Raw genomic sequence first — 72089 nt, 5'->3', positions numbered from 1 at the left:
TAGGGTGTAGCGTGTATGGTGTAGAGTGTAGCGTGTAGAGTGTAGCGTGTAGGGTGTAGGGTGTAGCGCGTAGCGTGTAGCGTGTAGGGTGTAGGGTGTAGAGTGTAGGGTGTAGAGTGTAGCATGTAGCGTGTAGCGTGTCGGGTGTAGCATGTAGGGTGTAGAGTGTAGCATGTAGCGTGTAGCATGTAGGGTGTAGAGTGTAGGGTGTAAGGTGTAGAGTGTAGCGTGTAGGGTGTAGAGTGTAGCGTTTGCTCTTTCAACTGGCCTACAGGCATACAGGAAGCGGTGAGCAGTAGTCTCTATTAGTATAGGATATAACTGAAAACATATCCCATTTTTCCCTATCTCTCCATTGGGTCATAACTTGTGTCAGAATGACCAGATGTTGAAATTTTTTGCGTTTTCTTGCTCTTTCCACTGTTCTACAGGCATACGGGAAGCAGTGAGCAGTAGTCTCTGTTAGTATAGGAGCTAGCTGAAAACATTTCACATTTTTCCCCATTTCCCCATTGGGTCATAACTTGTGTCAGAATGATCAGAAGTTGAAATTTTTTGCGTTTTCTTGCTCTTTCAACTGGCCTACAGGCATACAGGAAGCGGTGAGCAGTAGTCTCTATTAGTATAGGAGCTAGCTGAAAACATTTCACATTTTTCCCCATTTCCCCATTGGGTCATAACTTGTGTCAGAATGATCAGAAGTTGAATTTTTTTGCGTTTTCTTGCTCTTTCAACGAGCCTACAGGCATACGGGAAGCAGTGAGCAGTAGTCTCTATTAGTATAGGAGCTACCTGAAAACATTTCACATTTTTCCCCATTTCCACATTGGGTCATAACTAGGGTTGAGCGACTTTAATTTTTTTAAGATCGAGTAGGGTTTTGGGAAACCCGATTTTGTCCAGAGTCGAGTCGAGTGCAGTCGGCCGATTATCGCTAAAAGTCGGGGATCGACCGAAACACGAAACCCAATGCAAGTCAATGGGGAAGCATAGTCGGCAGTGAGTGGAGGCCAGGAAAACACCTACAGTGCCCATTTTAATGCCAAAAACATCCATTCTTGTTTCTGAAGCTTGCCAATCTTAATTAACTGTATAATAATAGTTGGGCATAGGGAATTGGGGGAAAGTTGTGGGGGGAGTAGGGCTGGCTCAAGTTTTTCGTGGGCCCAGGAAATGCGGACTACGTCACGGCGGTGTTGCAGGGAAAGGTAAGTATTTAAAAGTTGCAAGTGCTGTGATCCTGAGCAAGCAGGGGGGGGGCCCACTCGTTCGCATTGCCACTGGCACAGGGCCCCTCAAAGTACGGCGGTGTGTTTGCATGGCGGGGGCGCCTCCCACCAGCAGCGACACTTTTGCGTACTCTGAGGGGCCCTGTGCCAGTGACGTCGCCAACGAGTATGCCCCCCCACCTGATGAAGGAACCTGCACTTTCATCTGCACCTTCCTCTTTGTCCCTGTGTAAGGTGGTATAACATGCGGGAAGGGGAACCTTACTTTCAGCAGGGACAGATTCTGGCTGTGTAGAGTACAAGGGGAATGTAGTGGTCTAGGTCAATGTACCAGCAGACTCATTTAGCAGTGGCTGGGCAATGGGCAGGATGAGGAGGAAACAGATATAGGGCCAAAGAATAAAGTAGGCTACATGCAGTTCAAAATTGGTAACAGGACTAAACAGGCGGCATTGCTTTGTTCAGTGGAGTAGCAAACCCAAGAGCAGCAGACACTGTTTCAAGGGCCTAACCACACTAGTAGGCCAAATGCAGTTTAATATCTGATAGTATAGGGCGAAAGCCAGAATGTGGAAGCTCAGCTTTGTTCAGTTGAGGACAACACCAGGGAGGGGCAGACACCTTTAGTAGGCCGGAAAAGCCTATTGCATTTTTTAAAATGGTAATTTGGAGCAGAAGGTTGAAGCTCAGCTTTATTTAGTTGAGGGCAACACCAGGCAGGGGCACACAGACAGACACCTTTAGTAGGCCGGAAAAGCCTATTGCATTTTTCAAAATGGTAATTTGGAGCAGAAGGTTGAAGCTCAGCTTTATTTAGTTGAGGGCAACACCAGGGAGGGGCAGAAGCCGTTAGTAGGCCCTAACCACCATTTTTTTTTTAAAACCACTTAATGAGAGCCGGAAGGTTGAAGCTCAGCTTTATTTAGTTGAGGACAACACCAGGGAGGGGCAGAAGCCGTTAGTAGGCCCTAACCACCATTTTTTTTTTTTTAAAACCACTTAATGAGAGCCGGAAGGTTGAAGCTCAGCTTTATTTAGTTGAGGACAACACCAGGGAGGGGCAGAAGCCGTTAGTAGGCCCTAACCACCATTTTTTTTTTTAAAACCACATAATGAGAGCCGGAAGGTTGAAGCTCAGCTTTATTTAGTTGAGGACAACACCAGGGAGGGGCAGAAGCCGTTAGTAGGCCCTAACCACCATTTTTTTTTTTAAAACCACATAATGAGAGCCGGAAGGTTGAAGCTCAGCTTTATTTAGTTGAGGACAACACCAGGGAGGGGCACACAGACAGACACCTTTTGTAGGCCTGAAAAGCCTATTGCATTTTTCAAAATGGTAATTTGGAGCAGAAGGTTGAAGCTCAGCTTTATTTAGTTGAGGGCAACACCAGGGAGGGGCAGAAGCCGTTAGTAGGCCCTAACCACCATTTTTTTTTTTAAAACCACATAATGAGAGCCGGAAGGTTGAAGCTCAGCTTTATTTAGTTGAGGACAACACCAGGGAGGGGCAGAAGCCGTTAGTAGGCCCTAACCACCATTTTTTTTTTTAAAACCACATAATGAGAGCCGGAAGGTTGAAGCTCAGCTTTATTTAGTTGAGGACAACACCAGGGAGGGGCAGAAGCCGTTAGTAGGCCCTAACCACCATTTTTTTTTTTAAAACCACATAATGAGAGCCGGAAGGTTGAAGCTCAGCTTTATTTAGTTGAGGACAACACCAGGGAGGGGCACACAGACAGACACCTTTAGTAGGCCTGAAAAGCCTATTGCATTTTTCAAAATGGTAATTTGGAGCAGAAGGTTGAAGCTCAGCTTTATTTAGTTGAGGGCAACACCAGGGAGGGGCAGAAGCCGTTAGTAGGCCCTAACCACCATTTTTTTTTTTTAAAACCACTTAATGAGAGCCGGAAGGTTGAAGCTCAGCTTTATTTAGTTGAGGACAACACCAGGCAGGGGCACACAGACAGACACCTTTAGTAGGCCTGAAAAGCCTATTGCATTTTTCAAAATGGTAATTTGGAGCAGAAGGTTGAAGCTCAGCTTTATTTAGTTGAGGGCAACACCAGGGAGGGGCAGAAGCCGTTAGTAGGCCCTAACCACCATTTTTTTTTTTAAAACCACATAATGAGAGCCGGAAGGTTGAAGCTCAGCTTTATTTAGTTGAGGACAACACCAGGGAGGGGCAGAAGCCGTTAGTAGGCCCTAACCACCATTTTTTTTTTTAAAACCACATAATGAGAGCCGGAAGGTTGAAGCTCAGCTTTATTTAGTTGAGGACAACACCAGGGAGGGGCACACAGACAGACACCTTTTGTAGGCCTGAAAAGCCTATTGCATTTTTCAAAATGGTAATTTGGAGCAGAAGGTTGAAGCTCAGCTTTATTTAGTTGAGGGCAACACCAGGGAGGGGCAGAAGCCGTTAGTAGGCCCTAACCACCATTTTTTTTTTTAAAACCACATAATGAGAGCCGGAAGGTTGAAGCTCAGCTTTATTTAGTTGAGGACAACACCAGGGAGGGGCAGAAGCCGTTAGTAGGCCCTAACCACCATTTTTTTTTTTAAAACCACATAATGAGAGCCGGAAGGTTGAAGCTCAGCTTTATTTAGTTGAGGACAACACCAGGGAGGGGCACACAGACAGACACCTTTAGTAGGCCGGAAAAGCCTATTGCATTTTTCAAAATGGTAATTTGGAGCAGAAGGTTGAAGCTCAGCTTTATTTAGTTGAGGGCAACACCAGGGAGGGGCAGAAGCCGTTAGTAGGCCCTAACCACCATTTTTTTTTTAAAACCACATAATGAGAGCCGGAAGGTTGAAGCTCAGCTTTATTTAGTTGAGGACAACACCAGGCAGGGGCACACAGACAGACACCTTTAGTAGGCCTGAAAAGCCTATTGCATTTTTCAAAATGGTAATTTGGAGCAGAAGGTTGAAGCTCAGCTTTATTTAGTTGAGGGCAACACCAGGGAGGGGCAGAAGCCGTTAGTAGGCCCTAACCACCATTTTTTTTTTTAAAACCACATAATGAGAGCCGGAAGGTTGAAGCTCAGCTTTATTTAGTTGAGGACAACACCAGGGAGGGGCAGAAGCCGTTAGTAGGCCCTAACCACCATTTTTTTTTTTAAAACCACATAATGAGAGCCGGAAGGTTGAAGCTCAGCTTTATTTAGTTGAGGACAACACCAGGGAGGGGCACACAGACAGACACCTTTTGTAGGCCTGAAAAGCCTATTGCATTTTTCAAAATGGTAATTTGGAGCAGAAGGTTGAAGCTCAGCTTTATTTAGTTGAGGGCAACACCAGGGAGGGGCAGAAGCCGTTAGTAGGCCCTAACCACCATTTTTTTTTTTAAAACCACATAATGAGAGCCGGAAGGTTGAAGCTCAGCTTTATTTAGTTGAGGACAACACCAGGGAGGGGCACACAGACAGACACCTTTAGTAGGCCGGAAAAGCCTATTGCATTTTTCAAAATGGTAATTTGGAGCAGAAGGTTGAAGCTCAGCTTTATTTAGTTGAGGGCAACACCAGGGAGGGGCAGAAGCCGTTAGTAGGCCCTAACCACCATTTTTTTTTTTAAAACCACATAATGAGAGCCGGAAGGTTGAAGCTCAGCTTTATTTAGTTGAGGACAACACCAGGGAGGGGCAGAAGCCGTTAGTAGGCCCTAACCACCATTTTTTTTTTAAAACCACATAATGAGAGCCGGAAGGTTGAAGCTCAGCTTTATTTAGTTGAGGACAACACCAGGGAGGGGCACACAGACAGACACCTTTTGTAGGCCTGAAAAGCCTATTGCATTTTTCAAAATGGTAATTTGGAGCAGAAGGTTGAAGCTCAGCTTTATTTAGTTGAGGGCAACACCAGGGAGGGGCAGAAGCCGTTAGTAGGCCCTAACCACCATTTTTTTTTTAAAACCACATAATGAGAGCCGGAAGGTTGAAGCTCAGCTTTATTTAGTTGAGGACAACACCAGGGAGGGGCAGAAGCCGTTAGTAGGCCCTAACCACCATTTTTTTTTTTAAAACCACATAATGAGAGCCGGAAGGTTGAAGCTCAGCTTTATTTAGTTGAGGACAACACCAGGGAGGGGCACACAGACAGACACCTTTAGTAGGCCGGAAAAGCCTATTGCATTTTTCAAAATGGTAATTTGGAGCAGAAGGTTGAAGCTCAGCTTTATTTAGTTGAGGGCAACACCAGGGAGGGGCAGAAGCCGTTAGTAGGCCCTAACCACCATTTTTTTTTTTAAAACCACATAATGAGAGCCGGAAGGTTGAAGCTCAGCTTTATTTAGTTGAGGACAACACCAGGCAGGGGCACACAGACAGACACCTTTAGTAGGCCTGAAAAGCCTATTGCATTTTTCAAAATGGTAATTTGGAGCAGAAGGTTGAAGCTCAGCTTTATTTAGTTGAGGGCAACACCAGGGAGGGGCAGAAGCCGTTAGTAGGCCCTAACCAAAGTTGAAGGCCAAATGCAGTTTAATTTCTGATACTATAGGCCGAAAGCCAGAAGGTGGAAGTTCCGATTTAGACAGTGGAGGACAATTTGAATTAGGGACTGCAGACAGACTTAGTAGGCTGTCCCCTGTGGACCATGCATCCACCACATTAACCCATTGCGCCGTAATGGACACGTAATCTTCCGTGGCCATGCCTACAGGTCCATGCGTCTGTTGTCAGGTGCACCTTTGTACTCACAGATTGCCAGAGTGCATGGACAATGCGGTCTTCTACATGCTGGTGGAGGGTTGGGATGGCTTTTCTCGCAAAAGAAGTGTCGACTGGTTAGCTTGTAGCGTGGTACAGCGTAGTCCATCATGGCCTTATTAATAGTAAATAAAATATATAACTAGGCTCTATGAACTTTTAAATAGGTTCCAGGGGTACACGGGCAGCATTGGTGTGGTCAGTGGAGGAGTATTGCAAGTAGGGGCTGCAGACAGGCTATCAAAGGCCTAAAATAACAAACAGTAGGCAGTCATGGCAGTTTTACATCGGTTACATGGATACACAGGCAGGCACTCCAGGCAGCATTGTGGTCAGTGGAGGAGTATTGCAAGTAGGGGCCGCAGACAGGCTATCAAAGGCCTAAAATAACAAACAATAGGCTCATGGCAGTTTTACAGCGGTTACATGGATACACGGGCAGGCAGCTTGGTGGTCAGTGGAGGAGTATTTAAAGTAGGGACCGCAGACAGGCTATCAAAGGCCTAAAATAACAAACAATAGGCTCATGGCAGTTTCACAGCGGTTACATGGATACACGGGCAGGCAGCTTGGTGGTGGTGAGTGGAGGAGTATTTAAAGTAGGGACCGCAGACAGGCTTCAAAGGCCTAACATAAGAAAATGGGCTGGCTGTAGGCACTTTATAATTGGTTCCAGGGGTACATGGGCAGCAGTGGTCTGGTCAGTGGAGGAGTATTTAAAGTAGGGACCGCAGACAGGCTATCAAAGGCCTAACATAACAAACAATAGGCTCATGGCAGTTTCACAGCGGTTACATGGATACACGGGCAGGCAGCTTGGTGGTGGTGAGTGGAGGAGTATTTAAAGTAGGGACCGCAGACAGGCTTCAAAGGCCTAACATAAGAAAATGGGCTGGCTGTAGGCACTTTATAATTGGTTCCAGGGGTACACGGGCAGCAGTGGTCTGGTCAGTGGAGGAGTATTTAAAGTAGGGACCGCAGACAGGCTATCAAAGGCCTAACATAACAAACAATAGGCTCATGGCAGTTTCACAGCGGTTACATGGATACACGGGCAGGCAGCTTGGTGGTGGTGAGTGGAGGAGTATTTAAAGTAGGGACCGCAGACAGGCTTCAAAGGCCTAACATAAGAAAATGGGCTGGCTGTAGGCACTTTATAATTGGTTCCAGGGGTACACGGGCAGCAGTGGTCTGGTCAGTGGAGGAGTATTTAAAGTAGGGACCGCAGACAGGCTTCAAAGGCCTAACATAAGAAAATGGGCTGGCTGTAGGCACTTTATAATTGGTTCCAGGGGTACACGGGCAGCAGTGGTCTGGTCAGTGGAGGAGTATTTAAAGTAGGGACCGCAGACAGGCTATCAAAGGCCTAACATAACAAACAATAGGCTCATGGCAGTTTCACAGCGGTTACATGGATACACGGGCAGGCAGCTTGGTGGTCAGTGGAGGAGTATTTAAAGTAGGGACCGCAGACAGGCTATCAAAGGCCTAAAATAACAAACAATAGGCTCATGGCAGTTTTACAGCGGTTACATGGATACACAGGCAGCTTGGTGGTGAGTGGAGGAGTATTTAAAGTAGGGACCGCAGACAGGCTATCAAAGGCCTAAAATAACAAACAATAGGCTCATGGCAGTTTCACAGCGGTTACATGGATACACGGGCAGGCAGCTTGGTGGTGGTGAGTGGAGGAGTATTTAAAGTAGGGACCGCAGACAGGCTTCAAAGGCCTAACATAAGAAAATGGGCTGGCTGTAGGCACTTTATAATTGGTTCCAGGGGTACACGGGCAGCAGTGGTCTGGTCAGTGGAGGAGTATTTAAAGTAGGGACCGCAGACAGGCTTCAAAGGCCTAACATAAGAAAATGGGCTGGCTGTAGGCACTTTATAATTGGTTCCAGGGGTACACGGGCAGCAGTGGTCTGGTCAGTGGAGGAGTATTTAAAGTAGGGACCGCAGACAGGCTATCAAAGGCCTAACATAACAAACAATAGGCTCATGGCAGTTTCACAGCGGTTACATGGATTCACGGGCAGGCAGCTTGGTGGTCAGTGGAGGAGTATTTAAAGTAGGGACCGCAGACAGGCTATCAAAGGCCTAAAATAACAAACAATAGGCTCATGGCAGTTTTACAGCGGTTACATGGATACACAGGCAGCTTGGTGGTGAGTGGAGGAGTAGTGCAAGGAGTGTCTGTCCCAGTACTCCCAAAATATAAATAGATGTTAATGTCTCGCAAAACAACCAAAACAAAAAAAAAAGGTGGCATACTTAGGTACAGGGGTGGGCTCATCTACTGAGTTTCTGACATAGTAATTTGGCAGTAACTATTTAATGGTGCCAATATAGGACACAGACACAGACTACTTTAAGTTGCATCATAGATGTCTACAAATTTGTATTGTCAGTGCCAGACATTGAATGATGTCAGCGAATAGACTAAAGATTGGTGGAGCTGTGCGACATAATTTTGCACGTGGTAGAGCACATTTTGAGCTGGGGTAGGGGGGAACTCTCTTGAGGCCGGCGGGACCGCCCCAGGGCCCCTCATGTTACAACGGTGTGTCTGACGTTGGGTGCGCACCACCACCGCCAGAGACACTACATTGTACTATGAGGGACCCAGTAGCAATGCCGTCAACCAAAAGCGAGCACACCCACCTCTTCAGACAAACAGCAGTCTCACGGGTGCTTGCGCCAAGTCGCGATACCACGGCCCCGTGTGGGGAGTTTTGCCATTTAGGGAGGTGTAAACATGTCGTATGCTGTACAATCAGCTGCAGCAAATTAGACATTAGAAAAGTAATTCACAGGCAAGAGCTTTTCATAGGAAAGCTAGGTGTCGGCCGGGCAAGGTGGGGCAAAAGATTTCGAAATCCAGTTGTGGTTCATTTTAATGAATGTTAGATCGTCAACATTTTGGGTAGCCAGACGAGTCCTTTTTTCGGTTAATATTGAACCTGCAGCACTGAATACTCTTTCTGATAGGACACTTGCTGCCGGGCAAGCAAGCTCCTGCAATGCATATTCTGCCAATTCTGGCCAGGTGTCTAATTTGGAGGCCCAGTAATCAAATGGGAATGACGGTTGAGGGAGAACATCGATAAGGGATGAAAAATAGTTAGTAACCATACTGGACAAATGTTGTCTCCTGTCACTTTCAATTGATGCAGCAGTACCTGTCCTGTCTGCGGTCATAGCAAAATCACTCCACAACCTGGTCAGAAAACCCCTCTGTCCAACGCCACTTCTGATGTGTGCACCCCTAACACTCCTAGTCTGCTGCCCCCTGGAGCTCGTGTGAGAACGATCACGTGCGCTGTGTGCTGGGAATGCCTGAAGCAAACGGTCAACAAGAGTTGATTGTTTGGTTGCTAATATTAGTTCCAAGTTCTCATGTGGCATAATATTTTGCAATTTGCCTTTATAGCGTGGATCAAGGAGGCAGGCCAACCAGTAATCGTCATCGTTCATCATTTTCGTAATGCGTGTGTCCCTTTTTAGGATACGTAAGGCATAATCCGCCATGTGGGCCAAAGTTCCAGTTGTCAAATCTCCGGTTGTGAATGGTTGAGGGGCAGTTGCAGGCAAATCTACGTCACTTGTGTCCCTCAAAAAACCAGAACCCGGCCGTGACACGCAACCAAATTCCTGTGCCCCCGGGAAAGGTTCGGCATTAAAAATATACTCATCCCCATCATCCTCCTCGTCCTCCACCTCCTCTTCGCCCGCTACCTCGTCCTGTACACTGCCCTGACCAGACAATGGCTGACTGTCATCAAGGCTTTCCTCTTCCTCTGGTGCAGACGCCTGCTCCTTTATGTGCGTCAAACTTTGCATCAGCAGACGCATTAGGGGGATGCTCATGCTTATTACGGCGTTGTCTGCACTAACCAGCCGTGTGCATTCCTCAAAGCACTGAAGGACTTGACACATGTCTTGTATCTTAGACCACTGCACACCTGACAACTCCATGTCTGCCATCCTACTGCCTGCCCGTGTATCCTCCCACAAATAAATAACAGCACGCCTCTGTTCGCACAGTCTCTGAAGCATGTGCAGTGTTGAGTTCCACCTTGTTGCAACGTCTATGATTAGGCGATGCTGGGGAAGGTTCAAAGACCGCTGATAGGTCTGCATACGGCTGGCGTGTACAGGCGAACGTCGGATATGTGAGCAAAGTGCACGCACTTTGAGGAGCAGGTCGGAGAACCCAGGATAAGTTTTCAATAAGCACTGCACCACCAGGTTTAAGGTGTGAGCCAGGCAAGGAATGTGTTTCAGTTGGGAAAGGGAGATGGCAGCCATGAAATTCCTTCCGTTATCACTCACTACCTTGCCTGCCTCAAGATCTACTGTGCCCAGCCACGACTGCGTTTCTTGTTGCAAGAACTCGGACAGAACTTCCGCGGTGTGTCTATTGTCGCCCAAGCACTTCATAGCCAATACAGCCTGCTGACGCTTGGCAGTAGCTGGCCCATAATGGGACAACTGGTGTGCAACAGTGTCATCTGCCGATGGAGTGGTTGGCAGACTGCGTTCTGTGGAAGAGCTGTAGCTTCTGCAGGAGGACGAGGAGGAGGAGGAGGAGGAGGAGGGGGTGCGAACGCCTACAGCCAACTGTTTCCTAGACCGTGGGCTAGGCACAACTGTCCCTAAATTGATGTCGCCTGTGGACCCTGCATCCACCACATTCACCCAGTGTGCCGTGATGGACACATAACGTCCCTGGCCATGCCTACTGGTCCATGCATCTGTAGTCAGGTGCACCTTTGTACTCACAGATTGCCTGAGTGCATGGACGATGCGCTGTTTAACATGCTGGTGCAGGGCTGGGATGGCTTTTCTGGAAAAAAAGTGTCGACTGGGTAGCTCGTATCGTGGTTCAGCGTACTCCATCAGGGCTTTGAAAGCTTCGCTTTCAACTAACCGGTAGGGCATCATCTCTAACGAGATTAGTCTAGCTATGTGGGCGTTAAAACCCTGTGTACGCGGATGCGAGGATAAGTACTTCCTTTTTCTAACCAGAGTCTCATGTAGGGTGAGCTGGACTGGAGAGCTGGAGATCGTGGAACTTTCGGGTGTGCCGGTGTACATGGCAGACTGAGAGACGGTTGGAGACGGTATTGTTTCCGCCGGTGCCCTAGATGCAATATTTCCTCCTACAAAACTGGTGATTCCCTGACCCTGACTGCTTTTGGCTGGCAAAGAAACCTGCACAGATACTGCCGGTGGTGCGGAAAATGGTGGCCTTACAGTGACGGAAGGGATGTTGCGTTGCTGACTAGCTTCATTGGCCGAGGGTGCTACAACCTTGAGGGACGTTTGGTAGTTAGTCCAGGCTTGAAAATGCATGGTGGTTAAGTGTCTATGCATGCAACTAGTATTTAGACTTTTCAGATTCTGACCTCTGCTTAAGCTAGTTGAACATTTTTGACAGATGACTTTGCGCTGATCAGTTGGATGTTGTTTAAAAAAATGCCAGACTGCACTCTTCCTAGACTCGGATCCCTTTTCAGGGATTGCAGACTGAGCTTTAACCGGATGGCAACGCTGTGCTCCAACAGGTTTTGGCTTTGACACGCGTTTTGGTCCAGATACGGGCCCGGCAGATGGAACCTGTTGCGATGTTGATGCCTGCTGCGGCCCCTCCTCCACCTCCGCTTCTGAACTACTGCCGCCTGCACCCTGTTCCCCCAATGGCTGCCAATCGGGGTCAATAACTGGGTCATCTATTACCTCCTCTTCGAGCTCGTGTGCAACTTCGTCTGTGTCACTGTGTCGGTCGGTGGTATAGCGTTCGTGGCGGGGCAACATAGTCTCATCAGGGTCTGATTGTGGATCTGTACCCTGAGAGGGCAATGTGGTGGTCTGAGTCAAAGGAGCAGCATAGTACTCTGGCTGTGGCTGTGCATCAGTGCACTCCATGTCAGAATATACTTGTAATGGGCATGGCCTGTTAAATGTTTCACTTTCTAAGCCAGGGACGGTATGTGTAAAGAGCTCCATGGAGTGACCCGTTGTGTCGCCTGCTGCATCCTTCTCTCTTGTTGTAGTTTTTGCTGAGGAGGACAAGGAAGCGACTTGTCCCTGACCGTGAACATCCACAAGCGACGCGCTGCTTTTACATTTACCAGTTTCGGAAGAGGAGGCAAAAGAGCTAGAGGCTGAGTCTGCAATGTAAGCCAAAACTTGCTGTTGCTGCTCCGCCTTTAAAAGCGGTTTTCCTACTCCCAGAAAAGAGAGCGTTCGAGGCCTTGTGTAGCCTGACGACGAAACTGGCTCCACAGCTCCAGACTTAGGTGGAATATTTTTATCCCCACGACCACCTGATGCTCCACTACCACTACCATCATTACCAGCTGACAATGAACGCCCACGACGACCTCTTGCACCAGACTTCCTCATTGTTTTAAAATCTTAACCAAAGTAACTTTATTTGTTGCTGTCAAACAACTTACACGGTGAGCTATAACTTCAGTATGATTTCAATATCCCTTAACAGGTTGGTGAGACCACAAGGAAAATCAGGCACAATGTTACACACTCTGTTTTCTGTGGCACAAAATCACAGAGATGACACACACGCAGGACTGTCACTCAAGCACTAATGTCAATATTAATCTCCCACCTAATTTATTTATTTTTTTTTCTCAGGGAGACTTTAGAAACCAAATAATATTAAAAAAAAAAAAAAAAAAGGCTTTCTATGGCCCACAATTAGAGAGAGAGAGGTGGCACAACCAGGAGTCAAGACTGGCGCACAAGCTGAAAGGGCAATATTACTCTCCCACTGTTTTTTATGTTTTTTTTGTTTTTTTCTGGGAGACTTTAGAAACCAAATAATATTAAAAAAAACAAAAAAAAAAAAGGCTTTCTATGGCCCACTGAATGAGAGGGAGAGAGGTGGCACACCCAGGAGTCAAGACTGGCACACAAGCTGAAAGGGCAATATTACTCTCCCACTGTTTTTTTAGGTTTGTTTTTTTTTCAGGGAGACTTTAGAAACCAAATAATATTAAAAAAAAAAAAAAAAAATAGGCTTGCTATAGCCCACTGAATGAGAGATAGCACACACAGCAGTGGCACACAAGCCCTGACTGAGGCCAATATTTTTCTCCCACTGATTGATGTAGTGTTTTTGTGTTGAGGTAGATTTTAGAACACAAATCACGGAAAAAATAAATAGGCTTTCTATGGCCCACTCAGTGAGAGATGGCACACACAGGGATGGCACTGTAGCAGAAATGCCAATCTTAATCTCCCACAAAAAAAAAAACAAAAAAAAAAAAAAAACTGTCCTACAATTACTATCTCCCTGCAGTAATGTAAGCCAGGTATGGCAGGCAGCAATAGGAGTGGACTGATGCACAAATTAAATAAAAAGTGTGGACAAACAAAAAAGATAGCTGTGCAGAAAGGAAGGAACAAGAGGATATGTGCTTTGAAAAAAGCAGTTGGTTTCCACAGTGGCGTACACACAGCAATACAGCTATCACGGAGCCTTCTAGGGCAGCCCAATGAGCTACAGCGCTGAGGGGAAAAAAAAAAAAAAATAGCTTCCACAGTCCCTGCACACCGAAGGTGGTGTTGGACAGTGGAAATCGCTGCAGCACAAGCGGTTTGGTGGTTAGTGGACCCTGCCTAACGCTCTCCCTGCTTCTGACGAAGCGGCAACAACCTGTCCCTAAGCTCAGATCAGCAGCAGTAAGATGGCGGTCGGCGGGAACGCCCCTTTATAGCCCCTGTGACGCCGCAGACAGCAAGCCAATCACTGCAATGCCCTTCTCTAAGATGGTGGGGACCAGGATCTATGTCATCACGCTGCCCACACTCTGCGTTCACCTTCATTGGCTGAGAAATGGCGCTTTTCGCGTCATTGAAACGCGACTTTGGCGCGAAAGTCGCGTACCGCATGGCCGACAAGCACAGGGGTCGGATCGGGTTTCATGAGACGCCGACTTAGCCAAAAGTCGGCGACTTTTGAAAATGATCGACCCGTTTCGCTCAACCCTAGTCATAACTTGTGTCAGAATGATCAGAAGTTGAAATTTTTGGCGTTTTCTTGCTCTTTCCACTGTTCTACAGGCATACGGGAAGCGGTGAGCAGTAGTCTCTGTTAGTATAGGAGCTAGCTGAAAACATTTCACATTTTTCCCCATTTCCCCATTGGGTCATAACTTGTGTCAGAATGATCAGAAGTTTACATTTTTTGCGTTTTCTTGCTCTTTCCACTGGCCTACAGGCATACGGGAAGCGGTGAGCAGTAGTCTCTATTAGTATAGGTGCTACCTGAAAACATTTCGCATTTTTCCCCATTTCCCCATTGGGTCATAACTTGTGTTAGAATGATCAGAAGTTGAATTGTTTTGCGTTTTCTTGCTTTTTCAACTGGCCTACAGACATATGGGAAGCGGTGAGCAGTAGCCTCTATTAGTATAGGAGCTAGCTGAAAACATTTCACATTTTTCCCCATTTCCCCATTGGGTCACAACTTGTGTTAAAATGATCAGAGGTTGAAATTTTTTGCGTTTTCTTGCTCTTTCCTTTGGGCTAGAGGCATATGCAAAGCGGTGAGCAGTAGTCTCTATTAGTATAGGAGCTAATTGAAAACATTTCACATTTCCCCATTTCCGCAACTTGTGTTAGAATGATCAGTCTACACTGTACACCCTACTCTCTACACCCTACATTCTACACCCTACATCCTACATTCTACACTCTGCACCCTACACGCTACACTCTACACCCTACACGCTACACCCTACACGCTACACCCTACACGCTACATGCTACACGCTACACAATACACACTACACCCTACACTCTACACCCTACACCCTACACGCTACACGCTACACGCTACACTCTACACCCTACACGCTACACCCTACACTCTACACCCTACACCCTACACGCTATATGCTACACTCTACATCCTGCACGCTACACGCTACACGCTACACTCTACACCCTACACGCTACACTCTACACCCTACATGCTACACCCTACACTCTACACCCTACACCCTACACGCTACACGCTACACTGTACACGCTACACCCTACACCCTACACGCTACATGCTACACTCTACACCCTACACGCTACACTCTACACTCTACACCCAACACCCTACACGCTACACGCTACATGCTACACCCTACACTCTACACCCTACACCCTACACGCTACACGCTACACTCTACACCCTACACCCTACACGCTACACGCTACACGCTACACTCTACACCCTACACGCTACACTCTACACCCTACATGCTACACCCTACACGCTACATGCTACACTCTACACCCTACATGCTACACCCTACACGCTACACCCTACACGCTACACACTACACCCTACACCCTACACTCTACGCCCTACACGACACACGTTATACTCTACACCCTACACCCTACACTCTACACCCTACACCCTACACTCTACACGCTACACTCTACACCCTACACGCTACACCCTACACTCTACACCCTACACCCTACACGCTATATGCTACACTCTACACCCTGCACGCTACACGCTACACGCTACACTCTACACCCTACACGCTACACTCTACACCCTACATGCTACACCCTACACTCTACACCCTACACCCTACACGCTACACGCTACACTGTACACGCTACACCCTACACCCTACACGCTACATGCTACACTCTACACCCTACACGCTACACTCTACACTCTACACCCAACACCCTACACGCTACACGCTACACGCTACATGCTACACCCTACACTCTACACCCTACACCCTACACGCTACACGCTACACTCTACACCCTACACGCTACACGCTACACGCTACACTCTACACCCTACACGCTACACTCTACACCCTACATGCTACACCCTACACGCTACATGCTACACTCTACACCCTACAAGCTACACGCTGCACGCTACACCCTACACTCTACACCCTACACGCTACACTCTACACCCTACACCCTACACGCTACACTCTACACCCTACACGCTACACCCTACACTCTACACCCTACACGCTACACGCTACACGCTACACGCTACACGCTACACGCTACACCCTACACGCTACACACTACACCCTACACCCTACACTCTACGCCCTACACGCTACACGTTATACTCTACACCCTACACCCTACACTCTACACCCTACACCCTACACTCTACACGCTACACTCTACACCCTACACGCTACACTCTACACTCTACACCCTACACTCTACATGCTACAGCGCTACACGCTACACCCTACACCCTACACTCTACATGCTACACGCTACATGCTACACGCTACACCCTACACGCTACACGCTACACCCTGCACTCTACATGCTACACGCTACACTCTACACGCTACACCTTACACCCTACTCCCTACACGCTACTCTCTACACGCTATACCCTACACCCTACACTGTACACCCTACAGGCTACATACTACACCCTACACTCTACACCCTACACCCTACACGCTGCACGCTACACTCTACACCCTACACGCTACACCCTACACTCTACACGCTACACGCTACACTCTACACCCTACACACTACACCCTACATTCTACACCCTACACCCTACACGCTACACGCTACACTCTACACTCTACACGCTGCACTCTACACCCTACATGCTACACTCTACACCCTACACGCTACACCCTACACTCTACACCCTACACCCTACACGCTACTTGCTACACCCTACACGCTAAACCCTACACTCTACACCCTATAACCTACACACTACACGCTACACTCTACACCCTACACGCTACACCCTACACTCTACACCCTACACCCTACACGCTATAGGCTACACTCTACACCCTGCACGCTACACGCTACACGCTACACACTACACTCTACACCCTACACGCTACACTCTACACGCTACACCCTGCACTCTACACCCTACACCCTACACGCTACAAGCTACTCGCTACACTCTACACCATACACGCTACACCGAACACCCTACACCCTACACGCTACACGCTACACGCTACACTCTACACCCTACACGCTACTCCCTACACTCTACACCCTACACCCTACACGCTACACGCTACACCCTACACGCTATACGTTACACTCTACACCCTATACCCTACACTCTACACCCTACACCCTACACTCTACACGCTACACAATACACCCTACACGCTACACTGTACACTCTACACCCTGCACCATACACGCTACACGCTACACGCTACACTGTACACCCTACACGTTACACTTTACACCCTACACGCTACACGCTACACCCTACACGCTAAACGCTACACGCTATACCCTACACTCTACACCGTGCACCCTACACACTACACTCTACCCCCTACATGCTACACTCTACACCCTACACCCTACACCCTACACCCTACACTCTACACCCTACACGCTACACTCTACACCCTACACACTGCACGCTACACGCTACATGCTACACTCTACACGCTACACCCTACACCCTACACGCTACACTCTACACGCTACACGCTACACTCTACACCCTACACGCTACACTCTACACCCTACACTCCACACGCTACACGCTACACGCTACACGCTACAATCTACACCCTACACGCTACACTCTACACCCTACACGCTACACCCTACACTCTACACCCTACACGCTACAACCTAGACGCTACACGCTACACGCTACACTCTACACCCTACACGCTACACCCTACACTCTACACCCTGCACCCTACACGCTATACGCTACACTCTACACCCTGCACGCTACACGCTACACGCTACACTCTACACCCTACATGCTACACTCTACACCCTACATGCTACACCCTACACTCTACACCCTACACCCTACACGCTATACGCTACACTCTACACGCTGCACCCTACACCCTACACGCTACACGCTACACTCTACACCCTACACGCTACACCCTACACTCTACACCCTACACCCTACATGCTACACGCTACACACTACACTCTACACCCTACACGCTACACTCTGCACTCTACACCCTACACGCTACACGCTACATGCTACACCCTACACTCTACACCCTACACCCTACACGCTGCACGCTACACTCTACACCATACACGCTACACCCTACACTCTACACCCTACACCCTACACCTTACACGCTACACGCTACACGCTACACTCTACACCCTACAAGCTACACTCTACACTCTACACCCTACACGCTACACGCTACACGCTACACCCTACACTCTACACCCTACACCCTACACGCTAAACCCTACACTCTACACCCTACATGCTACACTCTACACTCTACACCCTACACCCTACACGCTACACGCTACATGCTACACTCTACACTCTACACCCTACACGCTGCACGCTGCACGCTACACGCTACACTCTACACCCTACACGCTACACTCTACACCCTACACGCTACACCCTACACGCTACACCCTACACGCTACAGCCAACACGCTACACGCTACACCCTACACCCTACACGCTACACGCTACACGCTACACTCTACATTCTACACGCTACACGCTACACCCTACACCCTACACTCTACATCCTACACGCTACACGTTTTACTCTACACCCTACACCCTACACTCTACACCCTACACCCTACACTCTACACGCTACACTCTACACCCTACACGCTACACTCTACACTCTACACCCTACACTCTACACGCTACACGCTATACGCTACACCCTACACCCTACACCCTACGCTCTACATGCTACACGCTACACGCTACATGCTACACGCTACACCCTACACGCTACACTCTACACCCAACACGCTACACGCTACACTCTACACACTACCCTTTACACCATACTCCCTACACGCTACACGCTACACCCTACACCCTACACTGTACACCCTACATGCTACACGCTATACTCTACACACTACAGGCTACACTCTACACCCTACACTCTACACCCTACACCCTACACTCTACACTCTAAACCCTACACGATACACGCTACACCCTACACGCTACACTCTACACCCTACACCCTACACTCTAAACGCTACACGCTACTCTCTACACCCTACACGCTACACCTTACACTCTACACGCTAAACTCTGCACCCTACACGCTTCACCCTACATTCTACACCCTACACCCTACACGCTACACGCTACAGTCTACACCCTACACGCTGCACTCTACACCCTACACGCTACACTCTACACCCAACACGCTACACCCTACACTCTACACCCTACACACTACACGCTACATGTAACATGCTACACGCTACACCCTAAACGCTACACCCTACACTCTACACCCTACACCCTACACGCTACACGCTACACTCTACACCCTACACGCTACACCCTACACTCTACACCCTACACCCTACACGCTATAGGCTACACTCTACACCCTATACGCTACACTCTATACCCTACACGCTACACCCTACACTCTACAGCCTACACCCTACACGCTACACTCTACTCGCTACACTCTACACCCTACATGCTACATCCTACACCCTACACCCTACACGCTACACGCTACACTCTACACCCTACACGCTACACCCTACACTCTACACCCTACACCATACACGCTACACGCTACACCCTACACGCTACACGTTACACTCTACACCCTACACCCTACACTCTACACCCTACACCCTACACTCTACATGCTACACTCTACACGCTACATGCTACAGTCTACACTCTACACCATACACCATACACGCTACACGCTACACGCTACATTCTACACCCTACACGTTACACTCTACACCCTACACGCTACACGCTACACGCTACACCCTACACGCTAAACACTACACGCTATACCCTACACTCTACACCGTGCACCCTACACGCTACACTCTACACCCTACATGCTACACCTTACACCCTACATGCTACACCCTACACTCTACACCCTACACCCTACACTTTACACGCTACACTCTACACCCTACACCCTGCACGCTACACGCTATACTGTACACTCTACACGCTACACCCGACACCCTACACGCTACACTGTACACGCTACACGATACACTCTACACTCTACACACTACACTCTACACGCTACACGCTACACGCTACACCCTACACCCTACACGCTACACGTTACACTCTACACCCTACACGCTACACTCTACACCCTGCACGCTACACCCTACACCCTACACGCTACACTCTACACCCTACACCCTACACGCTACACGCTACACGCTACACTCTACACGCTACACGCTACACGCTACACTCTACACCCTACACGCTACACTCTACACCCTACACGCTACACCCTACACTCTACACCCTACACGTTACACCCTAAACCCTACACGCTACATGCTACACTTTACACCCTACACGCTACACGCTACACGCTACACGCTACACGCTTTACTCTACACGCTACACTCTACACTCTACACCCTACACGCTACACTCTACACCCTACACGCTACACCCTACACGCTACACCCTACACTCTACACCCTACACGCTACACTCTACACAATACACGCTACACTCCACACCCTACACGCTACACTAAACTTTACACCCTACACCCTACACGCTACACGCTACACCCTACTCTCTACACCCTACACGCTACATGCTACACTCTACACCCTACACGCTACACCCTACACTCTACATCCTACACCCTATACGCTACACGCTACACCCTACGCGCTACACTCTACACCCTACACGCTACACCCAACACTCTACACCCTACACCCCACATGCTACACGCTACACTCTACACGCTACACGCTACATGCTACACTCTACACCCTACACGCTACACTCTACACCCTACACCCCACATGCTACACTCTACACTCTACACGCTACACGCTACACGCTACACTCTACACCCTACACGCTACACTCTACACCCTACACGCTACACCCTACACTCTACACCCTACACCCTACACGCTACACTCTACATTCTACACGCTACACCCTACACCCTACACCCTACACGCTACACCCTATACGCTACACCCTACACTCTACACTCTCCACCCTACACGCTGCACGCTAAACGCTACACCCTACACTCTACATTCTACATTCTACACCCTACACGCTACATGCTACACGCTACACTCTACACCCTACACGCTACACCCTACACTCTACACCCTACACCCTACACGCTACACGCTACACTCTACATCCTACACCCTACACTCTACACCCTACACCCTACACGCTACACTCTACACCCTACACGCTACACCCTACACTCTACACCCTACACCCTACATGCTACACTCTACACGCTACACGATACACGCTACACGCTACACCCTACACTCTACACCCTACACCCCACACGCTACACTCTACACGCTACAAGCTACACGCTACACCCTACACCCTACACGAGTGTAGGGTGTAGGGTGTAGCGTGTAGGGTGTAGAGTGTAGAATGTAGGGTGTAGAGTGTAGTGTGTAGCATGTAGGGTGTAGAGTGTAGGGTGTAGCATGTAGCGTGTAGCATGTAGGGTGTAGGGTGTAGAGTGTAGCGTGTAGGGTGTAGAGTGTAGCGTGTATCGTGTAGCGTGTAGCGTGTAGGGTGTAGGGTGTAGCTTGTAGAGTGTAGGGTGTAGCGTGTAGGGTGTAGCATGTAGGGTGTAGAGTTTAGCGTGTAGCGTGTAGGGAGCAGGGTGTAGAGTGTAGGGTGTAGCGTGTAGGGTGTAGAGTGTAGCGTGTAGTGTGTAGGGTGTAGAGTGTAGGGTGTAGCGTGTACGGTGTGGAGTGTAGCGTGAAGCTTGTAGGGTGTAGGGTGTAGAGTGTAGGGTGTAGCGTGTAGCGTGTAGGGTGTAGAGTGTAGGTTGTAGCGTGTAGGGTGTAGAGTGTAGTGTGTAGCGTGTAGAGTGTAGGGTGTAGCGTGTAGGGTGTAGAGTGTAGGGTGTAGAGTGTAGCGTGTAGCGTGTAGGGTGCAGGGTGTAGAGTGTAGGGTGTAGCGTGTAGGGTGTAGAGTGTAGCGTGTAGCATGTAGGGTGTAGGGTGTAGAGTGAAGGGTGTAGCGTGTACGGTGTAGAGTGTAGCATGAAGCTTGTAGGGTGTAGGGTGTAGAGTGTAGGGTGCAGCGTGTAGGGTGTAGGGTGTAGAGTGTAGAGTGTAGCGTGTAGGGTGTAGCGTGTAGGGTGTAGAGTGTAGAGTGTAGCGTGTAGGGTGTAGCGTGTAGGGTGTAGAGTTTAGCGTGTAGCATGTATCGTGTAGCATGTAGGGTGTAGAGTGTAGGGTGTAGCGTGTAGGGTGTAGAGTGTAGCGTGTAGCGTGTAGAATGTAGCGTGTAGCATGTAGGGTGTAGAGTGTTGGGTGTAGCGTGTAGGGTGTAGAGTGTAGCGTGTAGCGTTTAGCGTGTAGCGTGTAGCGTGTAGGGTGTATGGTGAAGAGTGTAGGGTGTAGCGTGTGGGGTGTAGAGTGTAGCGTGTAGCGTGTAGGGTGTAGGGTGTAGCGTGTAGGGTGTAGAGTGTAGGGCGTAGCGAGTAGGGTGTAGGGTGTAGCGTGTAAGGTGTAGAGTGTAGGGCGTAGCGAGTAGGGTGTAGAGTGTAGAGTGTAGCGTGTAGCATGTAGGATGTAGGGTGTAGGGTCTAGAGTGTAGCGTGTATCGTGTAGAGTGTAGCGTGTAGGGTGTAGAGTGTAGCGTGTAGCGTTTAGCGTGTAGCGTGTAGCGTGTAGGGTGTAGGGTGTAGAGTGTAGAATGTAGCGTGTAGGGTGTAGAGTGTAGCGTGTAGCGTGTAGGGTGTAGGGTGTAGCGTGTAGGGTGTAGAGTGTAGGGCGTAGCGAGTAGGGTGTAGGGTGTAGAGTGTAGCGTGTAGGGTGTAGGGTGTAGGGTCTAGAGTGTAGCGTGTATCGTGTAGAGTGTAGGGTGTAGGGTGTTGAGTGTAGGGTGTAGCGTATAGGGTGTAGAGTGTAGCGCGTAGGGTGTAGGGTGTAGAGGGTAGGGTGTAGGGTGTAGAGTGTAGCGTGTAGCGTGTAGCGTGTAGGGTGTAGGGTGTAGCGTGTAGGGTGTAGGGTGTAGGGTCTAGAGTGTAGCGTGTATCGTGTAGAGTGTAGGGTGTAGGGTGTTGAGTGTAGGGTGTAGCGTATAGGGTGTAGAGTGTAGCGCGTAGGGTGTGGGGTGTAGAGGGTAGGGTATAGAGTGTAGGGTGTAGAGTGTAACGGGTAGCGTGTAGGGCGTAGGGTGTAGCGTGTAGCTTGTAGCGTGTAGAGTGTAGCGTGTAGGGTGTAGAGTGTAGAGTGTAGCTTGTAGATTGTAGGGTGTAGCGTGTAGGGTGTAGAGTGTAGCGTGTAGCGTGTATGGTGTACGGTGTAGAGTGTAGGGAGTAGCGTGTAGGGTGTAGAGTGTAGCGTGTAGGGTGTAGAGTGAAGCGTGTAGGGTGTAGAGTGTAACGTGTAGCGTGTAGGGTGTAGCGTGTAGCGTGTAGCGTGTAGAGTGTGGCGTATAGGGTGTAGAGTGTAGCGTGTAGCGTGTAGACTGCAGCATGTAGGGTGTAAAGTGTAGCGTGTAGAATGTAGCATGTAGGGTGTAGAGTGTAGCGTGTAGCGTGTAGAGTGTAGCGTGTAGCGTGTAGCGTGTAGCGTGTAGCGGGTAGGGTGTAAGGTGTAGAGTGTAGGGTGTTGGGTGTAGCGTGTAGCGTGTAGCGTGTAGGGTATAGAGTGTAGCGTGTAGCGTGTAGGGTGTAGGGTTTAGGGTGTAGAGTGTAGGGTGTAGCGTGTAGGATGTAGAGTGTAGCGTGTAGGGTGTAGAGTGCAGAGTGTAGTGTGTAGGGTGTAGAGTGTAGCGTGTAGTGTGTAGAGTGTAGCGTGTAGGGTGTAGCGTGTAGAGTGTAGCGTGTAGCGTGTAGAGTGTAGCGTGTAGCGTGTAGGGTGTAGGGTGTAGCGTGTAGCGTGTAGAGTGTAGCGTGTAGCGTGTAGCGTGTAGGGTGTAGGGTGTAGACTGTAGTGTGTAGCGTGTAGCGTGTAGGGAGTAGGGTGTAGCGTGCAGCATGTAGCGTATAGGGTGTAGAGTGTAGAGTGTAGCGTGTAGCATGTAGCGTGTAGCGTGTAGGGTGTAGGGTGTAGCGTGTAGGGTGTAGAGTGTAGAGTGAAGCTTGTAGGGTGTAGGGTGTAGAGTGTAGGGTGTAGCGTGTAGCGTGTAGCGTGTAGGGTGTAGGGTGTAGAGCGTAGAGTGTAGCGTGTAGGGTGTAGAGTGTAGCGTGTAGGGTGTAGGGTGTAGAGTGTAGGGTGTAGCGTGTAGGGTGTAGAGTGTAGCGTGTAGGGTGTAGAATGTAGTGTGTAGCGTGTAGGGTGTAGAGTGTAGGGTGTAGCGTGTAGGGTGTAGAGTGTAGCGTGTAGGGTGTAGCGTGTAGAGTGTAGCGTGTAGCATATAGGGTGTAGGGTGTAGAGTGTTGGGTGTAGCGTGTAGGGTGTAGAATGTAGCGTGTAGCGTGTAGGGTGTAGAGTGTAGGGTGTAGCATGTAGGGTGTAGAGTGTAGCGTGTAGCGAGTAGCGTGTAGAGTGTAGCGTGTAGCATATAGGGTGTAGAGTGTTGGGTGTAGCGTGTAGGGTGTAGAGTGTAGCGTGTAGCATTTAGCGTGTAGCGTGTAGGGTGTAGGGTGTAGAGTGTAAGGTGTAGCGTGTAGGGTGTAGAGTGTAGCGTGTAGCGTGTAGGGTGTAGGGTGTAGCGTGTAGGGTGTAGAGTGTAGGGCGTAGCGAGTAGGGTGTTGAGTGTAGCATGTAGCGTGTAGCATGTACCGTGTAGCGTTTAGGGTGTACAGTGTAGGGTGTAGCGTGTAGGGTGTAGCGTGTAGGGTGTAGAGTGTAGGGTGTAGCATGTAGCGTGTAGCATGTAGGGTGTAGGGTGTAGAGTGTAGCGTGTAGGGTGTAGAGTGTAGCGTGTATCGTGTAGCGTGTAGCGTGTAGGGTGTAGGGTGTAGGGTGTAGCTTGTAGAGTGTAGGGTGTAGCGTGTAGGGTGTAGCGTGTAGGGTGTAGAGTGTAGCGTGTAGCGTGTAGGGAGCAGGGTGTAGAGTGTAGGGTGTAGCGTGTAGGGTGTAGAGTGTAGCGTGTAGTGTGTAGGGTGTAGAGTGTAGGGTGTAGCGTGTACGGTGTGGAGTGTAGCGTGAAGCTTGTAGGGTGTAGAGTGTAGGGTGTAGCGTGTAGCGTGTAGGGTGTAGAGTGTAGGTTGTAGCGTGTAGGGTGTAGAGTGTAGTGTGTAGCGTGTAGAGTGTAGGGTGTAGCGTGTAGGGTGTAGAGTGTAGGGTGTAGAGTGAAGCGTGTAGCGTGTAGGGTGCAGGGTGTAGAGTGTAGGGTGTAGCGTGTAGGGTGTAGAGTGTAGCGTGTAGCATGTAGGGTGTAGAGTGTAGGGTGTAGAGTGTAACGTGTAGTGTGTAGGGTGTAGCGTGTAGCGTGTAGGGTGTAGCGTGTAGCGTGTAGGGAGCAGGGTGTAGAGTGTAGCGTGTAGGGTGTAGAGTGTAACGTGTAGCGTGTAGGGTGTAGTGTGTAGGGTGTAGGGTGTAGAGTGTAACGTGTAGCGTATAGGGTGTAGCGTGTAGCGTGTAGGGTGTAGGGTGTAGAGTGTAGCGTGTTGCATGTAGGGTGTAGAGTGTAGCGTGTAGAGTGTAGCGTGTAGCGTGTAGCGTGTAGAGTGTAGCGTGTAGGGTGTAGAGTATAGTGTGTAGCGTGTAGGGTGTATGGTGTAGAGTGTAGAGTGTAGCATGTAGCGTGTAGCGTGTAGAGTGTAGCGTGTAGGGTGTAGAGTGTAGCGTGTTGCGTGTAGAGTGTAGGGTGTAGAGTGTAGCGTGTAGCGTGTAGCGTGTAGAGTGTAGGGTGTAGAGTGTAGCGTGTTGCATGTGGAGTGTAGCGTGTAGCGTGTAGGGTGTAGAGTGTAACGTGTAGCGTGTAGGGTGTAGCGTGTAGCGTGTAGGGTGTAGGGTGTAGAGTGTAACGTGTAGCGTGTAGGGTGTAGCGTGTAGCGTGTAGGGTGTAGCGTGTAGCGTGTAGTGTGTAGCGTGTAGAGTGTAGGGTGTAGAGTGTAGCGTGTAGGGTGTAGCATGTAGCGTGTAGGGTGTAGGGTGTAGAGTGTAGAGTGTAGCGTTTAGGGTGAAGCATGTAGGGTGTAGGGTGTCGGGTATAGCGTGTAGGGTGTAGAGTGTAGGGTGTAGCGTGTATGGTGTAGAGTGTAGCGTGTAGCGTGCAGAGTATAGCGTGTAGGGTGTAGCGTGTAGCGTGCAGAGTGTAGCGTGTAGGGTATAGAGTGTAGCGTGTTGCGTGTAGGGTGTAGCGTGTAGCGTGTAGGGTGTAGCGTGTAGCGTGTAGTGTGTAGCGTGTAGAGTGTAGGGTGTAGAGTGTAGCGTGTAGGGTGTAGCATGTAGCGTGTAGGGTGTAGGGTGTAGAGTGTAGAGTGTAGCGTTTAGGGTGAAGCATGTAGGGTGTAGGGTGTCGGGTATAGCGTGTAGGGTGTAGAGTGTAGGGTGTAGCGTGTATGGTGTAGAGTGTAGCGTGTAGCGTGCAGAGTATAGCGTGTAGGGTGTAGCGTGTAGCGTGCAGAGTGTAGCGTGTAGGGTATAGAGTGTAGCGTGTTGCGTGTAGGGTGTAGAGTGTAGCGTGTAGCGTGTAGAGTGTAGAGTGTAGCGTGTAGCGTGTAGAGTGTAGGGTGTAGAGTATAGCGTGTAGCGTGTAGGGTGTAGGGTGTAGAGTGTAGAGTGTAGCATGTAGCGTGTAGCGTGTAGAGTGTAGCGTGTAGCGTGTAGAGTGTAGGGTGTAGCGTGTAGCGTGTAGCGTGTAGAGTGTAGGGTGTAGAGTGTAGCGTGTAGCGTGTAGGGTGTAGCGTGTAGGGTGTAGCGTGTAGCGTGTAGGGTGTAGAGTGTAGCGTGTAGCGTGTAGCATGTAGGGTGTAGGGTGTAGAGTGTAGCGTTTAGGGTGTAGGGTGTAGAGTGTAGCGTGTAGCGTGTAGAGTGTACGGTGTAGAGTGTAGGGTGTAGCGTGTAGGGTGTAGCGTGTAGGGTGTAGAGTGTAGCGTGTAGCGTGTAGCGTGTAGGGTGTAGAGTGTAGCGTGTAGCGTTTAGGGTGTAGGGTGTAGAGTGTAGCGTGTAGCGTGTAGAGTGTACGGTGTAGAGTGTAGGGTGTAGCGTGTAGGGTGTAGAGTGTAGCGTGTAGCGTGTAGCGTGTAGGGTTAAGCTACACACTACACACTAAACACAAAAAGAAGAGGATATGCAAACCAATGGGATCCACGTTAAATAGTCAATTTTATTGTACAAAAATAGTAATCCACAAACAGAACCAGGCAAAACATACATTTAAAAACATTTAAAACACTAGTATGGCTGAATAGGCCATAAGTAATTTTACCCGAGGGAATGAAGGAAGCTAATACTTTACAGCATATGTGAGACAGGAGAAATAACCAGAGAGAAAAAATTGCTAGGTATGCGGGTACACCAATCTTAGTCAAATCTACATATAAGAAGCCTATTGTTTACTGCCAACTGTGACCCCCTGAGTACTATGACAGGAAACATATACTCCAGCCTAGTATCTGGAAGAAATACATCATGGATCCTATTTTGTTCAACACAGCATGCGTGCGCACAGTTGGTAAGCAAATGAAAGCAGACCCCTATAGAAAGGTAATCAGGGAAATAGGTATGCTGCAGTACTACAAAATCCTAGTTATTTGGATAAATGTATGCATACAGACGCCTTGTGGAAATACAAAGAATCAGGATCCATTGTCCTAAGGCTTGGAAAAATGCCAGGCCATGCATGAAGTAAATAGGTGTAATTCCATAGCAGTTGTAAAGATAAGTTACCCAAGTCCTGTCCCTCGGGAAAAAAACAAAGGAAGCCCTGAACCCCACGCGTATCGACGCTACTCAAGCGTCTTCATCAGAGGAAAAATTGACACCCTACACGCTACACGCTACACTCTACACCCTACACAATACACGCTACTTGCTACACCCTACATGCTACACTCTACACGCTACACGCTACACGCTACACCCTACACGGTACACGCTACTTGCTACACCCTACATGCTACACTCTACACGCTACACGCTACACGCTACACCCTACACCCTACACCCTACACGCTACACGCTACACCCTACACCCTACACCCTACAATCTACACGCTACACGCTACACACTATACGCTACACGCTAGACGCTACACTCTACACGCTACACGATACACGCTACACCCTACACGCTACATCCTACACTCTACACCCTACACCCTACACGCTACACGCTACACGCTACACGCTACACCCTACACGCTACACCCTACACTCTACACCCTACACCCTACACGCTACACGCTACACGATACACCCTGCACGCTGCACCCTACACTCTACACCCTACACGCTACACCCTACACGCTACACGCTACACTCTACACGCTAAACGCTACAGCTTATACCCTACACTCTACACCGTACACCCTACATGCTACACTCTACACCCTACACCCTACACCCTACACCCTACATGCTACACCCTACACTCTACACCCTACACGCTACACCCTATGCCCTGCACGCCACACACTAAACTCTACACGCTACACCCTACACCCTACACTGTACACCCTACACCCTACACGCTACACGCTACACTCTACACGCTACACCCTACACTCTACACCCTACACCCTACACGCTATACGCTACACTCTACACCCTGCACGCTACACCCTACACTCTACACCCTACACCCTACACACTACACGCTACTCGCTACACTCTACACCCTACACGCTACACTCTACACTCTACTCCCTACTCTCTACACGCTACACTCTATACCCTACACTCTACACGCTACACGCTACACACTACACACAACACGCTACACTTTACACTCTACACGCTACACACTACACGCTACACGCTACACTCTACACCCTACACCCTTCTCTACATGCTACACGCTACACGGTACATGATACACTCCACACCCTACACGCTACACCCTACACCCTACTCCCTACACTGTACACCCTACACCCTACATGCTACACTCTACACTCTGCTCCCTACTCTCTACACGCTACACTCTATACCCTACACTCTACACGCTACGCGCTACACGCTACACACTACACGCTACACCCTACACGCTACACTTTACACTCTACACGCTACACTCCACACTCTACACACTACACTCTACACCCTACACCCTACACCCTACTCTACATGCTACACGCTGCACGCTACATGCTACACCCTACACGCTTCACCCTACACCCTACACGCTACACGCTACACGCTACACTCTACACCCTACACTCTACACCCTACACGCTACACGCTACACGCTACACTCTACACGCTAAACGCTACAGCTTATACCCTACACTCTACACCGTACACCCTACACGCTACACTCTACACCCTGCACGCTACACCCTACACCCTACACCCTACATGCTACACCCTACACTCTACACCCTACACCCTACATGCTACACTCTGCACCCTACACCCTACTCTACATGCTACACGCTACACGGTACATGATACACGCTACACCCTACACGCTACACGCTACACCCTACACGCTACACGCTACACGCTACAATCTACACCCTACACGCTACACCCTACACCCTACTCCCTACACTCTACACGCTACACGCTACACCCTACACCCTACACTGTACACCCTACACCCTGCACGCTACACTCTACACTCTGCTCCCTACTCTCTACACGCTACACTCTATACCCTACACTCTACACGCTACGCGCTACACGCTACACACTACACGCTACACCCTACACGCTACACTTTACACTCTACACGCTACACTCTACACTCTACACACTACACTCTACACCCTACACCCTACACCCTACTCTACATGCTACACGCTACACGCTACATGCTACACCCTACACGCTACACCCTACACCCTACACGCTACACGCTACACGCTACACGCTACACTCTACACCCTACACTCTACACCCTACATGCTACACGCTACACGCTACACTCTACACGCTAAACGCTACAGCTTATACCCTACACTCTACACCGTACACCCTACACGCTACACTCTACACCCTACACGCTACACCCTACACCCTACACCCTACATGCTACACCCTACACTCTACACCCTACACCCTACACGCTACACCCTACACGCCACACACTACACTCTACACGCTACACCCTACACACTACACTCTACACGCTACACGCTACACGCTACACTCTACACCCTACACGCTACACTCTACACCCTACACACTACACTCTATACGCTACACGGTACACGCTACACGCTACGCCCTACACCCTACACGCTACATGTTACACTCTACACCCTACACGCTACACTCTACACCCTACACGCTACACCCTACACCCTACACGCTACACACTACACGCTACACTCTACACCCTACACGCTGCACTCTATACGCTACACGGTACACGCTACACGCTACACCCTACACCCTACATGCTACACGCTACACCCTACACTGTACACCCTACACCCTACACGCTACACTCTACACGCTACATGCTACACCCTACACTCTACACCCTACACGCTATACGCTACACTCTACACACTGCACGCTACACGCTACACCCTACACGCTACACTCTACACCCTACACGCTACACTCTACATGCTACACGCTACACGCTACATGCTACACGCTACACCCTACACGCTACACTCTACACCCTACACGCTACACGCTACACTCTACACCCTACACCCTACACACGCTACACGCTACACCCTACACTCTACACGCTACATGCTACACTCTACACCCTACACGATACATGCTACACCCTACACGCTACAGCCTACACGCTACACGCTACACTCTACACCCTACAAGCTACACGCTACACCCAACACTCTACACCCTACACCGTACACGCTACACGCTACACTCTACACGCTACACCCTTCACTCTACACCCTACACCCTACATGCTACACTCTACACCCTACACGGTACACCCTACAATCTACATGCTACATGCTACACTCTACACTCTACACCCTACACCCTACACGCTACATGCTACACTCTACACCCTACACGCTACACTCTACACCCTACACGCTACATGCTACACTCTACACCATACACCCTACACGCTACATGCTACACGCTACACTCTACACCCTACACGCTACACGCTAGGGTGTAGAGTGTAATATGTAGCGTGTAGTTTGTAGCGTTTAGCTTGTAGGGTGTAGCGTGTAGCGTGTAGGGTGTAGAGTGTAGCGTGTAGCGTGTAGCATGTAGGGTGTAGGGTGTAGAGTGTAGAGTGTAGCGTGTAGGGTGTAGAGTGTAGGGTGTAGGATGTAGAGTGTAGGGTTTAGAGTGTAATTTGTAGCGTGTAGGGTGTAGCGTGTAGCATGTAGGGTGTAGGGTGTGGAGTGTAGGGTGTAGCGTGTAGGGTGTAGAGTGTAGCGTGTAGCGTGTAGGGTGTAGAGTGTAGGGTGTAGCGTGTAGGGTGTAGAGTGTAGCGTGTAGCATGTAGCGTGTAGCGTGCAGGGTGTAGAGTGTAGCGTATAGCGTGTAGGGTGTAGAGTGTAGGGTGTAGCGTGTAGGGTGTAGAGTGTAGGGTGTAGCGTGTAGGGTGTAGAGTGTAGCGTGTAGCGTGTAGGGTGTAGGGTGTAGGGTGTAGCGTGTAGGGTGTAGAGTGTAGCGTGTAGCGTGTAGGGTGTAGGGTGTAGGGTGTAGCATGTAGTGTGTAGCGTGTAGCGTGTAGGGTGTAGCGTGTAGCATGTAGCGTGTAGCGTGTAGCATGTAGAGTGTAGGGTGTAGGGTGTAGCATGTAGAGTGTAGGGTGTAGGGTGTAGCGTGTAGAGTGTAGGGTATAGAGTGTAGCGTATAGAGTGTAGCGTCTAGGGTGTAGAGTGTAGCGTGTAGCGTGTAGGGTGTAGAGTGTAGAGTGTAGCGTCTAGCGTATAGGGTGTAGCGTGTAGATTGTAGCGTGTAGGGTGTAGGGTGTAGGGTGTAGCGTGTAGCGTGTAGGGTGTAGAGTGTAGCGTGTAGTGTGTAGGGTGTAGGGTGTAGAGTGCAGAGTGTAGGGTGTAGAGTGTAGCGTGTAGAGTGTAGGGTGTAGAGTGTAGGGTGTAGAGTGTAACGTGTAGTGTGTAGGGTGTAGCGTGTAGGGTGTAGCGTGTAGCGTGTAGGGTGCAGGGTGTAGAGTGTAACATGTAGCGTGTAGGGTGTAGCGTGTAGCGTGTATGGTGTAGCGTGTAGCGTGTAGTGTGTAGCGTGTAGGGTGTAGGGTGTAGAGTGTAGCGTGTAGGGTGTAGGGTGTAGAGTGCAGAGTGTAGGGTGTAGAGTGTAGCGCGTAGAGTGTAGGGTGTAGAGTGTAGGGTGTAGAGTGTAACGTGTAGTGTGTAGGGTGTAGCGTGTAGCGTGTAGGGTGTAGCGTGTAGCGTGTAGGGAGCAGGGTGTAGAGTGTAGCGTGTAGGGTGTAGAGTGTAACGTGTAGCGTGTAGGGTGTAGTGTGTAGGGTGTAGGGTGTAGAGTGTAACGTGTAGCGTGTAGGGTGTAGCGTGTAGCGTGTAGGGTGTAGGGTGTAGAGTGTAGCGTGTAGAGTGTAGCGTCTAGCGTATAGGGTGTAGCGTGTAGATTGTAGCGTGTAGGGTGTAGGGTGTAGGGTGTAGCGTGTAGGGTGTAGAGTGTAGCGTGTAGTGTGTAGGGTGTAGGGTGTAGAGTGCAGAGTGTAGGGTGTAGAGTGTAGCTTGTAGAGTGTAGGGTGTAGAGTGTAGGGTGTAGAGTGTAACGTGTAGTGTGTAGGGTGTAGCGTGTAGGGTGTAGCGTGTAGCGTGTAGGGTGCAGGGTGTAGAGTGTAACATGTAGCGTGTAGGGTGTAGCGTGTAGCGTGTATGGTGTAGCGTGTAGCGTGTAGTGTGTAGCGTGTAGGGTGTAGGGTGTAGAGTGTAGCGTGTAGGGTGTAGGGTGTAGAGTGCAGAGTGTAGGGTGTAGAGTGTAGCGTGTAGAGTGTAGGGTGTAGAGTGTAGGGTGTAGAGTGTAACGTGTAGTGTGTAGGGTGTAGCGTGTAGCGTGTAGGGTGTAGCGTGTAGGGTGTAGGGAGCAGGGTGTAGAGTGTAGCGTGTAGGGTGTAGAGTGTAACGTGTAGCGTGTAGGGTGTAGTGTGTAGGGTGTAGGGTGTAGAGTGTAACGTGTAGCGTGTAGGGTGTAGCGTGTAGCGTGTAGGGTGTAGGGTGTAGAGTGTAGCGTGTTGCATGTAGGGTGTAGAGTGTAGCGTGTAGAGTGTAGCGTGTAGCGTGTAGCGTGTAGAGTGTAGCGTGTAGGGTGTAGAGTATAGTGTGTAGCGTGTAGGGTGTATGGTGTAGAGTGTAGAGTGTAGCATGTAGCGTGTAGCGTGTAGAGTGTAGCGTGTAGGGTGTAGAGTGTAGCGTGTTGCATGTAGGGTGTACAGTGTAGCGTGTAGCGTGTAGAGTGTAGGGTGTAGAGTGTAGCGTGTAGCGTGTAGAGTGTAGGGTGTAGAGTGTAGCGTGTTGCGTGTGGAGTGTAGCATGTAGCGTGTAGGTTGTAGAGTGTAGCGTGTAGCGTGTAGGGTGTAGGGTGTAGCGTGTAGCGTGTAGAGTGTAGAGTGTAGCGTGTAGCATGTAGAGTTTAGAGTGTAGCGTGTAGGGTGTAGAGTGTAGCGCGTAGCGTGTAGGGTGTAGGGTGTAGAGTGTAGCGTGTAGCGTGTAGTGTACGGTGTAGAGTGTAGGGTGTAGCGTGTAGGGTGTAGAGTGTAGCGTGTAGCGTGTAGCGTGTAGGGTGTAGGGTGTAGATTGTAGCGTGTAGGGTGCAGGGTGTAGAGTGTAGCGTGTAGGGTGTAGAGTGTAACGTGTAGCGTGTAGGGTGTAGCGTGTAGCGTGTAGGGTGTAGGGTGTAGAGTGTAACGTGTAGCGTGTAGGGTGTAGCGTGTAGCGTGTAGGGTGTAGCGTGTAGCGTGTAGTGTGTAGCGTGTAGAGTAGGGTGTAGAGTGTAGCGTGTAGGGTGTAGCATGTAGCGTGTAGGGTGTAGGGTGTAGAGTGTAGAGTGTAGCGTTTAGGGTGAAGCATGTAGGGTGTAGGGTGTCGGGTATAGCGTGTAGGGTGTAGGGTGTAGAGTGTAGGGTGTAGCGTGTATGGTGTAGAGTGTAGCGTGTAGCGTGCAGAGTATAGCGTGTAGGGTGTAGCGTGTAGCGTGCAGAGTGTAGCGTGTAGGGTATAGAGTGTAGCGTGTTGCGTGTAGGGTGTAGAGTGTAGCGTGTAGCGTGTAGAGTGTAGAGTGTAGCGTGTAGCGTGTAGAGTGTAGGGTGTAGAGTATAGCGTGTAGCGTGTAGGTTGTAGGGTGTAGAGTGTAGAGTGTAGCATGTAGCGTGTAGCGTGTAGAGTGTAGCGTGTAGCGTGTAGAGTGTAGGGTGTAGCGTGTAGCGTGTAGCGTGTAGAGTGTAGGGTGTAGAGTGTAGCGTGTAGCGTGTAGAGTGTAGAGTGTAGCGTGTAGGGTGTAGAGTGTAGCGTGTAGCGTTTAGGGTGTAGGGTGTAGAGTGTAGCGTGTAGCGTGTAGAGTGTACGGTGTAGAGTGTAGGGTGTAGCGTGTAGGGTGTAGAGTGTAGCGTGTAGCGTGTAGCGTGTAGGGTTAAGCTACACACTACACACTAAACACAAAAAGAAAAGGATATGCAAACCAATGGGATCCACGTTAAATAGTCAATGTTATTGTACAAAAACAGTAATCCACAAACAGAACCAGGCAAAACATGCATTTAAAAACATTTAAAACACTAGTATGGCTGAATAGGCCATAAGTAATTTTACCCGAGGGAATGAAGGAAGCTAATACTTTACAGCATATGTGAGACAGGAGAAATAACCAGAGAGAAAAAATTGCTAGGTATGCGGGTACACCAATCTTAGTCAAATCTACATATAAGAAGCCTATTGTTTACTGCCAACTGTGACCCCCTGAGTACTATGACAGGAAACATATACTCCAGCCTAGTATCTGGAAGAAATACATCATGGATCCTATTTTGTTCAACACAGCATGCGTGCGCACAGTTGGTAAGCAAATGAAAGCAGACCCCTATAGAAAGGTAATCAGGGAAATAGGTATGCTGCAGTACTACAAAATCCTAGTTATTTGGATAAATGTATGCATACAGACGCCTTGTGGAAATACAAAGAATCAGGATCCATTGTCCTAAGGCTTGGAAAAATGCCAGGCCATGCATGAAGTAAATAGGTGTAATTCCATAGCAGTTGTAAAGATAAGTTACCCAAGTCCTGTCCCTCGGGAAAAAAACAAAGGAAGCCCTGAACCCCACGCGTATCGACGCTACTCAAGCGTCTTCATCAGAGGAAAAATTGACACCCTACACGCTACACGCTACACTCTACACCCTACACAATACACGCTACTTGCTACACCCTACATGCTACACTCTACACGCTACACGCTACACGCTACACCCTACACGGTACACGCTACTTGCTACACCCTACATGCTACACTCTACACGCTACACGCTACACGCTACACCCTACACCCTACACCCTACACGCTACACGCTACACCCTACACCCTACACCCTACACGCTACAATCTACACGCTACACGCTACACACTATACGCTACACGCTAGACGCTACACTCTACACGCTACACGATACACGCTACACCCTACACGCTACATCCTACACTCTACACCCTACACCCTACACGCTACACGCTACACGCTACACGCTACACCCTACACGCTACACCCTACACTCTACACCCTACACCCTACACGCTACACGCTACACGATACACCCTACACGCTGCACCCTACACTCTACACCCTACACGCTACACCCTACACGCTACACGCTACACTCTACACGCTAAACGCTACAGCTTATACCCTACACTCTACACCGTACACCCTACATGCTACACTCTACACCCTACACCCTACACCCTACACCCTACATGCTACACCCTACACTCTACACCCTACACGCTACACGCTACACGATACACCCTACACGCTGCACCCTACACTCTACACCCTACACGCTACACCCTACACGCTACACGCTACACTCTACACGCTAAACGCTACAGCTTATACCCTACACTCTACACCGTACACCCTACATGCTACACTCTACACCCTACACGCTACACCCTACACCCTACACCCTACATGCTACACCCTACACTCTACACCCTACACGCTACACCCTATGCCCTGCACGCCACACACTAAACTCTACACGCTACACCCTACACCCTACACTGTACACCATACACCCTACACGCTACACGCTACACTCTACACGCTACACCCTACACTCTACACCCTACACCCTACACGCTATACGCTACACTCTACACCCTGCACGCTACACGCTACACCCTACACTCTACACTCTACACCCTACACGCTACACCCTACACTCTACACCCTACAGCCTACACACTACACGCTACTCGCTACACTCTACACCCTACACGCTACACTCTACACTCTACTCCCTACTCTCTACACGCTACACTCTATACCCTACACTCTACACGCTACGCGCTACACGCTACACACTACACACTACACGCTACACTTTACACTCTACACGCTACACACTACACGCTACACGCTACACTCTACACCCTACACCCTACTCTACATGCTACACGCTACACGGTACATGATACACGCTACACCCTACACGCTACATGCTACACCCTACACGCTACACGCTACACTCCACACCCTACACGCTACACCCTACACCCTACTCCCTACACTCTACACGCTACACTGTACACCCTACACCCTACTCTACATGCTACACGCTACACGGTACATGATACACGCTACACCCTACAAGCTACACGCTACACCCTACACGCTACACGCTACACTCCACACCCTACACACTACACCCTACACCCTACTCCCTACACTCTACACCCTGCACGCTACACCCTACACCCTACACTGTACACCCTACACCCTGCACGCTACACTCTACACTCTGCTCCCTACTCTCTACACGCTACACTCTATACCATACACTCTACACGCTACGCGCTACACGCTACACACTACACGCTACACCCTACACGCTACACTTTACACTCTACACTCTACACTCTACACACTACACTCTACACCCTACACCCTACACCCTACTCTACATGCTACACGCTACACGCTACATGCTACACCCTACACGCTACACCCTACACCCTACACGCTACACGCTACACGCTACACTCTACACCCTAAACTCTACACCCTACACGCTACACGCTACACGCTACACTCTACACGCTAAACGCTACAGCTTATACCCTACACTCTACACCGTACACCCTACACGCTACACTCTACACCCTACACGCTACACCCTACACCCTACACCCTACATGCTACACCCTACACTCTACACCCTACACCCTACACGCTACACCCTACGCCCTGCACGCCACACACTACACTCTACACGCTACACCCTACACACTACACTCTACACGCTACACGCTACACGCTACACGCTACACTCTACACCCTACACGCTACACTCTACACCCTACACACTACACTCTATACGCTACACGGTACACGCTACACGCTACGCCCTACACCCTACACGCTACATGTTACACTCTACACCCTACACGCTACACTCTACACCCTACACGCTACACCCTACACCCTACACGCTACACACTACACGCTACACTCTACACCCTACACGCTGCACTCTATACGCTACACGGTACACGCTACACGCTACACCCTACACCCTACATGCTACACGCTACACCCTACACTGTACACCCTACACCCTACACGCTACACTCTACACGCTACATGCTACACCCTACACTCTACACCCTACACGCTATACGCTACACTCTACACACTGCACGCTACACGCTACACCCTACACGCTACACTCTACACCCTACACGCTACACTCTACATGCTACACGCTACACGCTACATGCTACACGCTACACCCTACACGCTACACTCTACACCCTACACCCTACCCCCTACACGCTACACTCTTCACCCTACACGCTACACCCTACACTCTACACCCTACACCCTACACGCTACTCGCTACACTCTACACCCTACCCGCTACACTCTACACGCTACACGCTACACTCTACACTCTACACGCTACACGCTACACTCTACACCCTACACGCAACACGCTACACTCTACACCCTACACGCTACACTCTGCATGCTACACGCTACACCCTACACCCTACACGCTACACTCTACACGCTACACGCTACACTCTACACCATACACGCTACACCCTACACTCTACACCCTACACCCTACACGCTATACCCGACACCCTACACCCTACATGCTTCACCCTACACGCTACACTCTACACTCTACACCCTACACGCTACATGCTACACTCTACACGCTACACTCTACACCCTACACGCTACACTCTACATCCTACACCCTACACGCTATACACTACACTCTACACCCTACACCCTACACTCTACACCCTACACGCTACACTCTACACCCTACACCCTACACACGCTACACGCTACACCCTACACTCTACACGCTACATGCTACACTCTACACCCTACACGATACATGCTACACCCTACACGCTACAGCCTACACGCTACACGCTACACTCTACACCCTACAAGCTACACGCTACACGCTACACCCTACACTCTACACCGTACACGCTACACGCTACACTCTACACGCTACACCCTTCACTCTACATCCTACACCCTACATGCTACACTCTACACCCTACACGGTACACCCTACAATCTACATGCTACATGCTACACTCTACACTCTACACCCTACACCCTACACGCTACATGCTACACTCTACACCCTACACGCTACACTCTACACCCTACACGCTACATGCTACACTCTACACCATACACCCTACACGCTACATGCTACACGCTACACTCTACACCCTACACGCTACACGCTAGGGTGTAGAGTGTAATATGTAGCGTGTAGTTTGTAGCGTTTAGCTTGTAGGGTGTAGCGTGTAGCGTGTAGGGTGTAGAGTGTAGCGTGTAGCATGTAGGGTGTAGGGTGTAGAGTGTAGAGTGTAGCGTGCAGGGTGTAGAGTGTAGGGTGTAGGATGTAGAGTGTAGGGTTTAGAGTGTAATTTGTAGCGTGTAGGGTGTAGCGTGTAGCATGTAGGGTGTAGGGTGTGGAGTGTAGGGTGTAGCGTGTAGGGTGTAGAGTGTAGCGTGTAGCGTGTAGGGTGTAGAGTGTAGGGTGTAGCGTGTAGGGTGTAGAGTGTAGCGTGTAGGGTGTAGCGTGTAGCGTGCAGGGTGTAGAGTGTAGCGTATAGCGTGTAGGGTGTAGAGTGTAGGGTGTAGCGTGTAGGGTGTAGAGTGTAGGGTGTAGCGTGTAGGGTGTAGAGTGTAGCGTGTAGCGTGTAGGGTGTAGGGTGTAGCGTGTAGGGTGTAGAGTGTAGCGTGTAGCGTGTAGGGTGTAGGGTGTAGGGTGTAGCATGTAGTGTGTAGCGTGTAGCGTGTAGGGTGTAGCGTGTAGCATGTAGCGTGTAGCGTGTAGCATGTAGAGTGTAGGGTGTAGGGTGTAGCATGTAGAGTGTAGGGTGTAGGGTGTAGCGTGTAGAGTGTAGGTTATAGAGTGTAGCGTCTAGGGTGTAGAGTGTAGCGTGTAGCGTGTAGGGTGTAGAGTGTAGCGTGTAGGGTGTAGAATATAGCGTGTAGAGAGTAGGGTGTAGGGTGTAGAGTGTAGGGTGTAGGGTGTAGAGTGTAACGTGTAGCGTGTAGGGTGTAGCATGTAGCGTGTAGGGTGTAGGGTGTAGAGTGTAGGGTGTAGCGTGTAGGGTGTAGCGTGTAGCGTGTAGGGTGTAGGGTGTAGAGTGTAGGGTGTAGCGTGTAGGGTGTAGCGTGTATCGTGTAGCGTGTAGAGTGTAGCGTCTAGCGTATAGGGTGTAGCGTGTAGCGTGTAGATTGTAGCGTGTAGGGTGTAGGGTGTAGGGTGTAGCGTGTAGCGTGTAGGGTGTAGAGTGTAGCGTGTAGTGTGTAGGGTGTAGGGTGTAGAGTGCAGAGTGTAGGGTGTAGAGTGTAGCGTGTAGAGTGTAGGGTGTAGAGTGTAGGGTGTAGAGTGTAACGTGTAGTGTGTAGGGTGTAGCGTGTAGCGTGTAGGGTGTAGCGTGTAGCGTGTAGGGTGCAGGGTGTAGAGTGTAACATGTAGCGTGTAGGGTGTAGCGTGTAGCGTGTATGGTGTAGCGTGTAGCGTGTAGTGTGTAGCGTGTAGGGTGTAGGGTGTAGAGTGTAGCGTGTAGGGTGTAGGGTGTAGAGTGCAGAGTGTAGGGTGTAGAGTGTAGCGTGTAGAGTGTAGGGTGTAGAGTGTAGGGTGTAGAGTGTAACGTGTAGTGTGTAGGGTGTAGCGTGTAGCGTGTAGGGTGTAGCGTGTAGCGTGTAGGGAGCAGGGTGTAGAGTGTAGCGTGTAGGGTGTAGAGTGTAACGTGTAGCGTGTAGGGTGTAGTGTGTAGGGTGTAGGGTGTAGAGTGTAACGTGTAGCGTGTAGGGTGTAGCGTGTAGCGTGTAGGGTGTAGGGTGTAGAGTGTAGCGTGTTGCATGTAGGGTGCAGAGTGTAGCGTGTAGAGTGTAGCGTGTAGCGTGTAGCGTGTAGAGTGTAGAGTGTAGGGTGTAGAGTATAGTGTGTAGCGTGTAGGGTGTATGGTGTAGAGTGTAGAGTGTAGCATGTAGCGTGTAGCGTGTAGAGTGTAGCGTGTAGGGTGTAGAGTGTAGCGTGTTGCATGTAGGGTGTACAGTGTAGCGTGTAGCAAGTAGGGTGTAGGGTGTAGAGTGTAGCGTGTAGCGTGTAGAGTGTAGGGTGTAGAGTGTAGCGTGTTGCGTGTGGAGTGTAGCGTGTAGCGTGTAGGGTGTAGAGTGTAACGTGTAGCGTAGGGTGTAGCGTGTAGCGTGTAGGGTGTAGGGTGTAGAGTGTAACGTGTAGCGTTTAGGGTGAAGCATGTAGGGTGTAGGGTGTCGGGTATAGCGTGTAGGGTGTAGGGTGTAGAGTGTAGGGTGTAGCGTGTATGGTGCAGAGTGTAGCGTGTAGCGTGCAGAGTATAGCGTGTAGGGTGTAGCGTGTAGCGTGCAGAGTGTAGCGTGTAGGGTATAGAGTGTAACGTGTAGCGTGTAGGGTGTAGCGTGTAGCGTGTAGGGTGTAGGGTGTAGAGTGTAGCGTGTTGCATGTAGGGTGTAGAGTGTAGCGTGTAGAGTGTAGCGTGTAGCGTGTAGCGTGTAGAGTGTAGCGTGTAGGGTGTAGAGTATAGTGTGTAGCGTGTAGGGTGTATGGTGTAGAGTGTAGAGTGTAGCATGTAGCGTGTAGCGTGTAGAGTGTAGCGTGTAGGGTGTAGAGTGTAGCGTGTTGCATGTAGGGTGTACAGTGTAGCGTGTAGCGTGTAGAGTGTAGGGTGTAGAGTGTAGCGTGTAGCGTGTAGAGTGTAGGGTGTAGAGTGTAGCGTGTTGCGTGTGGAGTGTAGCGTGTAGCGTGTAGGTTGTAGAGTGTAGCGTGTAGCGTGTAGGGTGTAGGGTGTAGCGTGTAGCGTGTAGAGTGTAGAGTGTAGCGTGTAGCATGTAGAGTTTAGAGTGTAGCGTGTAGGGTGTAGAGTGTAGCGCGTAGCGTGTAGGGTGTAGGGTGTAGAGTGTAGCGTGTAGCGTGTAGTGTACGGTGTAGAGTGTAGGGTGTAGCGTGTAGGGTGTAGAGTGTAGCGTGTAGCGTGTAGGGTGTAGCGTGTAGCGTGTAGGGTGTAGGGTGTAGAGTGTAGCGTGTTGCATGTAGGGTGTAGAGTGTAGCGTGTAGAGTGTAGCGTGTAGCGTGTAGCGTGTAGAGTGTAGCGTGTAGGGTGTAGAGTATAGTGTGTAGCGTGTAGGGTGTATGGTGTAGAGTGTAGAGTGTAGCATGTAGCGTGTAGCGTGTAGAGTGTAGCGTGTAGGGTGTAGAGTGTAGCGTGTTGCATGTAGGGTGTACAGTGTAGCGTGTAGCGTGTAGAGTGTAGGGTGTAGAGTGTAGCGTGTAGCATGTAGAGTGTACGGTGTAGAGTGTAGGGTGTAGCGTGTAGGGTGTAGAGTGTAGCGTGTAGCGTGTAGCGTGTAGGGTTAAGCTACACACTACACACTAAACACAAAAAGAAAAGGATATGCAAACCAATGGGATCCACGTTAAATAGTCAATTTTATTGTACAAAAATAGTAATCCACAAACAGAACCAGGCAAAACATACATTAGCATGTAGCGTGTAGCATGTAGAGTAGGGTGTAGGGTGTAGGGTGTAGAGTGTAGTGTGTAGAGTGTAGAGTGTAGCGTGTAGAGTGTAAAGTGTAGCGTGTAGGGTGTAGCGTGTAGTGTGTAGCGTGTAGCGCGTAGCGTGTAGAGTGTAGGGTATAGAGTGTAGCGTGTAGAGAGTAGGGAGCAGAGTTTAGAGTGTAGCGTGCAGGGTGTAGGGTGAAAAGTGTAGGGTGTAGGGTGTAGCGTGTAGCGTGTAGAGTGTAGGGAGCAGGGTGTAGGGTGTAGCGTGTAGGGTGTAGAGTGTAGCGTGTAGCGTGTAGCATGTAGGGCTTAGCGTGTAGCGTGTAGGGTGTAGCATGTAGAGTAGGGTGTAGGGTGTAGGGTGTAGAGTGTAGTGTGTAGAGTGTGGAGTGTAGCGTGTAGAGTGTAAAGTGTAGCGTGTAGGGTGTAGCGTGTAGTGTGTAGCGTGTAGAGAGTAAGGAGCAGAGTGTAGAGTGTAGGGAGAAGGGTGTAGGGTGTAGCGTGTAGGGTGTGGAGTGTAGCGTGTAGCGTGTAGGGTTTAGCGTGTAGCGAGTAGGGTGTAGCGTGTATCATGTACCGTGTAGCGTGTAGCATGTAGAGTAGGGTGTAGGGTGTAGAGTGTAGCGTGTAGCGTGTAATGTGTAGCGTGTAGAGTGTAAAGTGTAGCGTGTAGTGTGTAGTGTGTAGCGTGTAGCGCGTAGCGTGTAGAGTGTAGGGTATAGAGTGTAGCGTGTAGAGAGTAGGGAGTAGAGTGTAGAGTGTAGCGTGTAGGGTGTAGAGTGTAGCGAGTAGCGTGTAGTGTGTAGGGTGTAGGGTGTAGAGTGTAGGGTGTAGCGTGTAGGGTGTAGAGTGTAGCGTGCAGGGTGTAGCGTGTAGCGTGCAGGTGTAGAGTGTAGCGTTTAGCGTGTAGGATGTAGGGTGTAGAGTGTAGGGTGTAGCGTGTAGAGTGTAGCGTGTAGCGTGTAGGGTGTAGGGTGTACAGTGTAGGGTGTAGCGTGTAGAGTGTAGTGTGTGGCGTGCAGGGCGTAGGGTGTAGCGTGTAGGGTGTAGGGTGTAGAGTGTAGGGTGTAGCATGTGGGGTGTAGGGTGTAGGGTGTAGCGTGTAGGGTGTAGAGTGTAGCATGTAGGGTGTACGGTGTAGAGTGTAGGGTATAAGCTGTAGCGTTTAGCGTGTAGAGTGTAGCGTGTAGCGTGTAGGGTGTAGGGTGTACAGTGTAGGGTGTAGCGTGTAGAGTGTAGTGTGTGGCGTGCAGGGCGTAGGGTGTAGCGTGTAGGGTGTAGGGTGTAGAGTGTAGGGTGTAGCATGTAGGGTGTAGGGTGTAGGGTGTAGCGTGTAAGGTGTAGAGTGTAGCATGTAGGGTGTACGGTGTAGAGTGTAGGGTATAAGCTGTAGCGTTTAGCGTGTAGAGTGTAGCGTGTAGCGTGTAGGGTGTAGGGTGTAGAGTGTAGCGTGTAGGGTGTAGAGTGTAGAGAGTAGGGTGTAGGGTGTAGAGTGTAGGGTGTAGGGTGTAGAGTGTAACGTGTAGCGTGTAGGGTGTAGCGTGTAGGGTGTAGAGTGTAGGGTGTAGCGTGTAGGGTGTAGCGTGTAGCGTGTAGGGTGTAGGGTGTAGAGTGTAGGTTGTAGCGTGTAGGGTGTAGCGTGTAGCGTGTAGCGTGTAGGTTGTAGGGTGTAGAGTGTAGGGTGTAGCGTGTAGCGTATAGTGTGTAGCGTGTAGCGTGTAGATTGTAGCGTGTAGGGTGTAGGGTGTAGGGTGTACCGTGTAGGGTGTAGCGTGTAGCGTGTAGAGTGTAGCATGTAGGGTGTAGCAAGTAGCGTGTATTGTGTAGGGTGTAGAGTGTAGCATGTAGCGTGTAGAGTGTAGGGTGTAGCGTGTAGGGTGTAGAGTGTAGCGTGTAGAGTGTAGAGTGTAGCGTGTAGGGTGTCACTTTTTCCTCTGATGAAGACGCTTGAGTAGCGTCGATACGCGTAGGGTAAAGGGCTTCCTTTGTTTTTTTCCCGAGGGACAGGACTTGGGTAACTTATCTTTACAACTGCTATGGAATTACACCTATTTACTTCATGCATGGCCTGGCATTTTTCCAAGCCTTAGGACAATGGATCCTGATTCTTTGTATTTCCACAAGGCGTCTGTATGCATACATTTATCCAAATAACTAGGATTTTGTAGTACTGCAGCATATCTATTTCCCTGATTACCTTTCTATAGGGGTCTGCTTTCATTTGCTTACCAACTGTGCGCACGCATGCTGTGTTGAACAAAATAGGATCCATGATGTATTTCTTCCAGATACTAGGCTGGAGTATATGTTTCCTGTCATAGTACTCAGGGGGTCACAGTTGGCAGTAAACAATAGGCTTCTTATATGTAGATTTGACTAAGATTGGTGTACCCGCATACCTAGCAATTTTTTCTCTCTGGTTATTTCTCCTGTCTCACATATGCTGTAAAGTATAAGCTTCCTTCATTCCCTCGGGTAAAATTACTTATGGCCTATTCAGCCATACTAGTGTTTTAAATGTTTTTAAATGCATGTTTTGCCTGGTTCTGTTTGTGGATTACTGTTTTTGTACAATAACATTGACTATTTAACGTGGATCCCATTGGTTTGCATATCCTTTTTGTGTTTAGTGTGTAGTGTGTAGCTTAACCCTACACGCTACACGCTACACTCTACACCCTACACGCTACACCCTACACTCTACACCGTACACTCTACACGCTACACGCTACACCCTACACCTTACACGCTACACGCTACACTCTACACCCTACACGCTACACTCTACACTCTACACGCTACACGCTACACTCTACACCCTACACTCTACACGCTACACCCTACACTCTACACGCTACACGCTACACTCTACACGCTACACGCTACATGCTACACTCTACACTCTACACCCTACACCCTACACGCTACACGCTATACTCTACACCCTACACGCTACACTCTACACGCTACACGCTACACTCTACACTCTACACGCTACACGCTACACTCTACACCCTACACGCAACACGCTACACTTTATACCCTACACGCTACACTCTGCACGCTACACGCTACACCCTACACGCTATACTCTGCACGCTACACGCTACACTCTACACCATACACGCTACACCCTACACTCTACACCCTACACCCTACACGCTATACCCGACACCCTACACCCTACATGCTTCACCCTACACGCTACACTCTACACTCTACACCCTACACCCTACACGCTACATGCTACACCCTACACGCTACACTCTACACCCTACACTCTACACGCTACACACTACACGCTACACGCTACACCCTACACGCTACACGCTACACCCTACACGCTACACTCTACACCCTACACGCTACACCCTACACCCTACACGCTACACACTACACGCTACACTCTACACCCTACACGCTGCACTCTATACGCTACACGGTACACGCTACACGCTACACCCTACACCCTACATGCTACACGCTACACCCTACACTGTACACCCTACACCCTACACGCTACACTCTACACGCTACATGCTACACCCTACACTCTACACCCTACACGCTATATGCTACACTCTACACACTGCACGCTACACGCTACACGCTACACCCTACACGCTACACTCTACACCCTACACGCTACACTCTACATGCTACACGCTACACGCTACATGCTACACGCTACACCCTACACGCTACACTCTACACCCTACACCCTACCCCCTACACGCTACACTCTTCACCCTACACGCTACACCCTACACTCTACACCCTACACCCTACACGCTGCTCGCTACACTCTACACCCTACCCGCTACACTCTACACGCTACACGCTACACTCTACACTCTACACGCTACACGCTACACTCTACACCCTACACGCAACACGCTACACTCTACACCCTACACGCTACACTCTGCATGCTACACGCTACACCCTACACCCTACACGCTACACTCTACACGCTACACGCTACACTCTACACCATACACGCTACACCCTACACTCTACACCCTACACCCTACACGCTATACCCGACACCCTACACCCTACATGCTTCACCCTACACGCTACACTCTACACTCTACACCCTACACGCTACATGCTACACTCTACACGCTACACTCTACACCCTACACGCTACACTCTACATCCTACACCCTACACGCTATACGCTACACTCTACACCCTACACCCTACACTCTACACCCTACACGCTACACGCTACACTCTACACCCTACACCCTACACACGCTACACGCTACACCCTACACTCTACACGCTACATGCTACACTCTACACCCTACACGATACATGCTACACCCTACACGCTACAGCCTACACGCTACACGCTACACTCTACACCCTACAAGCTACACGCTACACGCTACACCCTACACTCTACACCCTACACCGTACACGCTACACGCTACACTCTACACGCTACACCCTTCACTCTACACCCTACACCCTACATGCTACACTCTACACCCTACACGCTACACTCTACACCCTACACGCTACATGCTACACTCTACACCATACACCCTACACGCTACATGCTACACGCTACACTCTACACCCTACACGCTACACGCTAGGGTGTAGAGTGTAATATGTAGCGTGTAGTTTGTAGCGTTTAGCTTGTAGGGTGTAGCGTGTAGCGTGTAGGGTGTAGAGTGTAGCGTGTAGCGTGTAGCATGTAGGGTGTAGGGTGTAGAGTGTAGAGTGTAGCGTGTAGGGTGTAGAGTGTAGGGTGTAGGATGTAGAGTGTAGGGTTTAGAGTGTAATTTGTAGCGTGTGGGGTGTAGCGTGTAGCATGTAGGGTGTAGGGTGTGGAGTGTAGGGTGTAGCGTGTAGGGTGTAGAGTGTAGCGTGTAGCGTGCAGGGTGTAGAGTGTAGGGTGTAGCGTGTAGGGTGTAGGGTGTAGGGTGTAGCGTGTAGGGTGTAGAGTGTAGCGTGTAGCGTGTAGGGTGTAGGATGTAGGGTGTAGCATGTAGAGTGTAGCGTGTAGGGTGTAGCGTGTAGCGTGCAGGGTGTAGAGTGTAGCGTATAGCGTGTAGGGTGTAGAGTGTAGGGTGTAGCGTGTAGGGTGTAGAGTGTAGGGTGTAGCGTGTAGGGTGTAGAGTGTAGCGTGTAGCGTGTAGGGTGTAGGGTGTAGGGTGTAGCGTGTAGGGTGTAGAGTGTAGCGTGTAGCGTGTAGGGTGTAGGGTGTAGGGTGTAGCATGTAGTGTGTAGCGTGTAGCGTGTAGGGTGTAGCGTGTAGCATGTAGCGTGTAGCGTGTAGCATGTAGAGTGTAGGGTGTAGGGTGTAGCATGTAGAGTGTAGGGTGTAGGGTGTAGCGTGTAGGGTGTAGAATATAGCGTGTAGAGAGTAGGGTGTAGGGTGTAGAGTGTAGGGTGTAGGGTGTAGAGTGTAACGTGTAGCGTGTAGGGTGTAGCATGTAGCGTGTAGGGTGTAGGGTGTAGAGTGTAGGGTGTAGCGTGTAGGGTGTAGCGTGTAGCGTGTAGGGTGTAGGGTGTAGAGTGTAGGGTGTAGCGTGTAGGGTGTAGCGTGTATCGTGTAGCGTGTAGAGTGTAGCGTCTAGCGTATAGGGTGTAGCGTGTAGCGTGTAGATTGTAGCGTGTAGGGTGTAGGGTGTAGAGTGTAGGGTGTAGCGTGTAGGGTGTAGCGTGTAGCGTGTAGGGTGTAGGGTGTAGAGTGTAGGGTGTAGCGTGTAGGGTGTAGCGTGTATCGTGTAGCGTGTAGAGTGTAGCGTCTAGCGTATAGGGTGTAGCGTGTAGCGTGTAGATTGTAGCGTGTAGGGTGTAGGGTGTAGGGTGTAGCGTGTAGCGTGTAGGGTGTAGAGTGTAGCGTGTAGGGTGTAGGGTGTAGAGTGTAACGTGTAGTGTGTAGGGTGTAGCGTGTAGCGTGTAGGGTGTAGCGTGTAGCGTGTAGGGAGCAGGGTGTAGAGTGTAGGGTGTAGAGTGTAACGTGTAGTGTGTAGGGTGTAGCGTGTAGCGTGTAGGGTGTAGCGTGTAGCGTGTAGGGAGCAGGGTGTAGAGTGTAGCGTGTAGGGTGTAGAGTGTAACGTGTAGCGTGTAGGGTGTAGTGTGTAGGGTGTAGGGTGTAGAGTGTAGCGTGTAGCGTGTAGGGTGTAGCGTGTAGCGTGTAGGGTGTAGGGTGTAGAGTGTAGCGTGTTGCATGTAGGGTGTAGAGTGTAGCGTGTAGAGTGTAGCGTGTAGCGTGTAGCGTGTAGAGTGTAGCGTGTAGGGTGTAGAGTATAGTGTGTAGCGTGTAGGGTGTATGGTGTAGAGTGTAGAGTGTAGCATGTAGCGTGTAGCGTGTAGAGTGTAGCGTGTAGGGTGTAGAGTGTAGCGTGTTGCATGTAGGGTGTACAGTGTAGCGTGTAGCGTGTAGAGTGTAGGGTGTAGAGTGTAGCGTGTAGCGTGTAGAGTGTAGGGTGTAGAGTGTAGCGTGTTGCGTGTGGAGTGTAGCGTGTAGCGTGTAGGTTGTAGAGTGTAGCGTGTAGCGTGTAGGGTGTAGGGTGTAGCGTGTAGCGTGTAGAGTGTAGCGTGTAGCGTGTAGGGTGTAGCGTGTAGCGTGTAGGGTGTAGGGTGTAGAGTGTAGCGTGTTGCATGTAGGGTGTAGAGTGTAGCGTGTAGAGTGTAGCGTGTAGCGTGTAGCGTGTAGAGTGTAGCGTGTAGGGTGTAGAGTATAGTGTGTAGCGTGTAGGGTGTATGGTGTAGAGTGTAGAGTGTAGCATGTAGCGTGTAGCGTGTAGAGTGTAGCGTGTAGGGTGTAGAGTGTAGCGTGTTGCATGTAGGGTGTACAGTGTAGCGTGTAGCGTGTAGAGTGTAGGGTGTAGAGTGTAGCGTGTAGCATGTAGAGTGTACGGTGTAGAGTGTAGGGTGTAGCGTGTAGGGTGTAGAGTGTAGCGTGTAGCGTGTAGCGTGTAGGGTTAAGCTACACACTACACACTAAACACAAAAAGAAAAGGATATGCAAACCAATGGGATCCACGTTAAATAGTCAATTTTATTGTACAAAAATAGTAATCCACAAACAGAACCAGGCAAAACATACATTAGCATGTAGCGTGTAGCATGTAGAGTAGGGTGTAGGGTGTAGGGTGTAGAGTGTAGTGTGTAGAGTGTAGAGTGTAGCGTGTAGAGTGTAAAGTGTAGCGTGTAGGGTGTAGCGTGTAGTGTGTAGCGTGTAGCGCGTAGCGTGTAGAGTGTAGGGTATAGAGTGTAGCGTGTAGAGAGTAGGGAGCAGAGTTTAGAGTGTAGCGTGCAGGGTGTAGGGTGAAAAGTGTAGGGTGTAGGGTGTAGCGTGTAGCGTGTAGAGTGTAGGGAGCAGGGTGTAGGGTGTAGCGTGTAGGGTGTAGAGTGTAGCGTGTAGCGTGTAGCATGTAGGGCTTAGCGTGTAGGGTGTAGCGTGTATCATGTACCGTGTAGCGTGTAGCATGTAGAGTAGGGTGTAGGGTGTAGGGTGTAGAGTGTAGTGTGTAGAGTGTGGAGTGTAGCGTGTAGAGTGTAAAGTGTAGCGTGTAGGGTGTAGCGTGTAGTGTGTAGCGTGTAGAGAGTAGGGAGCAGAGTGTAGAGTGTAGGGAGAAGGGTGTAGGGTGTAGCGTGTAGGGTGTGGAGTGTAGCGTGTAGCGTGTAGGGTTTAGCGTGTAGCGAGTAGGGTGTAGCGTGTATCATGTACCGTGTAGCGTGTAGCATGTAGAGTAGGGTGTAGGGTGTAGAGTGTAGCGTGTAGCGTGTAATGTGTAGCGTGTAGAGTGTAAAGTGTAGCGTGTAGTGTGTAGTGTGTAGCGTGTAGCGCGTAGCGTGTAGAGTGTAGGGTATAGAGTGTAGCGTGTAGAGAGTAGGGAGTAGAGTGTAGAGTGTAGCGTGTAGGGTGTAGAGTGTAGCGAGTAGCGTGTAGTGTGTAGGGTGTAGGGTGTAGAGTGTAGGGTGTAGCGTGTAGGGTGTAGAGTGTAGCGTGCAGGGTGTAGCGTGTAGCGTGCAGGTGTAGAGTGTAGCGTTTAGCGTGTAGGATGTAGGGTGTAGAGTGTAGGGTGTAGCGTGTAGAGTGTAGCGTGTAGCGTGTAGGGTGTAGGGTGTACAGTGTAGGGTGTAGCGTGTAGAGTGTAGTGTGTGGCGTGCAGGGCGTAGGGTGTAGCGTGTAGGGTGTAGGGTGTAGAGTGTAGGGTGTAGCATGTGGGGTGTAGGGTGTAGGGTGTAGCGTGTAGGGTGTAGAGTGTAGCATGTAGGGTGTACGGTGTAGAGTGTAGGGTATAAGCTGTAGCGTTTAGCGTGTAGAGTGTAGCGTGTAGCGTGTAGGGTGTAGGGTGTAGGGTGTAGAGTGTAGCGTGTAGGGTGTAGAGTGTAGAGTGTAGAGAGTAGGGTGTAGGGTGTAGAGTGTAGGGTGTAGGGTGTAGAGTGTAGCGTGTAGCGTGTAGGGTGTAGGGTGTACAGTGTAGGGTGTAGCGTGTAGAGTGTAGTGTGTGGCGTGCAGGGCGTAGGGTGTAGCGTGTAGGGTGTAGGGTGTAGAGTGTAGGGTGTAGCATGTAGGGTGTAGGGTGTAGGGTGTAGCGTGTAAGGTGTAGAGTGTAGCATGTAGGGTGTACGGTGTAGAGTGTAGGGTATAAGCTGTAGCGTTTAGCGTGTAGAGTGTAGCGTGTAGCGTGTAGGGTGTAGGGTGTAGAGTGTAGCGTGTAGGGTGTAGAGTGTAGAGAGTAGGGTGTAGGGTGTAGAGTGTAGGGTGTAGGGTGTAGAGTGTAACGTGTAGCGTGTAGGGTGTAGCGTGTAGGGTGTAGAGTGTAGGGTGTAGCGTGTAGGGTGTAGCGTGTAGCGTGTAGGGTGTAGGGTGTAGAGTGTAGGGTGTAGCGTGTAGGGTGTAGCGTGTAGCGTGTAGCGTGTAGGTTGTAGGGTGTAGAGTGTAGGGTGTAGCGTGTAGCGTATAGTGTGTAGCGTGTAGCGTGTAGATTGTAGCGTGTAGGGTGTAGGGTGTAGGGTGTACCGTGTAGGGTGTAGCGTGTAGCGTGTAGAGTGTAGCATGTAGGGTGTAGCAAGTAGCGTGTATTGTGTAGGGTGTAGAGTGTAGCATGTAGCGTGTAGAGTGTAGGGTGTAGCGTGTAGGGTGTAGAGTGTAGCGTGTAGAGTGTAGAGTGTAGCGTGTAGGGTGTCACTTTTTCCTCTGATGAAGACGCTTGAGTAGCGTCGATACGCGTAGGGTAAAGGGCTTCCTTTGTTTTTTTCCCGAGGGACAGGACTTGGGTAACTTATCTTTACAACTGCTATGGAATTACACCTATTTACTTCATGCATGGCCTGGCATTTTTCCAAGCCTTAGGACAATGGATCCTGATTCTTTGTATTTCCACAAGGCGTCTGTATGCATACATTTATCCAAATAACTAGGATTTTGTAGTACTGCAGCATATCTATTTCCCTGATTACCTTTCTATAGGGGTCTGCTTTCATTTGCTTACCAACTGTGCGCACGCATGCTGTGTTGAACAAAATAGGATCCATGATGTATTTCTTCCAGATACTAGGCTGGAGTATATGTTTCCTGTCATAGTACTCAGGGGGTCACAGTTGGCAGTAAACAATAGGCTTCTTATATGTAGATTTGACTAAGATTGGTGTACCCGCATACCTAGCAATTTTTTCTCTCTGGTTATTTCTCCTGTCTCACATATGCTGTAAAGTATTAGCTTCCTTCATTCCCTCGGGTAAAATTACTTATGGCCTATTCAGCCATACTAGTGTTTTAAATGTTTTTAAATGCATGTTTTGCCTGGTTCTGTTTGTGGATTACTGTTTTTGTACAATAACACATTGACTATTTAACGTGGATCCCATTGGTTTGCATATCCTTTTTGTGTTTAGTGTGTAGTGTGTAGCTTAACCCTACACGCTACACGCTACACTCTACACCCTACACGCTACACCCTACACTCTACACCGTACACTCTACACGCTACACGCTACACCCTACACCTTACACGCTACACGCTACACTCTACACCCTACACGCTACACTCTACACTCTACACGCTACACGCTACACTCTACACCCTACACTCTACACGCTACACGCTACACCCTACACTCTACACGCTACACGCTACACTCTACACGCTACACGCTACATGCTACACTCTACACTCTACACCCTACACCCTACACGCTACACGCTATACTCTACACCCTACACGCTACACTCTACACGCTACACGCTACACTCTACACTCTACACGCTACACGCTACACTCTACACCCTACACGCAACACGCTACACTCTATACCCTACACGCTACACTCTGCACGCTACACGCTACACCCTACACGCTATACTCTGCACGCTACACGCTACACTCTACACCATACACGCTACACCCTACACTCTACACCCTACACCCTACACGCTATACCCGACACCCTACACCCTACATGCTTCACCCTACACGCTACACTCTACACTCTACACCCTACACCCTACACGCTACATGCTACACCCTACACGCTACACTCTACACCCTACACTCTACACGCTACACACTACATGCTACACGCTACACCCTACACGCTACACGCTACACCCTACACGCTACACTCTACACCCTACACGCTACACCCTACACCCTACACGCTACACACTACACGCTACACTCTACACCCTACACGCTGCACTCTATACGCTACACGGTACACGCTACACGCTACACCCTACACCCTACATGCTACACGCTACACCCTACACTGTACACCCTACACCCTACACGCTACACTCTACACGCTACATGCTACACCCTACACTCTACACCCTACACGCTATACGCTACACTCTACACACTGCACGCTACACGCTACACGCTACACCCTACACGCTACACTCTACACCCTACACACTACACTCTACATGCTACACGCTACACGCTACATGCTACACGGTACACCCTACACGCTACACTCTACACCCTACACCCTACCCCCTACACGCTACACTCTTCACCCTACACGCTACACCCTACACTCTACACCCTACACCCTACACGCTGCTCGCTACACTCTACACCCTACCCGCTACACTCTACACGCTACACGCTACACTCTACACTCTACACGCTACACGCTACACTCTACACCCTACACGCAACACGCTACACTCTACACCCTACACGCTACACTCTGCATGCTACACGCTACACCCTACACCCTACACGCTACACTCTACACGCTACACGCTACACTCTACACCATACACGCTACACCCTACACTCTACACCCTACACCCTACACGCTATACCCGACACCCTACACCCTACATGCTTCACCCTACACGCTACACTCTACACTCTACACCCTACACGCTACATGCTACACTCTACACGCTACACTCTACACCCTACACGCTACACTCTACATCCTACACCCTACACGCTATACGCTACACTCTACACCCTACACCCTACACTCTACACCCTACACGCTACACGCTACACTCTACACCCTACACCCTACACACGCTACACGCTACACCCTACACTCTACACGCTACATGCTACACTCTACACCCTACACGATACATGCTACACCCTACACGCTACAGCCTACACGCTACACGCTACACTCTACACCCTACAAGCTACACGCTACACGCTACACCCTACACTCTACACCCTACACCGTACACGCTACACGCTACACTCTACACGCTACACCCTTCACTCTACACCCTACACCCTACATGCTACACTCTACACCCTACACGCTACACTCTACACCCTACACGCTACATGCTACACTCTACACCATACACCCTACACGCTACATGCTACACGCTACACTCTACACCCTACACGCTACACGCTAGGGTGTAGAGTGTAATATGTAGCGTGTAGTTTGTAGCGTTTAGCTTGTAGGGTGTAGCGTGTAGCGTGTAGGGTGTAGAGTGTAGCGTGTAGCGTGTAGCATGTAGGGTGTAGGGTGTAGAGTGTAGAGTGTAGCGTGTAGGGTGTAGAGTGTAGGGTGTAGGATGTAGAGTGTAGGGTTTAGAGTGTAATTTGTAGCGTGTGGGGTGTAGCGTGTAGCATGTAGGGTGTAGGGTGTGGAGTGTAGGGTGTAGCGTGTAGGGTGTAGAGTGTAGCGTGTAGCGTGTAGGGTGTAGAGTGTAGGGTGTAGCGTGTAGGGTGTAGGGTGTAGGGTGTAGCGTGTAGGGTGTAGAGTGTAGCGTGTAGCGTGTAGGGTGTAGGATGTAGGGTGTAGCATGTAGAGTGTAGCGTGTAGGGTGTAGCGTGTAGCGTGCAGGGTGTAGAGTGTAGCGTATAGCGTGTAGGGTGTAGAGTGTAGGGTGTAGCGTGTAGGGTGTAGAGTGTAGGGTGTAGCGTGTAGGGTGTAGAGTGTAGCGTGTAGCGTGTAGGGTGTAGGGTGTAGGGTGTAGCGTGTAGGGTGTAGAGTGTAGCGTGTAGCGTGTAGGGTGTAGGGTGTAGGGTGTAGCATGTAGTGTGTAGCGTGTAGCGTGTAGGGTGTAGCGTGTAGCATGTAGCGTGTAGCGTGTAGCATGTAGAGTGTAGGGTGTAGGGTGTAGCATGTAGAGTGTAGGGTGTAGGGTGTAGCGTGTAGGGTGTAGAATATAGCGTGTAGAGAGTAGGGTGTAGGGTGTAGAGTGTAGGGTGTAGGGTGTAGAGTGTAACGTGTAGCGTGTAGGGTGTAGCATGTAGCGTGTAGGGTGTAGGGTGTAGAGTGTAGGGTGTAGCGTGTAGGGTGTAGCGTGTAGCGTGTAGGGTGTAGGGTGTAGAGTGTAGGGTGTAGCGTGTAGGGTGTAGCGTGTATCGTGTAGCGTGTAGAGTGTAGCGTCTAGCGTATAGGGTGTAGCGTGTAGCGTGTAGATTGTAGCGTGTAGGGTGTAGGGTGTAGAGTGTAGGGTGTAGCGTGTAGGGTGTAGCGTGTAGCGTGTAGGGTGTAGGGTGTAGAGTGTAGGGTGTAGCGTGTAGGGTGTAGCGTGTATCGTGTAGCGTGTAGAGTGTAGCGTCTAGCGTATAGGGTGTAGCGTGTAGCGTGTAGATTGTAGCGTGTAGGGTGTAGGGTGTAGGGTGTAGCGTGTAGCGTGTAGGGTGTAGAGTGTAGCGTGTAGGGTGTAGAGTGCAGAGTGTAGGGTGTAGAGTGTAGCGTGTAGAGTGTAGGGTGTAGAGTGTAGGGTGTAGAGTGTAACGTGTAGTGTGTAGGGTGTAGCGTGTAGCGTGTAGGGTGTAGCGTGTAGCGTGTAGGGAGCAGGGTGTAGAGTGTAGCGTGTAGGGCGTAGAGTGTAACGTGTAGCGTGTAGGGTGTAGTGTGTAGGGTGTAGGGTGTAGAGTGTAACGTGTAGCGTGTAGGGTGTAGCGTGTAGCGTGTAGGGTGTAGGGTGTAGAGTGTAGCGTGTTGCATGTAGGGTGTAGAGTGTAGCGTGTAGAGTGTAGCGTGTAGCGTGTAGCGTGTAGAGTGTAGCGTGTAGGGTGTAGAGTATAGTGTGTAGCGTGTAGGGTGTATGGTGTAGAGTGTAGAGTGTAGCATGTAGCGTGTAGCGTGTAGAGTGTAGCGTGTAGGGTGTAGAGTGTAGCGTGTTGCATGTAGGGTGTACAGTGTAGCGTGTAGCGTGTAGAGTGTAGGGTGTAGAGTGTAGCGTGTAGCGTGTAGAGTGTAGGGTGTAGAGTGTAGCGTGTTGCGTGTGAAGTGTAGCGTGTAGCGTGTAGGTTGTAGAGTGTAGCGTGTAGCGTGTAGGGTGTAGGGTGTAGCGTGTAGCGTGTAGAGTGTAGAGTGTAGCGTGTAGCATGTAGAGTTTAGAGTGTAGCGTGTAGGGTGTAGAGTGTAGCGCGTAGCGTGTAGGGTGTAGGGTGTAGAGTGTAGCGTGTAGCGTGTAGTGTACGGTGTAGAGTGTAGGGTGTAGCGTGTAGGGTGTAGAGTGTAGCGTGTAGCGTGTAGGGTGTAGCGTGTAGCGTGTAGGGTGTAGGGTGTAGAGTGTAGCGTGTTGCATGTAGGGTGTAGAGTGTAGCGTGTAGAGTGTAGCGTGTAGCGTGTAGCGTGTAGAGTGTAGCGTGTAGGGTGTAGAGTATAGTGTGTAGCGTGTAGGGTGTATGGTGTAGAGTGTAGAGTGTAGCATGTAGCGTGTAGCGTGTAGAGTGTAGCGTGTAGGGTGTAGAGTGTAGCGTGTTGCATGTAGGGTGTACAGTGTAGCGTGTAGCGTGTAGAGTGTAGGGTGTAGAGTGTAGCGTGTAGCATGTAGAGTGTACGGTGTAGAGTGTAGGGTGTAGCGTGTAGGGTGTAGAGTGTAGCGTGTAGCGTGTAGCGTGTAGGGTTAAGCTACACACTACACACTAAACACAAAAAGAAAAGGATATGCAAACCAATGGGATCCACGTTAAATAGTCAATTTTATTGTACAAAAATAGTAATCCACAAACAGAACCAGGCAAAACATACATTAGCATGTAGCGTGTAGCATGTAGAGTAGGGTGTAGGGTGTAGGGTGTAGAGTGTAGTGTGTAGAGTGTAGAGTGTAGCGTGTAGAGTGTAAAGTGTAGCGTGTAGGGTGTAGCGTGTAGTGTGTAGCGTGTAGCGCGTAGCGTGTAGAGTGTAGGGTATAGAGTGTAGCGTGTAGAGAGTAGGGAGCAGAGTTTAGAGTGTAGCGTGCAGGGTGTAGGGTGAAAAGTGTACGGTGTAGGGTGTAGCGTGTAGCGTGTAGAGTGTAGGGAGCAGGGTGTAGGGTGTAGCGTGTAGGGTGTAGAGTGTAGCGTGTAGCGTGTAGCATGTAGGGCTTAGCGTGTAGCGTGTAGGGTGTAGCATGTAGAGTAGGGTGTAGGGTGTAGGGTGTAGAGTGTAGTGTGTAGAGTGTGGAGTGTAGCGTGTAGAGTGTAAAGTGTAGCGTGTAGGGTGTAGCGTGTAGTGTGTAGCGTGTAGAGAGTAAGGAGCAGAGTGTAGAGTGTAGGGAGAAGGGTGTAGGGTGTAGCGTGTAGGGTGTGGAGTGTAGCGTGTAGCGTGTAGGGTTTAGCGTGTAGCGAGTAGGGTGTAGCGTGTATCATGTACCGTGTAGCGTGTAGCATGTAGAGTAGGGTGTAGGGTGTAGAGTGTAGCGTGTAGCGTGTAATGTGTAGCGTGTAGAGTGTAAAGTGTAGCGTGTAGTGTGTAGTGTGTAGCGTGTAGCGCGTAGCGTGTAGAGTGTAGGGTATAGAGTGTAGCGTGTAGAGAGTAGGGAGTAGAGTGTAGAGTGTAGCGTGTAGGGTGTAGAGTGTAGCGAGTAGCGTGTAGTGTGTAGGGTGTAGGGTGTAGAGTGTAGGGTGTAGCGTGTAGGGTGTAGAGTGTAGCGTGCAGGGTGTAGCGTGTAGCGTGCAGGTGTAGAGTGTAGCGTTTAGCGTGTAGGATGTAGGGTGTAGAGTGTAGGGTGTAGCGTGTAGAGTGTAGCGTGTAGCGTGTAGGGTGTAGGGTGTACAGTGTAGGGTGTAGCGTGTAGAGTGTAGTGTGTGGCGTGCAGGGCGTAGGGTGTAGCGTGTAGGGTGTAGGGTGTAGAGTGTAGGGTGTAGCATGTGGGGTGTAGGGTGTAGGGTGTAGCGTGTAGGGTGTAGAGTGTAGCATGTAGGGTGTACGGTGTAGAGTGTAGGGTATAAGCTGTAGCGTTTAGCGTGTAGAGTGTAGCGTGTAGCGTGTAGGGTGTAGGGTGTAGGGTGTAGAGTGTAGCGTGTAGGGTGTAGAGTGTAGAGTGTAGAGAGTAGGGTGTAGGGTGTAGAGTGTAGGGTGTAGGGTGTAGAGTGTAGCGTGTAGCGTGTAGGGTGTAGGGTGTACAGTGTAGGGTGTAGCGTGTAGAGTGTAGTGTGTGGCGTGCAGGGCGTAGGGTGTAGCGTGTAGGGTGTAGGGTGTAGAGTGTAGGGTGTAGCATGTAGGGTGTAGGGTGTAGGGTGTAGCGTGTAAGGTGTAGAGTGTAGCATGTAGGGTGTACGGTGTAGAGTGTAGGGTATAAGCTGTAGCGTTTAGCGTGTAGAGTGTAGCGTGTAGCGTGTAGGGTGTAGGGTGTAGAGTGTAGCGTGTAGGGTGTAGAGTGTAGAGAGTAGGGTGTAGGGTGTAGAGTGTAGGGTGTAGGGTGTAGAGTGTAACGTGTAGCGTGTAGGGTGTAGCGTGTAGGGTGTAGAGTGTAGGGTGTAGCGTGTAGGGTGTAGCGTGTAGCGTGTAGGGTGTAGGGTGTAGAGTGTAGGGTGTAGCGTGTAGGGTGTAGCGTGTAGCGTGTAGCGTGTAGGTTGTAGGGTGTAGAGTGTAGGGTGTAGCGTGTAGCGTATAGTGTGTAGCGTGTAGCGTGTAGATTGTAGCGTGTAGGGTGTAGGGTGTAGGGTGTACCGTGTAGGGTGTAGCGTGTAGCGTGTAGAGTGTAGCATGTAGGGTGTAGCAAGTAGCGTGTATTGTGTAGGGTGTAGAGTGTAGCATGTAGCGTGTAGAGTGTAGGGTGTAGCGTGTAGGGTGTAGAGTGTAGCGTGTAGAGTGTAGAGTGTAGCGTGTAGGGTGTCACTTTTTCCTCTGATGAAGACGCTTGAGTAGCGTCGATACGCGTAGGGTAAAGGGCTTCCTTTGTTTTTTTCCCGAGGGACAGGACTTGGGTAACTTATCTTTACAACTGCTATGGAATTACACCTATTTACTTCATGCATGGCCTGGCATTTTTCCAAGCCTTAGGACAATGGATCCTGATTCTTTGTATTTCCACAAGGCGTCTGTATGCATACATTTATCCAAATAACTAGGATTTTGTAGTACTGCAGCATATCTATTTCCCTGATTACCTTTCTATAGGGGTCTGCTTTCATTTGCTTACCAACTGTGCGCACGCATGCTGTGTTGAACAAAATAGGATCCATGATGTATTTCTTCCAGATACTAGGCTGGAGTATATGTTTCCTGTCATAGTACTCAGGGGGTCACAGTTGGCAGTAAACAATAGGCTTCTTATATGTAGATTTGACTAAGATTGGTGTACCCGCATACCTAGCAATTTTTTCTCTCTGGTTATTTCTCCTGTCTCACATATGCTGTAAAGTATTAGCTTCCTTCATTCCCTCGGGTAAAATTACTTATGGCCTATTCAGCCATACTAGTGTTTTAAATGTTTTTAAATGCATGTTTTGCCTGGTTCTGTTTGTGGATTACTGTTTTTGTACAATAACATTGACTATTTAACGTGGATCCCATTGGTTTGCATATCCTTTTTGTGTTTAGTGTGTAGTGTGTAGCTTAACCCTACACGCTACACGCTACACTCTACACCCTACACGCTACACCCTACACTCTACACCGTACACTCTACACGCTACACCCTACACCTTACACGCTACACGCTACACTCTACACCCTACACGCTACACTCTACACTCTACACGCTACACGCTACACTCTACACCCTACACTCTACACGCTACACGCTACACCCTACACTCTACACGCTACACGCTACACTCTACACGCTACACACTACATGCTACACTCTACACTCTACACCCTACACCCTACACGCTACACGCTATACTCTACACCCTACACGCTACACTCTACACGCTACACGCTACACTCTACACTCTACACGCTACACGCTACACTCTACACCCTACACGCAACACGCTACACTTTATACCCTACACGCTACACTCTGCACGCTACACGCTACACCCTACACGCTATACTCTGCACGCTACACGCTACACTCTACACCATACACGCTACACCCTACACTCTACACCCTACACCCTACACGCTATACCCGACACCCTACACCCTACATGCTTCACCCTACACGCTACACTCTACACTCTACACCCTACACCCTACACGCTACATGCTACACCCTACACGCTACACTCTACACCCTACACTCTACACGCTACACACTACACGCTACACGCTACACCCTACACGCTACACGCTACACCCTACACGCTACACTCTACACCCTACACGCTACACCCTACACCCTACACGCTACACACTACACGCTACACTCTACACCCTACACGCTGCACTCTATACGCTACACGGTACACGCTACACGCTACACCCTACACCCTACATGCTACACGCTACACCCTACACTGTACACCCTACACCCTACACGCTACACTCTACACGCTACATGCTACACCCTACACTCTACACCCTACACGCTATATGCTACACTCTACACACTGCACGCTACACGCTACACGCTACACCCTACACGCTACACTCTACACCCTACACGCTACACTCTACATGCTACACGCTACACGCTACATGCTACACGCTACACCCTACACGCTACACTCTACACCCTACACCCTACCCCCTACACGCTACACTCTTCACCCTACACGCTACACCCTACACTCTACACCCTACACCCTACACGCTGCTCGCTACACTCTACACCCTACCCGCTACACTCTACACGCTACACGCTACACTCTACACTCTACACGCTACACGCTACACTCTACACCCTACACGCAACACGCTACACTCTACACCCTACACGCTACACTCTGCATGCTACACGCTACACCCTACACCCTACACGCTACACTCTACACGCTACACGCTACACTCTACACCATACACGCTACACCCTACACTCTACACCCTACACCCTACACGCTATACCCGACACCCTACACCCTACATGCTTCACCCTACACGCTACACTCTACACTCTACACCCTACACGCTACATGCTACACTCTACACGCTACACTCTACACCCTACACGCTACACTCTACATCCTACACCCTACACGCTATACGCTACACTCTACACCCTACACCCTACACTCTACACCCTACACGCTACACGCTACACTCTACACCCTACACCCTACACACGCTACACGCTACACCCTACACTCTACACGCTACATGCTACACTCTACACCCTACACGATACATGCTACACCCTACACGCTACAGCCTACACGCTACACGCTACACTCTACACCCTACAAGCTACACGCTACACGCTACACCCTACACTCTACACCCTACACCGTACACGCTACACGCTACACTCTACACGCTACACCCTTCACTCTACACCCTACACCCTACATGCTACACTCTACACCCTACACGCTACACTCTACACCCTACACGCTACATGCTACACTCTACACCATACACCCTACACGCTACATGCTACACGCTACACTCTACACCCTACACGCTACACGCTAGGGTGTAGAGTGTAATATGTAGCGTGTAGTTTGTAGCGTTTAGCTTGTAGGGTGTAGCGTGTAGCGTGTAGGGTGTAGAGTGTAGCGTGTAGCGTGTAGCATGTAGGGTGTAGGGTGTAGAGTGTAGAGTGTAGCGTGTAGGGTGTAGAGTGTAGGGTGTAGGATGTAGAGTGTAGGGTTTAGAGTGTAATTTGTAGCGTGTGGGGTGTAGCGTGTAGCATGTAGGGTGTAGGGTGTGGAGTGTAGGGTGTAGCGTGTAGGGTGTAGAGTGTAGCGTGTAGCGTGTAGGGTGTAGAGTGTAGGGTGTAGCGTGTAGGGTGTAGGGTGTAGGGTGTAGCGTGTAGGGTGTAGAGTGTAGCGTGTAGCGTGTAGGGTGTAGGATGTAGGGTGTAGCATGTAGAGTGTAGCGTGTAGGGTGTAGCGTGTAGCGTGCAGGGTGTAGAGTGTAGCGTATAGCGTGTAGGGTGTAGAGTGTAGGGTGTAGCGTGTAGGGTGTAGAGTGTAGGGTGTAGCGTGTAGGGTGTAGAGTGTAGCGTGTAGCGTGTAGGGTGTAGGGTGTAGGGTGTAGCGTGTAGGGTGTAGAGTGTAGCGTGTAGCGTGTAGGGTGTAGGGTGTAGGGTGTAGCATGTAGTGTGTAGCGTGTAGCGTGTAGGGTGTAGCGTGTAGCATGTAGCGTGTAGCGTGTAGCATGTAGAGTGTAGGGTGTAGGGTGTAGCATGTAGAGTGTAGGGTGTAGGGTGTAGCGTGTAGGGTGTAGAATATAGCGTGTAGAGAGTAGGGTGTAGGGTGTAGAGTGTAGGGTGTAGGGTGTAGAGTGTAACGTGTAGCGTGTAGGGTGTAGCATGTAGCGTGTAGGGTGTAGGGTGTAGAGTGTAGGGTGTAGCGTGTAGGGTGTAGCGTGTAGCGTGTAGGGTGTAGGGTGTAGAGTGTAGGGTGTAGCGTGTAGGGTGTAGCGTGTATCGTGTAGCGTGTAGAGTGTAGCGTCTAGCGTATAGGGTGTAGCGTGTAGCGTGTAGATTGTAGCGTGTAGGGTGTAGGGTGTAGAGTGTAGGGTGTAGCGTGTAGGGTGTAGCGTGTAGCGTGTAGGGTGTAGGGTGTAGAGTGTAGGGTGTAGCGTGTAGGGTGTAGCGTGTATCGTGTAGCGTGTAGAGTGTAGCGTCTAGCGTATAGGGTGTAGCGTGTAGCGTGTAGATTGTAGCGTGTAGGGTGTAGGGTGTAGGGTGTAGCGTGTAGCGTGTAGGGTGTAGAGTGTAGCGTGTAGGGTGTAGGGTGTAGAGTGCAGAGTGTAGGGTGTAGAGTGTAGCGTGTAGAGTGTAGGGTGTAGAGTGTAGGGTGTAGAGTGTAACGTGTAGTGTGTAGGGTGTAGCGTGTAGCGTGTAGGGTGTAGCGTGTAGCGTGTAGGGAGCAGGGTGTAGAGTGTAGCGTGTAGGGTGTAGAGTGTAACGTGTAGCGTGTAGGGTGTAGTGTGTAGGGTGTAGGGTGTAGAGTGTAACGTGTAGCGTGTAGGGTGTAGCGTGTAGCGTGTAGGGTGTAGGGTGTAGAGTGTAGCGTGTTGCATGTAGGGTGTAGAGTGTAGCGTGTAGAGTGTAGCGTGTAGCGTGTAGCGTGTAGAGTGTAGCGTGTAGGGTGTAGAGTATAGTGTGTAGCGTGTAGGGTGTATGGTGTAGAGTGTAGAGTGTAGCATGTAGCGTGTAGCGTGTAGAGTGTAGCGTGTAGGGTGTAGAGTGTAGCGTGTTGCATGTAGGGTGTACAGTGTAGCGTGTAGCGTGTAGAGTGTAGGGTGTAGAGTGTAGCGTGTAGCGTGTAGAGTGTAGGGTGTAGAGTGTAGCGTGTTGCGTGTGGAGTGTAGCGTGTAGCGTGTAGGTTGTAGAGTGTAGCGTGTAGCGTGTAGGGTGTAGGGTGTAGCGTGTAGCGTGTAGAGTGTAGAGTGTAGCGTGTAGCATGTAGAGTTTAGAGTGTAGCGTGTAGGGTGTAGAGTGTAGCGCGTAGCGTGTAGGGTGTAGGGTGTAGAGTGTAGCGTGTAGCGTGTAGTGTACGGTGTAGAGTGTAGGGTGTAGCGTGTAGGGTGTAGAGTGTAGCGTGTAGCGTGTAGGGTGTAGCGTGTAGCGTGTAGGGTGTAGGGTGTAGAGTGTAGCGTGTTGCATGTAGGGTGTAGAGTGTAGCGTGTAGAGTGTAGCGTGTAGCGTGTAGCGTGTAGAGTGTAGCGTGTAGGGTGTAGAGTATAGTGTGTAGCGTGTAGGGTGTATGGTGTAGAGTGTAGAGTGTAGCATGTAGCGTGTAGCGTGTAGAGTGTAGCGTGTAGGGTGTAGAGTGTAGCGTGTTGCATGTAGGGTGTACAGTGTAGCGTGTAGCGTGTAGAGTGTAGGGTGTAGAGTGTAGCGTGTAGCATGTAGAGTGTACGGTGTAGAGTGTAGGGTGTAGCGTGTAGGGTGTAGAGTGTAGCGTGTAGCGTGTAGCGTGTAGGGTTAAGCTACACACTACACACTAAACACAAAAAGAAAAGGATATGCAAACCAATGGGATCCACGTTAAATAGTCAATTTTATTGTACAAAAATAGTAATCCACAAACAGAACCAGGCAAAACATACATTAGCATGTAGCGTGTAGCATGTAGAGTAGGGTGTAGGGTGTAGGGTGTAGAGTGTAGTGTGTAGAGTGTAGAGTGTAGCGTGTAGAGTGTAAAGTGTAGCGTGTAGGGTGTAGCGTGTAGTGTGTAGCGTGTAGCGCGTAGCGTGTAGAGTGTAGGGTATAGAGTGTAGCGTGTAGAGAGTAGGGAGCAGAGTTTAGAGTGTAGCGTGCAGGGTGTAGGGTGAAAAGTGTAGGGTGTAGGGTGTAGCGTGTAGCGTGTAGAGTGTAGGGAGCAGGGTGTAGGGTGTAGCGTGTAGGGTGTAGAGTGTAGCGTGTAGCGTGTAGCATGTAGGGCTTAGCGTGTAGCGTGTAGGGTGTAGCATGTAGAGTAGGGTGTAGGGTGTAGGGTGTAGAGTGTAGTGTGTAGAGTGTGGAGTGTAGCGTGTAGAGTGTAAAGTGTAGCGTGTAGGGTGTAGCGTGTAGTGTGTAGCGTGTAGAGAGTAAGGAGCAGAGTGTAGAGTGTAGGGAGAAGGGTGTAGGGTGTAGCGTGTAGGGTGTGGAGTGTAGCGTGTAGCGTGTAGGGTTTAGCGTGTAGCGAGTAGGGTGTAGCGTGTATCATGTACCGTGTAGCGTGTAGCATGTAGAGTAGGGTGTAGGGTGTAGAGTGTAGCGTGTAGCGTGTAATGTGTAGCGTGTAGAGTGTAAAGTGTAGCGTGTAGTGTGTAGTGTGTAGCGTGTAGCGCGTAGCGTGTAGAGTGTAGGGTATAGAGTGTAGCGTGTAGAGAGTAGGGAGTAGAGTGTAGAGTGTAGCGTGTAGGGTGTAGAGTGTAGCGAGTAGCGTGTAGTGTGTAGGGTGTAGGGTGTAGAGTGTAGGGTGTAGCGTGTAGGGTGTAGAGTGTAGCGTGCAGGGTGTAGCGTGTAGCGTGCAGGTGTAGAGTGTAGCGTTTAGCGTGTAGGATGTAGGGTGTAGAGTGTAGGGTGTAGCGTGTAGAGTGTAGCGTGTAGCGTGTAGGGTGTAGGGTGTACAGTGTAGGGTGTAGCGTGTAGAGTGTAGTGTGTGGCGTGCAGGGCGTAGGGTGTAGCGTGTAGGGTGTAGGGTGTAGAGTGTAGGGTGTAGCATGTGGGGTGTAGGGTGTAGGGTGTAGCGTGTAGGGTGTAGAGTGTAGCATGTAGGGTGTACGGTGTAGAGTGTAGGGTATAAGCTGTAGCGTTTAGCGTGTAGAGTGTAGCGTGTAGCGTGTAGGGTGTAGGGTGTAGGGTGTAGAGTGTAGCGTGTAGGGTGTAGAGTGTAGAGTGTAGAGAGTAGGGTGTAGGGTGTAGAGTGTAGGGTGTAGGGTGTAGAGTGTAGCGTGTAGCGTGTAGGGTGTAGGGTGTACAGTGTAGGGTGTAGCGTGTAGAGTGTAGTGTGTGGCGTGCAGGGCGTAGGGTGTAGCGTGTAGGGTGTAGGGTGTAGAGTGTAGGGTGTAGCATGTAGGGTGTAGGGTGTAGGGTGTAGCGTGTAAGGTGTAGAGTGTAGCATGTAGGGTGTACGGTGTAGAGTGTAGGGTATAAGCTGTAGCGTTTAGCGTGTAGAGTGTAGCGTGTAGCGTGTAGGGTGTAGGGTGTAGAGTGTAGCGTGTAGGGTGTAGAGTGTAGAGAGTAGGGTGTAGGGTGTAGAGTGTAGGGTGTAGGGTGTAGAGTGTAACGTGTAGCGTGTAGGGTGTAGCGTGTAGGGTGTAGAGTGTAGGGTGTAGCGTGTAGGGTGTAGCGTGTAGCGTGTAGGGTGTAGGGTGTAGAGTGTAGGGTGTAGCGTGTAGGGTGTAGCGTGTAGCGTGTAGCGTGTAGGTTGTAGGGTGTAGAGTGTAGGGTGTAGCGTGTAGCGTATAGTGTGTAGCGTGTAGCGTGTAGATTGTAGCGTGTAGGGTGTAGGGTGTAGGGTGTACCGTGTAGGGTGTAGCGTGTAGCGTGTAGAGTGTAGCATGTAGGGTGTAGCAAGTAGCGTGTATTGTGTAGGGTGTAGAGTGTAGCATGTAGCGTGTAGAGTGTAGGGTGTAGCGTGTAGGGTGTAGAGTGTAGCGTGTAGAGTGTAGAGTGTAGCGTGTAGGGTGTCACTTTTTCCTCTGATGAAGACGCTTGAGTAGCGTCGATACGCGTAGGGTAAAGGGCTTCCTTTGTTTTTTTCCCGAGGGACAGGACTTGGGTAACTTATCTTTACAACTGCTATGGAATTACACCTATTTACTTCATGCATGGCCTGGCATTTTTCCAAGCCTTAGGACAATGGATCCTGATTCTTTGTATTTCCACAAGGCGTCTGTATGCATACATTTATCCAAATAACTAGGATTTTGTAGTACTGCAGCATATCTATTTCCCTGATTACCTTTCTATAGGGGTCTGCTTTCATTTGCTTACCAACTGTGCGCACGCATGCTGTGTTGAACAAAATAGGATCCATGATGTATTTCTTCCAGATACTAGGCTGGAGTATATGTTTCCTGTCATAGTACTCAGGGGGTCACAGTTGGCAGTAAACAATAGGCTTCTTATATGTAGATTTGACTAAGATTGGTGTACCCGCATACCTAGCAATTTTTTCTCTCTGGTTATTTCTCCTGTCTCACATATGCTGTAAAGTATAAGCTTCCTTCATTCCCTCGGGTAAAATTACTTATGGCCTATTCAGCCATACTAGTGTTTTAAATGTTTTTAAATGCATGTTTTGCCTGGTTCTGTTTGTGGATTACTGTTTTTGTACAATAACATTGACTATTTAACGTGGATCCCATTGGTTTGCATATCCTTTTTGTGTTTAGTGTGTAGTGTGTAGCTTAACCCTACACGCTACACGCTACACTCTACACCCTACACGCTACACCCTACACTCTACACCGTACACTCTACACGCTACACGCTACACCCTACACCTTACACGCTACACGCTACACTCTACACCCTACACGCTACACTCTACACTCTACACGCTACACGCTACACTCTACACCCTACACTCTACACGCTACACCCTACACTCTACACGCTACACGCTACACTCTACACGCTACACGCTACATGCTACACTCTACACTCTACACCCTACACCCTACACGCTACACGCTATACTCTACACCCTACACGCTACACTCTACACGCTACACGCTACACTCTACACTCTACACGCTACACGCTACACTCTACACCCTACACGCAACACGCTACACTTTATACCCTACACGCTACACTCTGCACGCTACACGCTACACCCTACACGCTATACTCTGCACGCTACACGCTACACTCTACACCATACACGCTACACCCTACACTCTACACCCTACACCCTACACCCTATACCCGACACCCTACACCCTACATGCTTCACCCTACACGCTACACTCTACACTCTACACCCTACACCCTACACGCTACATGCTACACCCTACACGCTACACTCTACACCCTACACTCTACACGCTACACACTACACGCTACACGCTACACCCTACACGCTACACGCTACACCCTACACGCTACACTCTACACCCTACACGCTACACCCTACACCCTACACGCTACACACTACACGCTACACTCTACACCCTACACGCTGCACTCTATACGCTACACGGTACACGCTACACGCTACACCCTACACCCTACATGCTACACGCTACACCCTACACTGTACACCCTACACCCTACACGCTACACTCTACACGCTACATGCTACACCCTACACTCTACACCCTACACGCTATATGCTACACTCTACACACTGCACGCTACACGCTACACGCTACACCCTACACGCTACACTCTACACCCTACACGCTACACTCTACATGCTACACGCTACACGCTACATGCTACACGCTACACCCTACACGCTACACTCTACACCCTACACCCTACCCCCTACACGCTACACTCTTCACCCTACACGCTACACCCTACACTCTACACCCTACACCCTACACGCTGCTCGCTACACTCTACACCCTACCCGCTACACTCTACACGCTACACGCTACACTCTACACTCTACACGCTACACGCTACACTCTACACCCTACACGCAACACGCTACACTCTACACCCTACACGCTACACTCTGCATGCTACACGCTACACCCTACACCCTACACGCTACACTCTACACGCTACACGCTACACTCTACACCATACACGCTACACCCTACACTCTACACCCTACACCCTACACGCTATACCCGACACCCTACACCCTACATGCTTCACCCTACACGCTACACTCTACACTCTACACCCTACACGCTACATGCTACACTCTACACGCTACACTCTACACCCTACACGCTACACTCTACATCCTACACCCTACACGCTATACGCTACACTCTACACCCTACACCCTACACTCTACACCCTACACGCTACACGCTACACTCTACACCCTACACCCTACACACGCTACACGCTACACCCTACACTCTACACGCTACATGCTACACTCTACACCCTACACGATACATGCTACACCCTACACGCTACAGCCTACACGCTACACGCTACACTCTACACCCTACAAGCTACACGCTACACGCTACACCCTACACTCTACACCCTACACCGTACACGCTACACGCTACACTCTACACGCTACACCCTTCACTCTACACCCTACACCCTACATGCTACACTCTACACCCTACACGCTACACTCTACACCCTACACGCTACACGCTAGGGTGTAGAGTGTAATATGTAGCGTGTAGTTTGTAGCGTTTAGCTTGTAGGGTGTAGCGTGTAGCGTGTAGGGTGTAGAGTGTAGCGTGTAGCGTGTAGCATGTAGGGTGTAGGGTGTAGAGTGTAGAGTGTAGCGTGTAGGGTGTAGAGTGTAGGGTGTAGGATGTAGAGTGTAGGGTTTAGAGTGTAATTTGTAGCGTGTGGGGTGTAGCGTGTAGCATGTAGGGTGTAGGGTGTGGAGTGTAGGGTGTAGCGTGTAGGGTGTAGAGTGTAGCGTGTAGCGTGCAGGGTGTAGAGTGTAGGGTGTAGCGTGTAGGGTGTAGGGTGTAGGGTGTAGCGTGTAGGGTGTAGAGTGTAGCGTGTAGCGTGTAGGGTGTAGGATGTAGGGTGTAGCATGTAGAGTGTAGCGTGTAGGGTGTAGCGTGTAGCGTGCAGGGTGTAGAGTGTAGCGTATAGCGTGTAGGGTGTAGAGTGTAGGGTGTAGCGTGTAGGGTGTAGAGTGTAGGGTGTAGCGTGTAGGGTGTAGAGTGTAGCGTGTAGCGTGTAGGGTGTAGGGTGTAGGGTGTAGCGTGTAGGGTGTAGAGTGTAGCGTGTAGCGTGTAGGGTGTAGGGTGTAGGGTGTAGCATGTAGTGTGTAGCGTGTAGCGTGTAGGGTGTAGCGTGTAGCATGTAGCGTGTAGCGTGTAGCATGTAGAGTGTAGGGTGTAGGGTGTAGCATGTAGAGTGTAGGGTGTAGGGTGTAGCGTGTAGGGTGTAGAATATAGCGTGTAGAGAGTAGGGTGTAGGGTGTAGAGTGTAGGGTGTAGGGTGTAGAGTGTAACGTGTAGCGTGTAGGGTGTAGCATGTAGCGTGTAGGGTGTAGGGTGTAGAGTGTAGGGTGTAGCGTGTAGGGTGTAGCGTGTAGCGTGTAGGGTGTAGGGTGTAGAGTGTAGGGTGTAGCGTGTAGGGTGTAGCGTGTATCGTGTAGCGTGTAGAGTGTAGCGTCTAGCGTATAGGGTGTAGCGTGTAGCGTGTAGATTGTAGCGTGTAGGGTGTAGGGTGTAGAGTGTAGGGTGTAGCGTGTAGGGTGTAGCGTGTAGCGTGTAGGGTGTAGGGTGTAGAGTGTAGGGTGTAGCGTGTAGGGTGTAGCGTGTATCGTGTAGCGTGTAGAGTGTAGCGTCTAGCGTATAGGGTGTAGCGTGTAGCGTGTAGATTGTAGCGTGTAGGGTGTAGGGTGTAGGGTGTAGCGTGTAGCGTGTAGGGTGTAGAGTGTAGCGTGTAGGGTGTAGGGTGTAGAGTGTAACGTGTAGTGTGTAGGGTGTAGCGTGTAGCGTGTAGGGTGTAGCGTGTAGCGTGTAGGGAGCAGGGTGTAGAGTGTAGGGTGTAGAGTGTAACGTGTAGTGTGTAGGGTGTAGCGTGTAGCGTGTAGGGTGTAGCGTGTAGCGTGTAGGGAGCAGGGTGTAGAGTGTAGCGTGTAGGGTGTAGAGTGTAACGTGTAGCGTGTAGGGTGTAGTGTGTAGGGTGTAGGGTGTAGAGTGTAGCGTGTAGCGTGTAGGGTGTAGCGTGTAGCGTGTAGGGTGTAGGGTGTAGAGTGTAGCGTGTTGCATGTAGGGTGTAGAGTGTAGCGTGTAGAGTGTAGCGTGTAGCGTGTAGCGTGTAGAGTGTAGCGTGTAGGGTGTAGAGTATAGTGTGTAGCGTGTAGGGTGTATGGTGTAGAGTGTAGAGTGTAGCATGTAGCGTGTAGCGTGTAGAGTGTAGCGTGTAGGGTGTAGAGTGTAGCGTGTTGCATGTAGGGTGTACAGTGTAGCGTGTAGCGTGTAGAGTGTAGGGTGTAGAGTGTAGCGTGTAGCGTGTAGAGTGTAGGGTGTAGAGTGTAGCGTGTTGCGTGTGGAGTGTAGCGTGTAGCGTGTAGGTTGTAGAGTGTAGCGTGTAGCGTGTAGGGTGTAGGGTGTAGCGTGTAGCGTGTAGAGTGTAGCGTGTAGCGTGTAGGGTGTAGCGTGTAGCGTGTAGGGTGTAGGGTGTAGAGTGTAGCGTGTTGCATGTAGGGTGTAGAGTGTAGCGTGTAGAGTGTAGCGTGTAGCGTGTAGCGTGTAGAGTGTAGCGTGTAGGGTGTAGAGTATAGTGTGTAGCGTGTAGGGTGTATGGTGTAGAGTGTAGAGTGTAGCATGTAGCGTGTAGCGTGTAGAGTGTAGCGTGTAGGGTGTAGAGTGTAGCGTGTTGCATGTAGGGTGTACAGTGTAGCGTGTAGCGTGTAGAGTGTAGGGTGTAGAGTGTAGCGTGTAGCATGTAGAGTGTACGGTGTAGAGTGTAGGGTGTAGCGTGTAGGGTGTAGAGTGTAGCGTGTAGCGTGTAGCGTGTAGGGTTAAGCTACACACTACACACTAAACACAAAAAGAAAAGGATATGCAAACCAATGGGATCCACGTTAAATAGTCAATTTTATTGTACAAAAATAGTAATCCACAAACAGAACCAGGCAAAACATACATTAGCATGTAGCGTGTAGCATGTAGAGTAGGGTGTAGGGTGTAGGGTGTAGAGTGTAGTGTGTAGAGTGTAGAGTGTAGCGTGTAGAGTGTAAAGTGTAGCGTGTAGGGTGTAGCGTGTAGTGTGTAGCGTGTAGCGCGTAGCGTGTAGAGTGTAGGGTATAGAGTGTAGCGTGTAGAGAGTAGGGAGCAGAGTTTAGAGTGTAGCGTGCAGGGTGTAGGGTGAAAAGTGTAGGGTGTAGGGTGTAGCGTGTAGCGTGTAGAGTGTAGGGAGCAGGGTGTAGGGTGTAGCGTGTAGGGTGTAGAGTGTAGCGTGTAGCGTGTAGCATGTAGGGCTTAGCGTGTAGCGTGTAGGGTGTAGCGTGTATCATGTACCGTGTAGCGTGTAGCATGTAGAGTAGGGTGTAGGGTGTAGGGTGTAGAGTGTAGTGTGTAGAGTGTGGAGTGTAGCGTGTAGAGTGTAAAGTGTAGCGTGTAGGGTGTAGCGTGTAGTGTGTAGCGTGTAGAGAGTAGGGAGCAGAGTGTAGAGTGTAGGGAGAAGGGTGTAGGGTGTAGCGTGTAGGGTGTGGAGTGTAGCGTGTAGCGTGTAGGGTTTAGCGTGTAGCGAGTAGGGTGTAGCGTGTATCATGTACCGTGTAGCGTGTAGCATGTAGAGTAGGGTGTAGGGTGTAGAGTGTAGCGTGTAGCGTGTAATGTGTAGCGTGTAGAGTGTAAAGTGTAGCGTGTAGTGTGTAGTGTGTAGCGTGTAGCGCGTAGCGTGTAGAGTGTAGGGTATAGAGTGTAGCGTGTAGAGAGTAGGGAGTAGAGTGTAGAGTGTAGCGTGTAGGGTGTAGAGTGTAGCGAGTAGCGTGTAGT

The sequence above is a fragment of the Ranitomeya variabilis genome, chromosome 2 (assembly GCF_051348905.1).
Source record: "Ranitomeya variabilis isolate aRanVar5 chromosome 2, aRanVar5.hap1, whole genome shotgun sequence".
NCBI classification, from domain to species: domain Eukaryota; kingdom Metazoa; phylum Chordata; class Amphibia; order Anura; family Dendrobatidae; genus Ranitomeya; species Ranitomeya variabilis.
Note: the sequence above shows the minus strand (reverse complement) of the source record.